The sequence below is a fragment of the Odocoileus virginianus genome, chromosome 2 (genome assembly GCF_023699985.2).
Source record: "Odocoileus virginianus isolate 20LAN1187 ecotype Illinois chromosome 2, Ovbor_1.2, whole genome shotgun sequence".
Taxonomy (NCBI): Eukaryota; Metazoa; Chordata; class Mammalia; order Artiodactyla; family Cervidae; genus Odocoileus; species Odocoileus virginianus.
This window is the reverse complement of record NC_069675.1, coordinates 80,532,826-80,604,914: the sequence shown is the minus strand read 5'-3', so window position 1 is coordinate 80,604,914 and position 72,089 is coordinate 80,532,826. Positions and strand designations below refer to the sequence as shown.

At 36.7% G+C, this 72,089-nt stretch overlaps 1 long non-coding RNA gene across 1 annotated transcript; it reads right to left on the bottom strand.

Moving 5' to 3' along the window:
- Nucleotides 1–22,285: 22,285 nt before the first annotated feature.
- LOC139037195 (uncharacterized) lies at nucleotides 22,286–57,391 on the bottom strand. The gene is made up of 3 exons (XR_011490056.1): nucleotides 57,131–57,391; nucleotides 24,433–24,479; nucleotides 22,286–23,594 (listed from the first exon to the last, which is right to left on the bottom strand). It is a non-coding gene; the product is annotated as an uncharacterized lncRNA (long non-coding RNA).
- Nucleotides 57,392–72,089: the final 14,698 nt, after the last annotated feature.

Sequence of the window (72,089 nt, the reverse complement as noted above, 5' to 3'; positions counted from 1 at the left end):
CTCTGTGACCCCGTGGACTCCAGCATGCCAGGCCTCCCTGTCCCTCACCATCTCCTGGAGCTTGTTCAAACTCATGTCCATTGAGTCAGTGAGCGACCATCAAAAACACCCAGATGTAAAGAAATTAATAAACTATGGCACAAGCACACAAACTTAAAATACTGAAATGAACTTTTGAATACATAGGAAACAGTCATAATTTTATGTAAAGTTAAAAAAGCCAAAAATGTATGTATAGATTGATTCCTATAATTACATATTTCATGCTAAAAATACATAGGACGTGACATTGCCAAAGCATTATCAATTTTGCTTCATAGTGATTTTTATTTATTCATTTCCTAATTAAATATATGATGTGTTCATTATTTGTACACTTTCAAAAAATGTGAACTTTATAAATTAAAAAAGCCCAAACTGACTTTTTCTACAGTTATTCTTTATTTCTTCTTCTAGTAGATGGCAGAGGATTGACAGAGATCCTGAAACCTAGAAATCAACAAACTTTTCATTTGTTCTTGTCAGATGTCAAGAAACGCTGAGTATGTACAGGAAACTGAGTGACCCTTAACAACTTTCTGCCTTTACAGCAAAATCTCAACAGGATTGAGAGAAGTGTATCTGGGACAGACATCTCATTTCCATAGCAATTAAAATTGCTGAATACAGAACTGAAACACTTTTAGGTGAAAAACTCCACTTAGGCCCAAGAAACTACTGACTCTTTCTGTAGGTCCATAATGTGGACCTCCTTGAAATGTTTTCCTATTTAGAATGTATGTAAACATCATACATAAATTGATTAGATAAGAGCTTAGTGATCAGTTGTAATGGAAATAAAAGCAGACAATAGTTACATTTCTAATATGAAGAAGCTTATGGTGGTTATAACAGAAATTCCTTTTATCTAACAACCGTTCTCAGAGTTAGTGAGAATGCTGAGTACCTGAAAACTGTGGAGCTTGTTACACCATATTGCAAAATACTGATATCTTTAATTTCCCAACTGATTAGAATTATATGTGTATATATTTGATACTGAAATGGGGCAGGGTCCTAGGCCCTTGCCTCACATGTCCTCAGCCTGCCTTTTTTCTGTAGAAAAACTTTAGCCAAAGAATAAGTTTAATCAGAGAAGTGATAAAATGCAGAAACAAGGAAAACTAAGTGGCCAGATAGTCCTTAAAGAAAGTCAAGGAATTTTAGTTCCTCCTCCAGGGCTATACATAACAGTCTGAGCCATATCCATTGAGCTGTCTTAATGATTTTGAAATCATATCAGGTGGAAGAACTTAACTACATAATAACCAGAATGTAGACATGACATAAACTGACATAATCCTGAGAACTGGTCTCAAAGGAATGGGAGCAAACTGACCGTGGAATTAAGAACTAACTGTTCCTAAAACAATCAAGACGATGCTGATCAGATCACACATGGCTAATTTCAAGATGAGAGGCAGAGACGACTATGTTGTGTTTGAATGTAGCTCCCTCCCTGCATCTATAAAAGCTCTTACCCACTGAGTGTGTGTGGAACGGGGTGAAGTGAGGCGAGATGGGATGGTGGGGAGAGTGGACCTTTGAACAGGAGTCCAACCTCCTCTCCTCCTCCTGTTGCTGGACTGTGAAATCAAGCGAAGTCTCCTTTTCACTAGCCTTGCCTCTTTATTAGCTTTTGAGTAAGGAACAGCCAGGCCCCCACTTTCAGTAACATTAAGTTGCTTAGAAACAGTAAGTAAATTTAATTTACATAAATTACATTGTAAAATACAAATGTAAAATATTGAAATTTACTGATTGGACATTTCCAATTTGCTTTTTCAAGTGTTTGAGTATGTGTACATATACCCTGCTAGTTTTCCTTCATAGTTTATTATGTTTACTTAATTTTTTCCTTTTCACCAGACTGATGAAATCTCTATCGGTTTCCACTTCGTATTAATAAATGCTGGTTTGCTGAATGAACATAATGTGCTTCTCATCTATCTTTCCTGATGAGTGGGAGAGAATCACCAAGCAGGCAAGCTGAGGCTTAATAAGATGCATGCTCCTTATGATGCAAAGTCTCAGTCTGAGAATCTACATTTTACTAGGCTTCACCATGCCTGACATTTGGCAGTTAAATGCACTGAATTTAGGGCTGAAATCTGGGTATGATGGTGATTTAGGGTGGGAGAAAGTTTCTGCCCATTGAAATGCTGTTGGTTATAGTCGAATGTAAAGAACTGATAATATGCTCCTTAGAGACTCTCTTTATACAGTGTCATGAGAAAATGTCAGGAAACAGCAGATAACAGGAATCATTTCTCTCTGACTTCTCATGCAACACATTAAATTCTCTGCAACAAAAATTACAATAATCTGTTTGATAAGGAACATGAAAATTACTACTCATATTTAGTAAGTGGACTTTTCCTCGTGTCTGATCTGAAATATATGACCTTGAATACTATTTGGGGAGAAGGCTGAGCTTATTATTTCTTACTTTTACTTTATCTTACCAATTTTGTTTAATGATTTCTTGATGCATGTAATGGTAACAATCCTATTATTTTAGTTAAACTTTTGATTAAACTGACTAAATTCCTGGCTTTCAAAGTATTCTGTTTTGAAAATACCAGGTATTTATTTTCTGCTTTAATTGGCCTTAATGTTGTAAAGGTGAATGTCACAGTTGAATATTTTTCTTAAATGGAGATGATGTTTTTAAAGCTTGTAAACACTCTTTGACTTATTGGATACATGATAAAGAAGCACAAATATCCTGAGCCTTGTTGGCAGGCAAGTAAGTTAGTATTATGTCTATTTTGCACATATGGCTTTAATGAGTATGTAAAGAGAGTGGTAGAAACTTATGAAAATGTAATAACTGACTAATATTTGAGGAGTACCTGTGTTTTCTCATGCACTTTACTAAGCTGTTATGTGTGTGTGTGTGTGTGTGTGTGTGTGTGTGTGCCCAGTCACTCAGTCATGTCTGACTCTGCAATCCCATGGATTGTTATCCCATCAGGCTTCTCTGTCCATGGGATTTCCCAGGCAAGAACACTGGAGTGAGTTGTCATTTCCCACTCCAGGGGATCTTCTCAACCCAGGGATTGAACCCATGGCTCTGTGTCTCCTGCATTGGCAGGCAGATTCTTTACAACTGTGCCACCTGGGAAAATGTTAGTCACTTAGTCATGTCCAACTCTTTGTGATCCCATGGGCTGTAGCCCACCAGGCTCCTCTGTCCATGGGATTCTACAGGCAAGAATACTGGAGTGGCTGTCATTCCCTTCCAAAGGGGCTCTTCCCAACTCAGGGATCAAACCCAGGTCTCCTACATTTCAGGCAGATTCTTTACACTCTGAGCCACCAGGAAAGCCACAGAAGTGTAGACATACATTTGTACTATTCCATGGAGGGGTATGGTTCATGTATAGCACCAAAGACCAATGACCATCATTGATTGACTTTTGTTACATATGTCATTAACTTTCTCTACCATGTAGAAATAGAACTGATTAAAGTACATTTTCTTAGCATCTGTTAGTATATTATGTACCTGGAGAAAAAAAGCATCTAAATATTAGAATGAGAGTAAAACATATAGTTGCTCATCTAATTCTTATATCTTTGTAGTAACTCAATACACAATTAAATATTTAATAAGAAAATTACTGAATGAATGAATTAATAAATGAACATCTCTTTAGGCCACTATGAGTCAAAAGTATAAGTTTGTGACTGCCTAGGGTCCCATTTTATAGTTCAACTATAAAATCTCCTTTCAAGGAAAATTTTTAGTCATTTAAAGAATACACATATATATATGTATATTCTTCTACCACTGTATGGAAGGTTAGTAAAAAGATATATATGTGTATATATATGTATGTACATGCATATATATCTTTTTATATATCATGCTTTGTCCTCCAGATACATAATATACTAACAGATATTAAGAAAGTGTATTTAAAAAAAAAAGAAAAGAAAAAAAAAGAAAGTGTATTTTAATCAGTTCTATTTCTACATTGAAGAGAAAGTTAATGACACATATAGCTATATATCTATCTCCTCTGGAGTAGGAAATGGCAACCCACTCCAGTAATCTTGCCTGGAAAATCTCATGAAAGAAGAGCCTGGTGGGCTATAGTCCACGGGTTCACAAAGAGTCAGACACAACTCAGCATGCGCGCGCGCGCACACACACACACACACACACACACACACACACACACATACACACACACATAATAAAAAAGTAACTAATAATTGGATGCATGTCCTAGTGGAACCACAAATTCACTTAGCATTCCAATTGATTTTTTTGTGTGCTTCCCTGTCTTCAAAGTGAGGTACAATCTCTATGTTGATTATTCCTTAGTATCATTTCGAGAATTAAATGAGACAATAAATGTGACACTGTTTCATAGACCATAATGTAGTGTGTACATGTCAGGGAATTATGTAATTATATACATCATTGGGTTTCTTATCACAAAGGAATTTAAAATCTATTCCAGAAAAAGTATGCCTTTCCTTGGGAAACAAAGAACTTCGTCTTAATAAAGAAAGTCTACTTCAGTGAAAAAATGGAAAGAAATAACTACTTGCAGAAATCTCTAATATCAATGCAGGAAGGTTGGTTGAACATTAAGATATTTACTTATGAACCCTGAATGAAATTGTCTTTTTTTTATAGGTTTTAATCTGTACTTATCTTAATCCAGCTACCAACATCGACTTGTAAAATCCCCTACAATTTGACGTTGAACTTCATTATCAAAGAATCAGAAAAGGTTTATGTTCCAACCCATACACCTGTGTGTTTGTATATATATATGTGAAAAAGATAAAAAATATACATATACAAGCACTGGTGGGCAAAATGATGAATTATTTTCTTTTCACAAATGAAACAAGAACAAAAACATCAGACCATGAAGTATAAATCAGACCTTTCAATCAGTCGCTATTTTGGTGGAATTTTTGATTTCTTATAATTTTGGGACATTATAGACACATAGGAAAAGGAGATAAAATCTTGACCCGATGTGTGGAGTGTAGAGTTGGAAATATGACTCTCCATCAATTTAGAATCTTCAAAAGTTTAAAACTGGATGAAAGTATTAACTAGGGAAAAATATTCTATTTATTTGTACACAGAGAGAGACATTTTTTGATTTGGCTAGGACTCTGGGATTAAATAAAAAACAAAAATACTAAAATTTTCTAACAGAGTTTTCACTTATATGGACTAGAATCTAAAACAAACTAATAATATTAAAAGGAAGCAGCTTACATTATTTATTGTTATTATTATTATAACTTATGGGCACAAGACTAATAGTTATTTACTGCAGTTGTTTCATAGTATCCCTGTAAAAATAACTATGTTTGTGATTTTGCATATGCCTTGGAGAGAGAAAGCAGACAAGCTTTATCACATGGCACAGAAGGCTGTGAAACTGAAAGCTTAGATCTAGTCCACACTACCTACCAGCATGAATTTAGACAAACACTTTGCCTTTGTAAGTATAAGATATGTACTTTTTAACTTCACTTGTAAAATGTAAATAAAAGCAATAATAATAGAGCTACTATATGATCCAGAAATTCCACTCCTGGGCATACATCCCAAGAAAACCATAATTTAAAAAGATGCATGCACCCCAATGTTCATTGTAGCACTATTTACCATAGCTAGAACATGGAAACAGCCTAAATATTTATTGACAGAGCAATGGATAAAGATGTGGTATAAATATACAGTGTAATATTGTGTGTGTTTGTGTTCATGCTTAATCATATCTGACTTTTTGCGACCCCACAAAGTATAGCCCCCAGGCACCTCTGTTCATGGGATGTCCCAGGCAAGAATACATGAGTGAGTTGCCATTCATTCCTCCAGGGGATCTTCCTGACCCATCCAGGGGTCAAACCATGTCTCCTGTGTCTCCTGCATTGGCAGGCAGATTTTTTTTACCACTAGCACCACCTGGGAAGCCATAATAAAGAACAAAATAATATCATTTGCAGCAACACAGATGGACTAGAGATTGTCTTATTGGGTAAAGTAAGTCAGACAGAGGACAAATATATGCTATAGCTTATATGAGGTACCTAAAAAAAAAAAAAATGGTACAAATGAACTTATTTCCAAAATCAAAATAGAGTCACAGATGTAGAAAACAATCTCATGGTTGTTTTTCAGTCACTCAGTTGTCTGACTCTTTGTGACCCCATGGACTGCCACACGCCAGGCTTCCCTGTCCTTCTCTGTCTCCAGGAGTTTGCTCAAACTCAAGTCCGTTGAGTTGGTGATGTCATTCAACCATCTTGTCCTGCTGTCCCCTTCTCCTCCCACCTTCAATCTTTCCCAGCATCAGGGGCTTTTCTAATGAGTCGGCTCTTCACATCAGGTGGCCAAAGTATTGGAGCTTCAGCCTCAGCATCAGTCCCTCCAATGAATATTCAGGATTGATTTCCTTTAGGATTGACTGGTTTGATCCCCTGCAGTCCAAGAGACTCTCACTAATCTTCTCCAACACCATAGTTCAAAAGCATTAACTCTTCGGTGCTCAGCCTTCTTTATGGTCCAACTCTTATATCAGTACATGATTACTGGAAAAACCATAGCCAGCAAAGTAATGTGTGTGCTTTTTAATATGTGTCTAGGTTTATCATAGCTTTTCTTCCCATCACTTCATAACAAATAGAAGGGGAAGCAATGGAAACAGTGACAGACTTTATTTTTTTGAGCTCCAAAATCACTGTGGATGATGACTACAGCTATGAATTTAAAAGACACTTGCTCTTTGAAAGAAAATCTTATGGTTACCAGGGGGAAAGAAGGAGGGAAGGATAAACAAGGAGACTGGGACTGACATTTACATACAACTATATGTAAAATAGATAACTAAAAATAACCTACTGTATAGCACAGGGAAATCTACTCAGTGTTCTGTTATGATTCATATGGCAAAATAATCTAAAATTAAGTGGATGTATGTCTACATGTAACTGATTCACTTTGTACAGCAGAAACTAACATAACATTGTAAATCAACTATACTCCAATAAAAATTAAAAAAAAAATACCTAGATCATACTATTACATAGCTAGTAAGTGCTCAGATTTAAAGTCTGTTTGACTAAAATTTTCTTATATTTTTCACCATCATGTTTCACTCTAACCACAGCTAAATTTTCTCCAGAAGGCTTTGGTTCAGCGACTTAACTAGCAAATGGCATAACGATAAATCTAAAGCTGCTCTTCTTTGGAGAGACTCCCAGCACTGATCACATAAAAAACTGAATATTAACAATAATGGATATGTCCAGAAAATCCCACGAGGAATATGATCAGAGAATGAATTTGATGTCAAATTCAAATCACATGTTCTAGGCAAGCATTCTATACTTTAACATATTTAACTATAGGAATCAAACTGCAATAATGGCATTTTTTGTGCCATGTTCTTAAACATGTTTTTCATTTACCTAGAAAAAGTTCCATAGAGTTAATACGCAATTTCACAAATATATGTTAAGTAGTATAGTGAAATAATATCATTCTTTCATCAAAGAAATATTTAGATATGAAAATGTGAGAGAAATATTATATTGAAATATCTATAGAATATTTGCTATAAATACTATATAGGAAAAGTAATGTTAATCTATTACAAACAGAAAATTATTAAAAGGAAACATTCAGCTACTCACAGCATGCTTACATTTTACTTCTGGGTTATTTTAAATTGCAGATATTTTTAATTTTTATAATTTTAGATATTATCTTGCATTTTCTGATTTTCCCTTAATATTACAGAATGGAATTTTCATATATTACAATACTCTTTAAGTAAATATTATTATGATAAGTACATACTGAGACAACTATATCATAATTTATTTTTGTTTACTACTCTTTTAAATTTACTCTTTTTGTTTTCTTTTCCTTACCAGGTTTCTATTTTATTATTACATATTTTAATGAAAATATTTATATATAAATGCTGCTAGTTACTTCAGATTACTGTCTCAAGATTGGTTTTATATTGGACTGAAATGCTTGAATCTTCATAATATATATTACCAAATTGAAAGATTCTATGTTAACCAATAATCAGTAAGAAAATTGTTAAATATCAAACATTCACATAATTTGTTTAGTCATTTGATCACAGATACTTTTTCACAAATTACAAAGATCAAATTTATAAGTGGCTCATAAAGTCTACATTTTAAGTCTTACATAATTTGCTTTTCAGTTTTTAATTACCAGATTTTTAAAATGCATATCTCACTGCAAATCTAAGATTATGCTTATAATGAGATAATTACTGTGATTATACAGTTATCATGCTGCAGTCTATGGGGTCCCAAAGAGTTGGATGGGACTGAACTGAACTGAACTGATACAGTTAATAAAAGCATGCACAGTTCAACTCAAACATAAAACAGGTCTAGGTATACCTATCTTACATTATGAAGTGTTTATATGTAATTGTATTTAGGCTTTTGGTTTGTAGAACATCAGACTTAAATCCAATTATTACCTCTGCAAACACTTACAGGATCTTTGAGCCCTGTTGGTACTCTTTAGACTATATAATTCTAAACTTTCTTAAAGAAATAAGATTCTGTAGCTCAAAGAAAAGTGAAAAATAAAATAGCCATAGAAAAGAATGATTCTATACAGCTGTAAAAGGTCAGAGAAAATGCCAAATATCAGAGAAATTCAGAGAATCTTGCTCTTGTTATTTTGACTAAACTGAAAACTGAGTTTTACTTTTTTCTTTTTTTACAGACACTAATGCAAATTATACATGCTATAAGAAAATAAGAATCCATTGCAAATCACCAGGAAATCATTTAAAAACTGGAACAAAATAATCTTTGATAAATTGTAAGGAGTATTCTATCTTAAAGGAGTAAGCTTATGAATTTGATTTCAGTGCTTGTGCTTATAAACATTAATTTCATTATGAAAGTTGTAATTTACTTTCCCCCTAGGAGAGAAAACTCTATCTTGGATTATATTTGCATATCTTTTTAATAGCCTCATTCCATTTTTGACATGTAAAAATATTTATAGTGCTGGGAGGTCTGGTATTTCTGTACTCTTGGCAGTACACAGAACAACCAGCTTGGAAATGGCTATAAAGTCGTATCTTATTAATGTTCCCATTCAGGAATGCAGGGACCCACTCAGTGTCCCTGGATCAATTACAATGATCAGATGTAATTGAACTTTCCACAGATATTGGCTTTTCTCCAAATATACTAATTCTAAGGAGTTAGAACTATTTATTTTAGGAAATGTTTTTTATTTTTTTAAAAAAACATTTATAGAATTATAAATTGACATCATCTAAAACTGTCATCTGATCACACAGTTTGGGCTTCTTCTCTGAGGTTAGTCCTCTCTTCTCATTTACCGCTACTCCATTCCTAGTTTAGGAATGATTATTTCTTTCCTGGTCTATTGCAATTGTGTTCTAATTCATCATCTCCCAGTTTCCAATCTGCCCCCGCACCTCCGACACACACACACACACACACACACACACTTCTGTATTGTTCAGCCATTGTCACAATCAGGTTATATAAAGAATCACCCCAACAGGTAGTAGCTGAAATGACATTCATTTATTTTCACTGATCAACAAACATTTGGCAGATCATCTCCCTTCTGTGAAATATTTTCTCCTTGTCCCCCACATCTTGATATCTGCTAATTCTCCTTCAATGCTCCTTTGTGTTCTATGCATGTTTTTATAGCGTATATTCATACAAAATATTTATTTAATGCCTACCAGAATAGGCATTTGGGATAAATCAATAAACAGAAGAGATTTTGATTATTAATATATTTACTCAATCTTTTGGTCTCACTTCTGCTGCTATACTTACCAACAAACCCTTTTCCCCACCAGAGATTAGTCCCTTATCTTTATGTATCTGCAAGCTTTGGCAGAGGGCTTGACATATATTTGGTGCTCAGTGATGAAATAAATAAAGAAATGAAGAAGTTAATGTGCTATGGGGTCTTAAACTCTTCTGATTGAGTTCTTTTGCATAGTTTTCCAATGATCTGTCTATGCTGTGACATACCTAGTGTATTTGACATTGGAGTTATTTGATTTTTTAATCCCTTATTTCATAAGAGAAAATTACTTTCAATAATAAATGAATACAAATAACAATAATTAATAAGATGCATATTATAGGGAATAAGGGGAAAAAGTATAAAACATATTGCATTTATGCATTTTTTGAAAAAAGGTGTACATTTAATGGACCACCACAATAATGGAATAACAACAGTCTCTGTTTTTTAATCTTTTCTTTGTTTTAAAACAAGCCCTTCATTTAAAAAAACTAATCCCATGTTAAAAAGTTATTATTCAAATTCAATAAAATATTTCACATGAAGTTAAAATGTGTACTTCATCAAGGTTGTATGCCTCATAGTTTGCATGTTACACTGCTGTGAATTTTAAACATGAATGTAAAATCCAAGTCAGTTTTATTATCTTTTTTATTTGTTTATTTTTTTTTTTTAGATTGTTGTTTTAGGATTTGAGTGTAGTTTTTTTTTTTTTTCACTTTTATTTATTTATTTTTCCATTTATTTTTATTAGTTGGAGGCTAATTACTTTAACATTGCAGTGGTTTTTGTCATACATTGAAATGAATTAGCCATGGATTTACATGTATTCCCCATCCCGGTTCCCCCTCCCACCTCCCTCTCCACCCGATCCCCCTGGGTCTTCCCAGTGCACCAGCCCCGAGCACTTGTCTCATGCATCCAACCTGGGCTGGTGATCTGTTTCACCCTAGATAATATACTTGTTTCAATGCTGTTCTCTTGAAACATCCCACCCTCGCCTTCTCCCACAGAGTCCAAAAGTCTGTTCTGTACATCTGAGTCTCTTTTTCTGTTTTGCATATAGGGTTATCATTACCATCTTTCTAAATTCCATATATATGTGTTAGTATACTGTAATGGTCTTTATCTTTCTGGCTTACTTCACTCTGTATAATGGGCTCCAGTTTCATCCATCTCATTAGAACTGATTCAAATGAATTCTTTTTAATGGCTGAGTAATATTCCATGGTGTATATGTACCACAGCTTCCTCATCCATTCGTCTGCTGATGGACATCTAGGTTGCTTCCATGTCCTGGCTATTATAAACAGTGCTGCGATGAACATTGGGGTGCACGTGTCTCTTTCAGATCTGGTGTCCTTGGTGTGTATGCCCAGAAGTGGGATTGCTGGGTCATATGGCAGTTCTATTTCCAGCTTTTTAAGAAATCTCCACACTGTTTTCCATAGTGGCTGTACTAGTTTGCATTCCCACCAACAGTGTAAGAAGGTTCCCTTTTCTCCACACCCTCTCCAGCATTCATTGCTTATAGACTTTTGGATAGCAGCCATCCTGACTGGCGTGTAATGGTACCTCATTGTGGTTTTGATTTGCATTTCTCTGATAATAAGTGATGTTGAGCATCTTTTCATGTGTTTTTTTGCCATCTGTATGTCTTCCTTGGAGAAATGTCTGTTTAGTTCTTTGGCCCATTTTTTGGTTGGGTCATTTATTTTTCTGGAGTTGAGCTGGAGGAGTTGTTTGTATATTTTTGAGATTAACCCTTTGTCTGTTGCTTCGTTTGCTATTATTATCTCCCAATCTGAGGGCTGTCTTTTCACCTTGCTTATAGTTTCCTTTGTTGTGCAAAAGCTTTTAAGTTTCATTAGGTCCCATTTGTTTATTTTTGCTTTTGTTTCTAAAATTCTGGGAGGTGGGTCATAGAGGATCCTGCTGTGATTTATGTCGGAGAGTGTTTTGCCTATGTTCTCCTCTAGGAGTTTTATAGTTTCTGGTCTTACATTTAGATCTTTAATCCATTTTGAGTTTATTTTTGTGTATGGTGTTAGAAAGTGTTCTAGTTTCATTCTTTTACAAGTGGTTGACCAGTTTTTCCAGCACCACTTGTTAAAGAGGTTGTCTTTTTTCCATTGTATATCCATTCAACATCCATTTATGATTAAAACTCTCCAGAAAGCAGGAGTAGAAGGAACATACCTCAACATAATAAAAGCTATATATGACAAACCCACAGCAAGCATCACCCTCAATGGTGAAAAATTGAAAGCATTTCCCCTGAAATCAGGAACAAGACAAGGGTGCCCACTCTCACCACTACTATTCAACATAGTTTTGGAAGTGTTGGCCACAGCAATCAGGGCAGAAAAAGAAGTAAAAGGAATCCAGATAGAAAAAGAAGAAGTGAAACTCTCTCTGTTTGCAGATGACATGATCCTCTACATAGAAAACCCTAAAGACTCTAGCAGAAAATTACTAGAGCTAATCAATGAATACAGTAAAGTTGCAGGATATAAAATTAACACACCAAAATCTCTTGCATTCCTATACACTAACAATGAGAAAACAGAAAGAAAAGTTAAGGAAACAATACCATTCACCATTGCAACAAAAAGAATAAAATACTTAGGAATATATCTACCTAAAGAAACAAAAGACCTATACATAGAAAACTATAAAACACTGATGAAAAAAATCAAAGAGGACACAAACAGATGGAGAAATATACCGTGTTCATGGATTGGAAGAATCAATATTTTCAAAATGGCTATACTACCCAAAGCAATCTATATATTCAATGCAATCCCTATCAAACTACCAATGGTATTTTTCAGAGAACTAGAACAAATAATTTCACAATTTGTATGAAAATACAAAAAACCTTGAATAGCCAACATAACCTTGAGAAAGAAGAATGGAATTGGAGGAATCAACCTGCCTGACTTCAGACTATACTACAAAGCCACAGTCATCAAGACAGTATGGTACTGGCACAAAGACAGAAATATAGATCAATGGAACAGAATAGAAAGCCCAGAGATAAATCCACGAACCTATGGTCACCTTATCTTCGACAAAGGAGGCAAGAATATACAATGGAAAAAGTTTTATTATCTTTTTTAAAATGCTCTAGAGACAACATAGTCCTTGCTAACAATGTAGCAAACTCTTCCCATGTTCCCTGCTCTCTGGTATGCCACTGTGCCTATGTAAGGGTGGAGAAAAAAATAATATGTGTGCACACACATACACACAATTTTATGTTCTATTATAGTCAAGAAATGGATAAATGATAAAGGCATTTCTAGAACAATGAGATAAAGTTCCTCTCTGAAAAGGAAGCTGATCAAATAACCATAAAATGAGGAAATGGCTTTATCAGGAGGTTGTCCATTCCAAAAGATGAGCTGTTAAGCCCGCCTCATAATGAAAGGTTGTTGCTGAACGATTAGACGCGGGATTCTTGGCCTCCGGAGGAGACGAATTCAATCCGGGGCCAGAGACGAGGCTGGATCGCTCAGAGTTTTTGTGTAATAAAGTTTTATTAAAGTATAAAGGAGATAGAGAAAGCTTCTGACTTAGGCATCAGAAGGGGGCAAAAGAATACCCCCCTCCTAGCCTTTAGCTGTCTGTTATATAGTCACTCACAGTCTGTTAATGAAAAGGATGTCATAAAATTTAGAATGACACCAGATAATTCATCCCTGGCCATAAAAGGATTGACTTGAATCTTGTAGAAGGGCAGAATATCAACAAATAAATAGTTTCATTTACATAGATTAGAGGAACAATACCTGAGTAAGTAAATTTAGGCCATTTGGTGGAACCAACTTGAAGATAGAGTCTGGGGTTCATTAACATAGCTTAAGACAACATTTCCATACGAAAAAGAAACGTATTGGTCAACTCAAGGTTTGAGAGTAGTTAGCTTCAGGTGAGACCAGGTGTCATGGCAACACAGCACTTTAAGAGAAACCTCTTTTAAATTTGTATAGAGAAGGAAAGACATATTGCTGGTTTGTTTTTTCCTGCCGCTTAAGAGAGATAAAAATGTCTGGCACCTGCAGCTTCTTTTTTTCGTTTGGAGACCCCTGGCCTTCCTGCCTGTTACCCTCTCAATAATAACCATGCCCTGTTCCATAGAAATCAGGGGCATCCTCCGGTCTTCTTAGTGACTTCGTCAGTTACGTTAGGCTCTTTGCATGGACTTCTTTGAGCAGCAAGTTGATATAAATAAGAGCTTGTTAACATTTGTTAAACATGACCAAAACATTTCGATGCAATTATTGTTAGAGTAGGAAAAGGGAATGTATCTACCTGCCTAATAATTCTTGTTGAACATACCATTTTATGGCTTTCAATTGATTGCCCATTGAAAAGGAAACTCATATAGTTTAAATTAAGGTACTGTGCTTCCTTGGTGGCTAGGTGATATAGAATCTGCTTAGCAATGCAGGGTACACAGGTTTCATCCCTGATCTGGGAAGATCCCACCTGCTGCTGAGCTGAAACTCAGCCTGTGGGCCACAACTATTGGACCTGTGCTCTAGAGCCCAGGAGCCGCAGCTACTAAAGACCCTTGGGCCAGAGTCTGTACTCTGCAACGAGAGAAGCCACCTCAATGAGAAGCTCGTGCACTGCAGCTAGAACACAGCTCCCGCCGGCCACAGCTAGAGAAAAGCCTGTGCAGCAACGAAGACCCAGCACAGCCAAAAATGAATAAATAACTAGATGATTTTAAAAGCCAAGGTACAGTTCTGAGAAGAGTGCGTCCAAATCAAGAGCAAGTGCAAGATAGCTAGATAAAATGTGCCCATGTGTGGGACCTGCCATAGATGTGAGGAATGAATCAGCGGCACGGATTTAAAGCAAAAGCTGCATTTGAAAAGTCAAGAAGAGGAGAGGAGACCTTGGCGTGTTCTTATCAAGTTGTTCACAGAGGTTGTGAAATAAAGTTGAAATGAGAAAAGGAAAGATGAAGCTACAGTGGTCAGTAGGAAGCTGATTTTTGAAGGAACTTATGTGACTTGCCAAGAATGTGGGTTTTATCCTAAAACTTTCAGAAAACACAAAACATTTGATCAGAAATGACACGATGAGGTTGTGTTCACTAGCTAGATGCATCTCCAAAAGTACTGGAGGTTTGCTCGTTGTGAAGGAATAAAAGAAGTAGGATCACAGAGAGAAGCTGAACAGAAATGCACTGGTGAAAAAGGCCACAGCCAATCCAACGGATGCCCTGGAACTGTGTCTGACCTTCAAAAGAAAGAAAGAAAGTGAAAAAAAAAAAAGAGAGAAAGAAAGTGAAGTTGCTCAGTCGTATCTGACTCTTTGCAACCCCATGAACTGTAGCCTACCAGGCTCCTCCGTCCATGGAATCTTCCAGGCAAGAATACTGGAATGGGTTGCCATTTCAAAGTTGTCCCATTTTGAGCAAAGGGCTATTCATTTATACCCCTATCCCTTTTCTTCTCTAATGGACTGAGCATAGAAGAATTGATGCTTTTGAACTGTGGTGTTGGATAAGACTCTTGAGAGTCCCTTGGACTGCAAGGAGATCTAACCAGTCCATTCTAAAGGAGATAAGTCCTGGGTGTTCATTGGAAGGACTGATGCTGAAGCTGAAACTCCAATACTTTGGCCACCTGATGCAAAGAGCTGACTCATTTGAAAACACCCTGATGTTGGGAAAGATTGAGGGCAGGAGGAGAAGGGGATGACAGATGATGAGATGGTTCGATGACATCACTGATTCAATGGACATGGGTTTCAGTGGACTCCGGGAGTTGGTGATGGACAGGAAAGCCTGATGTGCTGTGGTTCATGGGGTCACAAAAAGTCGGACATGACTGAGCAACTGAACTGAACTGACTGAACTGATTCAGAGAATTTTAGAAAAAAAATTTCAAGACTCTATATAAGTGAGTTTTCTGTCAATATGCAGTTTGAAAAGCTATTAATCCCATCAACAATTAGCATTCAATAGTGTCTACTTATCCCTTTAAAAGCTCATTTTTCTAAAAGTTTTTGAAAATGTTATCTGCATTTTACATGCATTAAATGTCATCTCAAAATGATGATTAACATTCTCAATACCCAAAAGAATTCTTTAGTTTCTACATTTATTTTCTGAATCTATCTTCCATTATCAGCATTGAAATACTGGATTACACTGGCTTCATGTAAAATAAAACAGCCTCTTCAGTCTTCTCAATCACAGATCTCAGCCAGGATGGCCTCACATTTCCCACAGCTTCACTGAACTTTAGAAAAGATGTTTCTTCCTGTCTCTGGTCACCTGACTGCTCCCTCACCCCTGCTCCTAAGGAACTTACCAGGTCTAAGTGTAGCGGTGCCTTTCTGTCCTTTTCTTAAAACATTTATTTCAAAAGAACAGGCAATGGAAAATAATTTCTCTGTCCCTTTGAGCTGTCAATCTTTCCAAAGCTATCTTGCCAGTTTTGTGACCTTAACACTCTTTCCCAGGCACTGGGGAAGCTTCCCTGGGCAATACAGTGATTAAAGAAGGTAGTGTCCCTAATGTCCCAGTTTTTGTGGTAGAGGAATAGCCGGACCTCTAAAGTCACCTTGCTCCAATTTGTAAACCAACCTCCGCCCTGAAGATATGAAAAAATTGTTTCCTTTCCTTTCCAGTAACACCAGTTTGCAATAACAGATCACCCACAATACCCCATCTCCAACTCTTAAAATTCCCAGTGCTCGCTTGTTTCTGCAGAGTTTAGTAACACTGTTTTCTGGTCTCTCTCCTATTTCCAAATCCTTGAATACAGTCTGCATGTTTCTAACTTTGTCCGATGTAATTTTTGCTTTGACAACCTATAAAATTTCCTAATTCCTCCCATAATGGGTCATATATATTTCTTATTTCTCTATTTCTTTCACTTTTATAAAATTCAGAATTTTTAAACTAGGATTACCAAATTCATCTAATTTAGTTATAATCACTTTCCCTTCAAAAAGATAGCAATATTAAGTGGATAGCAATATAGATATTAGTGAAAACTCCTTTAATTCCCTTTTAAATTTAATTAAGTAATTATTCAACCCATCAAGTCATATCTGTGGACATTTTGTACTTATACAGGAATACCAACAGATATTCTTTTGTTTAGACAATTCTCTGTGTATTATTGGGCTTCCCTTGTAGGTCAACTGGCAAAGAATCTGCCTCCAATGAGGGAAACCTGGGTTCAATCCCTGGGTTGGGAAGATCCCCTGGAGAAGGGAAAAGCTGTCCACTTCAATATTCTGGCCTAGAGAATCCCATGGACTGTATAGTCCATGGGGTCACAAAGTATCGGACACGACTGAGCAGCTTTCACTTGTCACTGTCATGCATATTATTGCATGAGAAACAAGTAGGAGCAAAAAGAAGCATAAGTAACTACTGGAAATAAATAGCATTAATTGAAAAAAGATAGGACTGACCTAAGGCTAAAAACTATTCAAAGTCTAAAATTTTAATTTTGAAATCTTATGACTGAGACATTCAGGAAGATCTGCACCTGTCTTCTCTCTATAATCGTCTTTCCTCTTTTATCAGTTCTTGTCATTATACTGAAACAAATTTTTTTCTTTTTGCATGTATGTTGCATATGACTTGGCACTTAGTTACACTTAAAGCACTCTGCCAAGTGCTGCATCTAAAAGAACGAATTAGCAGGTATATATATTCTGCCCTTTGGAGTTGGCAATCCCACAGGACAAGTAGCATTCATGAAGATTATTACATAAATAGCTACTTAGTCATAGTTATAGTAAGATCTCTAAAATAAGAATGTAGAGAGTCGCCAGATTTTGTACCTGAAGATTAGACAGTAGTTTAGAGTAAGCAGTGAAGGAAATACTTTGAGGGAATGACATTTTGCAGGACTTGGAAGTTAACAGTAGAATAGAGAAAATGAAGGAGAATTATGCAGAAGACCTTGTATTTAGGGTCCTTGAAGCACCAGAGGAATGGAAGGAAGCCAAGGAAACCACAGTTAACCAGAGGGTCAGGTAGGGAGACGCACCGAGTGAAGATGGTAAGAAGATGGTGAATAGTCTCCTTAACCTCCTCCCGATACAAAAGATTTGGGATTTGAGCAGTTTAAAGTTTGATCCGGTATAATGTGTCAAGTGTTGGTCTGGGAGAGGCAAAATCAGATTTTCTTTCCTATTTCAAGCACTGTTCTCTTCCTACATGGGTTATAGATTTTTAAAAGGCAAAAATCAATTGGAGAGGGATATTAGGGAGACATTGTATTTCAGCTCAAGCATAATTTTGACTTTTAAATAGCAATGTGTTACATAATAGAAAACAGAAAAGAAGTTCCATTTTAAAAGTTGCTCTTGTTTTGATATGTTTTTATCTTAAGCTCTTTTTTTCCCACTTAAGTTCATAATTTTCACTTTCTCACAATATTATTATACTTACTATACTTATTTAATTTACTTGAATCAAATAAGTTCTAAGTGTTTTATTGTGTGAACAAATAAACATCACAAGGATTATTTTCATTTATCTATGATCTTGCAAGTGTATCATTTGAAACATTTTATATTCAGTGCTTCCTGAGCATTTCTATTTGAATGTCTAAGAGAACTTTCTAAAGGATTATGTTTAAAACTAAACTCTTAATTCCATCCCTCATCCCAAAGCTGCTTTTCTAGAAACTTTCCCCATCTCAGGAAATAACAATTCCGTCTTACCCTCTGCTCAAGTTAAATCTCTGGTGGTTATCACAATGTGCTTTTTCTTCTTATCAAAAGCATGAAAACATTCTGCCAGCTCTTACTTTGAAACTCATTCAAAATCTCATTTCCCACCATCATTACTACTGCCATTTATGTTTCTTGCCCGACAAGTTTATTACAGTATTCTTACTGTAGTCTTCCCTTGCATGTATTTAGATGAATATGGGGCAAATATTTACTCAGAAAAAAGAAACTACAGAACAATTTTCTCTTTGCTCTGCCAGACATGACTTATGCTCAGAGGTTATCCAATATGCTTCTAATACATATAAAGTGAGTAACAGGGACAAAAGTCTACTTTTGTGGTCTTTGAACTTCAAAATATCCCCATTAAAAATAAAAGCCCTTCCCACATTAATAGTGAAATATGGACACAATAATATTAAATGAAGCTTTTGTCTAATGCTAATTTTTAAATTTAATGGAATTCAGGATAATGAAGAGTTATTCTCTCCTGAACTTTCCTTTCTCATCTGACTGCACTGTTGAGTTGCAAGAGATGACCTACAAGGTCTCTGCCATTTTTATCATTTTCTGTGATCTGTGATATTTTCCAACTGCATGTGATCTATTTTGTCTTAAAATTATTGATTCAGTTCAATTCAGTTCAGTCATTCAGTTTTGTCCAACTCTTGTGATCCCATGAACTGCAGTATGCCAGGCCTCCTTGTCCATCACCAACTCCCGGAATTTACCCAAACTCATGTCCATTGAGTCGCTGATGCCATCTATCCATCTCATCCTCTGTCGTCCACTTCTCCTCCTGTCTTCAATCTTTCCCAACATCAGGGTCTTTTCAAATGAGTTAGCTCTTCACATCACGTGGCCAAAATATTGGAGTTTCAGCTTCAACATCAGTCCTTCCAATGAACACCCAGGACTAATTTCCTTTAAGATGGACTGGTTGGATCTTTTTTGGTTGACGAAGTAATGTCTCTGCTTTTTAATATGTTGTCTAGGTTGGTCATAACTTTCCTTCCAAGGAGTAAGTGTCTTATAGGCCAAATTAATATGGCATGCAAATTAATAGAGTGTCATTCATATTTTATGAAATGTGCCTAGACTTTGAGAGAGGTATTTTTGCTATATTGCTATTATGATAAGTTATACTGCTAGAATTAGGATGTAAGAGGATGTGATTGTGGTGAAATAAATTTTTCTCATAATTTTGATGGCAAGGAAGAGTTACAATTTATGATATCTATCTTAATTCTACCTGTTTTTAGATGCCTAGAGTCTCCTAAATTTTAAATTGAAAGCTGACATGTGAATAATTAAAGGTACATTTTAATGGGAATATCAAGTTGAATGAATCGTACATTTCCAGAGTAATGATTCTAGATTAAGAAGACAAATTTTAAGTCCAATAGTTTTGAGCTCCTTGTGTACAAAACATGAGTTTTAGCAACATTTCTTCATGTCTGAGTCTAATTTCTTTTATGTTAGACCTGGATCCTAACATGTTTTATGACTTAAATAGACATTAAATGTAAATTGCACTGCACAGTGTCATGTACAAAGTGATTGTTCAATCTGTGGTAATTATAATATCAGTAGTATCTGTGCTCCTTTGTGCTTAGTCATTGTGCTCAGTTTTGTCTGACTCTTTGTGATCCCATGGATTGTACCCAACAAGGCTCCTCTGTTCATGGGATAGAGGTAAATAAATAAAACTCTCTTGAAAATACTGAACATGTATTTTGTTGTACATCAAAAATTGTAATGAATCCAATGGTGAACGTGTTTTTTTCTCTATATTTTTTTCTTTCCTATTTTGTAGTTCAATCTTTGGTGCTACCTACCTTACTTGGGAGCCTCCTTATTCAAAGTGGACTTCGGCATCTAGCAAAGTGCCTGGTATATGATAGGCAACCAAGAAATATTTTTAAATGGGGAATTTCAAATGATATTCCTTGGACTCACTTTTAAAGTTTTTATCTTATATTGTCATTTCACTGAATTTAAGTCAGGAAGCAATAGTAAGAACTGGACATGGAACAACAGACTGGTTCCAAATAGGAAAAGGAGTGCGTCAAGGCTGTATATTGTCACCCTGCTTATTTAAATTATATGCAGAGTACATCATGAGAAATGCTGGCCTGGAGGAAGCACAAGCTGGAATCAAGATTGCTGGAAGAAATATCAATCACCGCAGATATGCAGATGACACCACCCTTATGGCAGAAAGTGAAGAAGAACTAAAGAGCCTCTTGATGGAAGTAAAAGAGGAGAGTGAAAAAGTTGGCTTAAAGCTCAACATGCAGGAAACTAAGATCATGGCATCTTGTCCCATCACTTCATGGGAAATAGATGGGGAAACAGTGGAAACAGTGGCTGACTTTATTTTTGGGGCTCCAAAATTACTGCAGGTGGTGATTGCAGCCATGAAATTAAAAGATGCTTACTCCTTGTAAGGAAAGTTATGACCAACCTAGACAGCATATTTAAAAGCAGAGACATTACTTTGCCAACAAAGGTCCATCTAGTCAAGGCTATGGTTTTTCCAGTGGTCATGTATGGATGTGAGAGTTGGACTATAAAGAAAGCTGAGTGCTGAAGAATTGATGCTTTTGAACTGTGGTGTTGGAGAAGACTCTTGAGAGTCCCTTAGACTCCAAGGACTTCCAACCAGTCCATCCTAAAGGCGATCAGTCCTAGGTGTTCATTGGAAAGACTGATGTTGAAGCTGAAACTCCAATACTTTGGCCACCTGATGTGAAAAACTGACTCTTTTGAAAACACCCTGATGCTGGGAAAGATTGAGGGCTAGAGGAGAAGGGGACAGCAGAGGATGAGATGGTTGGATGGCATCACTGACTCAATGGACATGAGTTTGGGGAGACTCCGGGAGTTGGTGATGGACAGGGAGGCCTGGCGTGCTGCATTTCATGGGTTCTCAAAGAGTCAGGCACGACTGAGTGACTGAACTGAACTGAACTAAACTGAATTCTACCTTCAATCTGTCCTTTAGCACCATCCTTATTGCTTGGTTTCGATTTTAATTCCTCACTACCTCTAAATGGTGAACAATGTTGTATATATAGTGGATAACTGCCTGGGATCTGAAATGTGTTTTTGGAAGGTGTTGCCAGTTTCAAGGTGGGCAAATTAGTTAACTGCTCTGTGCTTCAGTTCCCTCATCAATCAATGAGGATAATCATTATGTCCATGTTGTGACTGTGACATGAGGAATAAATGCATATAAATTGTTTTTGTACATAGCACTTTGCATAAGATAAGCATTCAATAAATTATAGTTATTATTGCTATTTAATTGCAGCATTGTAATATTTTATCTCCTTGAATCTTAGTCCTCTGGAAGGATTCAATCCTGTTAGCAATTTGCTCATTTTTTTTCCTTCAAGGACACGTTTATTTATTATTACTCAGATGCTCTGATGGGCAATGTATCCACAAATTTGAATGTCCTGTGATTCCTGCTACTCAAAACTTCACAATACTGAGCAAAGGCAAAATTATTGGAGGTAAACAGACAAATCAATATTTGTAAACACTTCTGTAGAAATGAATAAACAAGCAAAAACAGAAAATTTTAATGATAAACGTAAGAAATAACTGTAAAGTGAACACACCAATTTCTATAAGAGCAGTGTTCATGAAAAGCAGACTTTATCATGCTTTCAAAAAGAGTGTTTTTTATGTTTCAACTTTTGTATAATGAATTTACTTTTCATTTACCCTAGTATTCTGCCAAACCACGTAAGCCATCTTTCTTTACCCTCTCTCCCTTTTCTCCTGACATAAGACACCTCCCCTGAGTGCAAATATTTTCTCTCCACCTAAATGCTTCCCAGGGCTTCCCTGATGGATTAGCTGGTAAAGAATCTGCCTGCAGTGTAGGAGATCTGGGTTCAATCCCTGGGTTGAGTCAATCCCTGGGTTGAGATGATCCCCTGGAGAAGGGAACAGCTACCCACTCCAGTATTCTGGCCTGGAGAAATCTGTGGAACCTACACTCCATGGGGTCACAAAGAGTCAGACACAACTGAGTGACTTTCACTGATTAAATGCCTCCTATGCCTTCAAAACCCATTAGTATTATTTTCCTCTGTAGTTAATCTTCCAAAAATCTGGGAAGATTCAAATTTTTTTTCTGAAATATACTAGACCCAAATCTAGTAGTGGGCAGGAAATAGGAAGAAAAGGTTCAGGAAAGATTTTGTTGTTCAGATGCTCAGTCATATCTAACTCTTTGTGACCCCATGGACTACAGCATGCCAGGCTTCCCCATACTTCACTATCTCCCTGAATTTGCTTAAACTCATGTCCACTGAGTCAGTGATGCTATATACCATCTCATCCTCTGATGCCCTCTTCACCTTTTGTCTTCAATCTTTCCCAGGATCAGGATTTTTTCCAATGAGTCGACTCTTCACATCAGGTAGCCAAAGCAGTGGAATTTCAGCTTCAGTATCAGTCCTTCCAATGAATATTTAGGGTTGATTTCCTTTAGAATTGACTGGTTTCCTCTCCTTGCTGTCCAAGGGACTCTCAGGAGTCTTCTCCAGCACCATAATTTGAAAGCATCAATTCTTCAGCACTCAGGCTTCCTTATGGTCCAGCTGCCACATCTGTACATGACTACTGAAAAAACCATAGCTTTGACTATATAGACCTTTATCAACAAAATGATGTCTTTGCTTTTTAATATCCTGTCTAGGTTTGTCATAGCTTTTCTTCCAGTGAGCAAGCATCTTTTAATTTCATGGCTGCAGTCACCATCCTCAGTGATTTTTGGAGCCCAAGAAAATAAAATCTGTCACTGCTTCCATTTTTTCCCCTTCTCTTTGCCATAAAGTGATGGGACCAGATGCCATGATCTTAGTTTTCTGAATGTTGAATTTTAAGGCAGCTTCTTCACTCTACTCTTTTATCCTCATCAAGAGACTCTTCAGTTCCTCTTCGCTCTCTGCTGTTTGCGTGATATCTAATGGCAGAAATCAGGAGGGATAGTCAGATACTTAATGAAAGCATCCTGCGGATTGTTCCTGTTCTTGATTTTGCAACAGATCTTCATAAACTAAAGGTTCTGAGAAAAGCTCTGTTAAAGGATCTAGCATTTCTTTGATTTATTTAATTATTGACCCCCTTTATGTTTAATACATTATGAAAACTACACTTGAAAGACATCAAAATTTTTTATTAAAAATATTCTTTATTTTGCTTTATTTTCATGTTGGGTGAAAACATAGAATAAAAATCCTAAAATATAGTATTTGTATAATAAATCTGAAAGAAAATATGAGCAATTATGTGAATGTATATAAACAACTAAATATAGATACATATGTATGCATGTTTTATGTGATAGTTGTTATATACATATAATCTTTAATTGTGGAAAATATAAAATTTCATGGTCTAGATTAGAATGATAAAGTAACTATATAGCTTGAAACAGAACTGCACCAAAGCTCTTATAAACTGTCCTTCCAAATTTGACATTCTGAATAAAGAAGGAGAATCATCTGAAATTTCTTCTCTGTCATCAGGAAGTTTCTGGGTTTTTTTCAGTTTCCTTTTTATCCTATTTACCACTTATTTAATTACTGACCATCACCACATTTTCCAGTCCATCGCCTTAACCACTCGGCCACGACTACAATCACCACATTTTATGGTTCATTCATTTAAGTTATATTCTAGTTCTCAATTGTATTGTATAAAATTTAAGGAAAATAAAAACAAAAACAAAATGACACAATACACAGAATACTGATCCAGGAGGAAGAAGCACCAGTGATAATCTCAGTTCGATCACTAACCTGCTGTGTGAAATTTGTGATGCCCCCTCATTCAGGCACAGCAAACCCTACAACAGGAGAAACAGTCATTGGTCTCATTAATATCTCTCAGTCAAAGTCTTACACATTCCACAGTTTGGTGGATGTCTATCAGCCAAATACTGCCAGAAACACTGTTACAGTCCAACAAAGTTGGGTTACTGCCTCGATGCTTGCCATGAGAGAGAGCACACCATTGGAGATGACAGGGCCAGCTCAGGGAAAAAATGTTGAAGTATTTAAGTACAGCATTTTGGAAAGTGTTGGATTTAAGAAAGAAGATTATATTCTGGAAGCTGGGGATATTTTATGCTTATGTATCTTTATCAATCTTATCTAAAAGTCAGCAGAAACAAAACAAACCTAAAACTATTTCTTTTTTTTTTAAATCAGCAATAGCTGCTCCTATTGGCCATGAAAGAGGATGTTTAGTCATCTGCAGGTTTTGGCTAGCATTCTTGTTTTTGTCTTTATTTAAAAATGATTACAGTATGGTTCTCTTTTTATCTTAATTTATCATGTCACTAGGTGGTCTTCTTTGATATTGCCGTTCTATGAAATTATTCTTGTATAGCGGAAAACAATGGCCTAGTAGGGAGCCCCAGTCCAGACTCTAGAACATCAAGGCCTGGCTGTCACTGCCAACCTGGCTCCCTGCTCATAGGGGCTGCTTTCTCTCCTCTGTTTCAACACATCATGCTATATTATGTCTTGCATTAAAACTGACATGTATACTTGTCTCTTTCACTAGATTTTGAGATACTAGAGAGCTGCTGTTAATTTTTCTTCTCCTTTATATCACTCAAAATCTGTAATACTGGACCTTCCACACAGTACTTTCTTAGATATTAAGAAATTGTTGATTTGTGTACAAGTGACCTACAAATGGCTCATTCTGTTATGGTCTTGCAAAATCTTAGGGCAGCTGTGGAATTTAGCCAAGAATAAAGTTTAGAGGTGCCATAATAGACCACATAAGATCACCCTAACTTTTGATATCAATTGCAAGGTTGAGAAGTTCCCAAAACTAATTTTGAGCTTAATAATGTACTAGAAAGATTCACAGAATTCACTGAAGACTGTTGCATTCACAGTGATGGTTTGTTACAGGGAAAGAATATAGATTAATATCAGCCAGAGAAGGAGATGCCTGGAACAGGGACCAGAAGATGTAACAGACACAGAACTTTTGTTGTTACCCAGGCCCCCCCCCCACTATTCTCCTGGCATAGATGTGTGACGATACCACAGAGTATTGCCAAGCAGGGAAATGTACTTGTGCCTCAAGTTCAGAATTTTATTTGAGTTCCATTGTGCAAACATAACTGATTGACTGACTGACTGATTGATTGAGGCTTATGTGGTTGATCTCAGTCTCTAGATCGATTGATACTTCATTACTCAAAGCACCCACCCTAAATCATACTGTTGGTCTTTTCTGGCATACCCACTGTCCCTCGAAGGCTTGGCTAGCTCCCCCTAAATCACACTGTTGTTTATTATTGTTGTTCAGTCACTCAGTCATGTCTGACTCTTTGCAACCCCGTGGACTTCAGTACACCAGGTCTCCCTGTCCCTCACCACCTCCTGGAGTTCACCCAAGTTCATGTCCATTCAATCAGTGATGCCATCCAACCACCCAAATCATACTGTTGCTATCTGGCTATTTCAAGGCCCCCAGGCAAGCAATGACCATCTCCCAGTAGCCAAGGGCAAAGGCTAAATCTTTTTTGGAACAATTAAATTCTTTATTATATGGGTTTTCATATCAAGTACTCATAATTAAAACATTCTATCAGAGCAGATATTCCTATCTTTTGAAGCATCACCATGATAATATTTTAGAAGAATAGCTAATTTCAGCAAAGTCATAGTTCATAGAAAAATACATCATGAATAATTCTGAAAAAACATTACAGATAAGGGAAGTATAATCTTGGGAGATGAAGCCTATCATTATGGCTTGCAGATTTCTGCTATATTTAATTCTCATTTTCTCTTTCTTTCTTTTATTTTTCTACTCTGTCCTTAATAGCAGCTTTTAGTAATTCTTCTTTGGTATGTCATTAAGAGCAAAATTTTTCATTGTTAACGAGAAAAGAAAAAGTGAAAGTGTTAGCTCCTCAGTCATATCTGACTCTCTGTGACCCCACCAGGCTCTTCTGTCCATAGAATTCTCCAGGCAAGAACTAGAGTGAGTAGCCAGTCCCTTCTCCAAGGGATCTTTCCAAACCAGGGATCAAACCCAGGTCTCCTGCATTGCAGGTAAATTCTTTATTATCTGAGCCACCAGGGAAACCACAGTGCTCACTAAAAGTAATGCTCTTTTTGAAAAATACTTGGGATCATTGCATAATATTAAAAGAGCCCAAGTATGTTCTTGAATTTTCCTTCATCCTCATGAAGCATATTTGCTAGGTTAATGTGAGATGGGAGGCTGTTCTTGTTGTGAATGGCCCCTGTCTCTCTGTATATGTCCATTCAGGTGTTTTCAGTACCATATAGGAATTCATTATTTCTCTGGACTGGGTATGTGTTTTTGGATAAATCTGTCCACAGTGCATTGGCTTTCATTGATTATATGAATAATATTGCATTTGTGTGTAAATGTCTTCACATGAAGTAGTATGGGAAAGTGGTGGCTCCAGAAACCTGAAGTACTATGTGTGCTAAGTCACTAAGTCATGTCCAACTCCATGGACTGTTCCCCACCAGGCTCCTCTGTCTACAGGATTTCCCAGGGAAAAATACTGAAGTGGGTTGTCATTTCCTTCTCCAGGGGATCTTCCCAATCCAGGGATCAAACCAGGGTCTCCTGCATTGGCAAGTAGATTCTTTATTGCTGAGCCACCAAGCAATCACATCAGCACCTCATTGAGCATTTATCAATATCTCCCAACTGCCAGATACTGTGGTCTTACTGTGGTTGCTACTAAAATGTGAGGCATGGTCCTTCTATTCCAAGTTCAGCATACAAAGGTTACAAAACACATTTTAAAAGTACAGCTATTTATTTATAGTCAAGTTAAGCAGGTATTTTTCTTACAGAAAAAAATTTTTTTTAATTATTTGGTCAAATTTTAGTAGTTATTTTGAAATTAATATTTTTTTAAAATAAAAGGTGAAAGGAAGAATTAGGTAGTGGAATCTAAAACTGGCTCTCCTGATCTGCTCTGTAATTTTCCTTAAAACAAGGGCTGAATTTTAGATGAATTGCCCTTTTCCTTAGGCGAATTCAGAGGTCTCTCTCTTTTTTTTTTTTTTGCACCAAACCTTGCTGAATATTGCACATTAATGGCAGTTTTTCTCAATCTGTCACTGAAATACGGCTACACTTTGGTGATTTTAGGACTCCACTATGTACATCGTGTCAAATTATATCAATGCAATGAAGTTAGACACATTCATCAAAAGTTTTAAGCATATCAACCTGGTAAAGATAAGTCGTGGATTTAAATTTGTGATTAAATATTATCAGAGGAGCCAAATAGTAATGCTGTTAATATTCCTCAGGAAGAATTTCCAGTAGATAAGTTGTCTCTACCAAGAGGCTGCATGATGAATTGAAAGGGTTTGTTCAAGTTTAAGGTCCAACAGCTACCAAGTATATGAATTTGGGAAAGTGAGTTACTATAGTCTCAAAGCTACCTACAATAGAAAATAGCTCTTTTCATAATATTCATAGTGTTCTTTCATGGCTCATGATAAAAATGGATAAATGCTTGTGAAGTACTTTGAAATTGCTAAATATTTTATTTCTATTTTAATTATTTCAGTACAATTTCCTTTGATTTCACAATGATGACTCTTATGAATAAAGATGGATTGAAATTGGGTGGGGCAGTCTAACTTGTTTAGTTCATTGCTAATGAAATTAACAATAGCATTAAATATTCACTGAATGAAATGATGAATAACAATGAATCAATTATTAAAGCACTACAGAAGGGATTAAATTTTACTACCTTTGACCACAAAGAAGTACATAAGAAATGATATCATGAAATATTATATTTATCTTTATTTAGATATAGTGATGATGCAAAAGTTTCATTGTACATCATTGCATTATAAAATCTAAAGAATTCTTTTGTTAATGGTCATATATAACAGAAGAATTATGATTGAAAAAGCTTAAAAAGTAGTGGGATATATTTCATTCTTTAAGTGGACAAGACCTTGGTGTTAATGATGACATGAATAGGTTGCAGAAAATTGACCTTCCTCATTATCTTAATTTGAAAAGCATTTCTTTAGAACTGTCTTAAAGAGACCAGTGATAACTAAATAATTAGTTAGTTGGAGAAAGTGAAAGTGTTAGTTGCTCAGTCGTGTCTGACTCTTCACAATTGTGATCCCATGGACTGTAGACTGTCAGGGTCTTCTGTCCATGGAATTCTCCAGGCAAGAAGACTGAAGTGGGTTGTCATTCTCTTCTCCAGGGTAACTTCCTGACCCAGGGATTGAACCTGGGTCTCTTGCATTACAGGTAGATTTTTCACTGTCTGAGCAACCAGGGGAGCCTTAGTTGGAGAGTAGCATTTAAACAGTGGTCTGCACTAGACCATTGTTGGCCTTCAGGTAAAGAGTAAAATAAAAAGGGACATAGATGGAAATAAAGAAGAGTTGGAAGGGTGAATGGCAAGCAAGTGGGACAGAGTTTGACTAAAATAGAGAATCAGAGAAGCATTTGTCTCCTGAATTGGATTCCTTTATACATGTATCTTAAACCACCACTTGTATGTTAATGATTCCATAGCTCTTGGCCAGTTCTCTCAAGAGCTCTTTATCCAGGCATACAATTACTTTCTATAAGTCTGTAACACGGAGTCACAAATACTTCATATATTTTCAACATTGATACCATTATTGCTCCCATAAACCTCTTCATCCCATATTATTTAGATCTACAAATTTCACCAGTTATTTATTCAACACTTATTTATCAACAAATATGTGCCAGGCACTCTGGTAAGGTTACAGAAAGAAAGAAAGGTAAGTTAGGTTGTGAATACAGTACGGTATATTAAAAGTTTTGAGAGGTCATGGGGAAATCCAAAGTCAGGAAGTAATTTTATTTGCCTTGTTTTCATTGCTCCTTGCATCTAATTAGGCAACAGGTTCTACAAATATTTATTAAGAAGGCACACACAGCTCTGGTATTAATGTATCTATCTATTTGTTCATCTGTCATTATTTCTTCAGGTCGCCATTGACTCTTACCTAGGTTGTTAAAAATTTTCAACACTGATGGCCCTTTTTATATTAAATATTACAAATATGTTTATCACAGTCTAGTTACCATTGACTCTTACCAAGGTTGTTAAAAAATTTCAACACTTATAGCCCTTTTTTATTAAGTATTACAAATATGGTTATCAGAATCTTATCATTTAAATAATATTTCCATTATGCAAATATAATCTTGCTACAACACTGTTTAAATTATTAAATAAATCTTTACTCACAGGACAATGCTTTAAATTCATTGGTTGGACAAATATTCTTCCTACTTAATTAGTACTAATGCCTGACACTTAATTCTCAATCTTTGTTACAGAAATGTCAAGCCATTTGCTTAGAAACACAACAGTGTTTCTCAACATCTTGAATTTTGCTTATGCTTATTCCTCTGCTCGGAATTCCATCTTAGGGTTTGTACATCTGGGTGAAACTATGTGTTCAACTTCAAGTCTCAGATCAAAGTCTTTGAATTTTGAAGCTTCCCCATATTTCCTTTCTTTCTTTCTTTTTTTGCTTCCTCTATGCTTTTTTCTATGCTGTCATTGTCTTCTTTTACATTTCTGAAGAAACAAAGAATCACTCATTTATTTGTTTACTAAGTAGCCAATATCATAACACACTTATTTTCTTATCTCCACTTACTGCTGCTAATTCCCAAAATGTATTTGAGGGGACTAACTTTTGCATCTCTTGAAGTCAAGAACTATACCATACATTTTTTTTTTTGACTGTTTCTAGCACAGTGTTCAGTAGATGTAAAATGCAAACAAAATATTTCTGAAATGAGATAGAAAAAATGGAAAAACAGATTTTAAAAGTTTTAACTTAATTTTAAAAGCCTCCACTTTGAGTCAGCAGCATTGTAAATATAGTAATAACCCAAGAGATCACAATTATTCAATGCTTATTATGTGACTTATTTTTTCAAAAGCAACCGAGATCATACGGTGGGTGATTATTAGAGATTAGAGATTTGAATAGAAGCAGCTTGATCTGAGAAAGATGCAAGCATTAGAAATGAATGCACATCTATAATTGCATATCTACACACACACACACACACGCACACACACATACACACACATGCACACACACACACCCATACACACACACACACATGCACACACACACGCACACACCAGATAAAGCAAATAAAATCTCAAGTGGCTTTTACTTGGTCTGGCCTGGTTTTGTTTTTTTTTGCTTTGTAGTGTTTTTGTTTCAACATTGGTCTGATTTCCTTGGAAAGTCTAATCTGTATAAGTTACTGATTAAGCCTTTATGCTCACTCTTAATTTAAAAAAAAAAATTTAAAAGGAAAGCAATGAAAGGAAATCACTATGTAACATGAACTTTTAATTTCCCAGTCATTCTCCTAGATGCCTTACATTTGTGATTTTAATTCATCTCCCTAATAAATCTGTGATGGAGGAATCAAGATTCCCTTTTCACAGATGGATGTGTGGCCAAGACCTGAATAATACCCAACTAGGGCTGACAGGTATTTAGTGGACCAGAAAACACCTACTGGTCTAAGACCTCAGGGCATAAGGAAAAGCAGTCACTATTAAGTGATTTAAATATCCTACGCTGTTCATGAGAAACTGTTTTAAGAAATTTTTAGAGACCATCCAACACCTCTTAATGTGTGTTCATTTTATCCTCTAGTGAAAAGAATCAGAGTTCAGCAAATTAGGTATTCTGATTTGTTGCACATTCCTGGATGATTTATGAGTATTTTTGAAGAAATAATATGGCATCTTTCTGAATCCAATAATAGACACATGTTTCATCTTGATTACCTAATTGATTCTACCAAGAAGGAATAAAAATGACTCTAATAAGCTGACTACCCAATACAGCAATAAATCCCAGGCCTAGCCATAACGCAGAACTAACCAGTGAAGCACCATTCTTTACATCCTAAAAATATTTCAATGGAAAAAAGAATATTTTCCCTCTCTAACGTGGCCTAGCAAGGAATGACTGTGGCAAGATCAGCTGCCTTTGTGCTTTAGGAACTGGTCATCTAGTCAATGAATATTTATGGACACCTTCTTGGTACCAAATTCTCTGCAAAAATTTGGGAAACTGAAGCAAAGAAGGAATGTTCCTTCCTTCTTAAAGCCCCATGGTTTAGTGAAGAAGAAAGGAAATTAGGAGAGGAAATAGAACACTGTATCAAGCAGTATAATGGAGGCAAATAAAAGTATTGTGAAAACAAAGATTAACAGCCAGTGAAAATATCCCCTTTACTTATCCGTCACAAGGTACCATGCTTTATGAGGTGTCTTACATTTACCTGCTTTAATTCTGATAGTAAAATTACACAAGGTAAGCATAATTACCTTAAGTTATAAGGTTATAGGAACTTAGATCAGTTGGCACAAAGTCACAGAAAACAAAGTAGAAAAGTCAGATTTTGAAACTGTTTCTATATTGCTTCAAAAATTGATTTTTAGGGGCACACTTGTCCCTCAAGAACTGATTCATGAATCCTTAATGCTTTATAATGTACTTTATCACATATTACAATGTATACTTCTAGTGTTGTAGTCATTTTAATACCAACTCCTCCACCACACTGCTTTGTAACTGAGGCCTTGTTACCAAATATCTCCATGCTTTCCTTACTTATTTGTAAAATCTCATAGGACTGTTCTAAGGAACAAATGAGTGATGTGCTATACATCAGAGGTTGGCAAATAATTTATTAAAAGAACCACACAGTAAAAACTTCCAGTTGGTAGATGACATCACATTTGCAATGACTATTCAAATCTGCAGTTGTAGCATGAATGTAATAAAGGACAATATGCAAATTAATATGTTTTTCTGCAAATAAAAAGATTGCTTAAACAGGTGGAAGGCAAAATTTAGCATGTAGACCTTAGTTTGTAAACTTTTGCTATAAAGTATGCACTGAGAAATATTGATTTTGTTAGTATTATACTTTTTTTTCAAGCTAGAAAACTGGATGTGAAGTACCTTATCTGGAGTCCAACATACAGTGTAATTACTAGGCTGAAGACTGCATCCAATTTTTAAATTCAAAACCAATGGTCTCTCTGCAAGGGTGACTGTGTAGCTCCGGTGACCTTTTTGAATCGTCTACTAAGAACATCCCGTGGTTATAGTGTTTCATGAAAAATATGTGCACCTTTTCCATTTCAGGCTCCAACTGCTTACTCACTGAGGCGGAAGAACAGGATTTTAGATGGAAAAATCTTAATATGTATATAACAAATATTAAACTACTGAGTTTTGCTAACTCTGAAGATCACCATACAGAGGAAAATTATAAAAGACAAGAATTTTGTCATAGCTTTGACTGCCATTTTCAACCTCAAACAATATATCATCAAATAAGATATTTGAATGTTCTCATCTTTCTCACATCTATGCCTCTAAATTCTGTGGGAAATATGCGAAGTTTCCACTGATCCTTAGTGATTCTACCCTACTTAAAAGCAGTTTTTCAAACCTTATTACTGCTGGCTATTCCTCTGAGCACTCGTCAATTGTTGCATGAATTTTATTGCCACTTATCATTAACATCTGGCATTTCTTTAGTTTTAGTGCTTACAAAGTCCTTAAATTATTTCAAGCACTTTAATTCTTTGTTGTTGTTGTTTAGTCACTAACTCCTATCTGACTCTTGTGCAACCCCATGGACTATAGCCTACCAGCCTCCTCTGTCCATGAGATTCTCCCAGCAATAATACTGGAGTGGGTTGCCATTTCCTTCTCCAGGAGATCTTTCTGACCCAGGGATCGAACCCACATCTCCTGCATTGGCAGGTGGATTCTTTACCACTGAATCACCTGTATATAATGTATACATGTGCAGTGCTCCGTCATGTGTGACTCCATGGACTGTAGCCCACCATGCTCCTCTGCCCATGAAATTTTCCAGATAAGAACACTGGAGTGGGTTGCCATTTCCTACTCCAGGGGATGTTCCCAACCCAGGGATCAAAGCTGAGTCTCTTGCATCTCTTGCATTAGTAGGCAGATTCTTTACTACTGCATGACCTGGGAATCACCAGGGAGGAGGTTAATTCTTTTGTAATTGAAACCATAGAATTTGGGAATATATCCTGGTTTTGTGTGGATTTCCATGACCTCAGAGGCATTCTGTGCTCCTGTGCTCAGTCATGTCTGACTCTTTGTGACCCCATGAACTGTAGCTCGCCAGGATCCTCTATCCATGGGATTTTTCAGGCAAAAATACTGAAATGGGATGCCATTCCCTTCTCCAAGGATTCTTTCTGACCCAGGTATCAAACCTGAGTCTCCCGCATGTCTTGCATTGCAGGCTGAATCTTTACTGCTGAACCACCAGGGAAGCCTTTAATTCTTTGGCATCTCTTAATTGAGGCTATTTTACACATGTGTCAACTCCTTTCCAAAAGCAGGAAGAATCTATGGAAGCCTGGGCTCATTATATTGGATTTGCCTTTACAGAGAACTCACTTTGAATCCAGCCTCTGCTTGGAATTAGCTCTGTGACCTTGGACAAGTTATAGAACTTCTCTGATCTTGCCTCTTTATCTATAGAATTAAAATGCTATCTGTCTTAGTATTCTTTTATAGATATATGAAATAACAGGTGACAAGAATAAACAGAAGAACTATATGAAAAATATCTTCATGACTCAGATAATCATAATGGTGTGATCATTCACTTAGACCCAGATATCCTGGAATCTGAAGTCAACTGGGCCTTAGGAAGCTTCACTATGAACAAAGCTAATGAAGATGATGGAATTCCAGTTGAGCTATTTCAAATCCTAAAAGATGATGCTGTCAAATTGCTGCACTCAGTATGCCAACAAATTTGGAAAAGGTCAGTTTCATTCCAATCCCTAAGGAAGGCAATGCCAAAGAATGCTCAAACTACCACACAATTGCACTCATCTCTCATGCTAGTAAAATAATGCTCAAAAACCTCCAAGCCAGGTTTCAACAACACATGAACTGTGAACTTCCAGATGTTCAAGCTGGATTTTAAAAAGGCAGAGGAAGAAGAGATCAAATTGCCAACATCCATTGGATCATCAAAAAACCAAGAGAGTTCCAGAAAAAAAACATCTCTTTCTGCTTTATTGACTATGCCAAAGCCTTTGACTGTGTGGATCACAACAAACTGTGGAAAATGCTGAAAGAGATGGGAATACCAGACCACTTGACCCATCTTTTCAGAAACCTATATGCAGGTCAGGAAGCAGCATTTAGAACTGAACATGGAACAACAGACTGGTTCCAAACAGGAAAAGGAGCACGTGAAGGCTATATATTGTCACCCTGTTTATTTAACTTATATGCAGAGTACATCATGAGAAACACTGGGCTGGAAGAAGCACAAGCTGGAATTAAGACTGCCAGGAGAAATATCAATAACCTCAGATATGCAGATGACACCACCCTTATGGCAGTGGTGCTGAAGAAGAGCTAAAGAGTCTCTTGATGAAAGTGAAAAAGGAGAGTGAAAAAGTTGGCTTAAAGCTGAACATTCAGAAAACTAAGATCATGGCATCTGGTCCCATCACTTCATGGCAAATAGATGGGGAAACAGTGGAAACAGTGGCAGACTTTATTTTTCTGGGCTCCAAAATCACTGCAGATGGTGATTGCAGCCATGAAATTAAAAGATGCTTACTCCTTGGAATGAAAGTTATGACCAAACTAGACGGCATATTAAAAAGCAGAGACATTACTTTGCCATTAAAGGACCATCTAGTCAAGGCTATGGTTTTTCCAGTGGTCATGTATGGATGTGAGAGTTGGACTATAAAGAAAGCTGAGCACAGAAGAATTGATGCTTTTGAACTGTGGTGTTGGAGAAGACTCTTGAGAGTCTCTTGGACTGCAAGGAGATCCAACCAATCCATCCTAAAGGAAACCTGCCATGAATATTCACTGGAAGGACTGATGCTGAAGCTGAAACACCAATACTTAAGCCACCTGATGCGAAGAACTGACCTATTTGAAAAGACTCTGATGCTGGGAAAGAATGAAGCCTGGAGGAGAAGGGGATGACAGAGGATGAAATGGTTGAATGGCATCACCGATTCAATGGACATGAGTTTGAGTAAACTCTGGGTGTTGGTGATGGGCAGGGAGGCCTGGCGTGCTGTAGTCCATGGGGTCACAAAGAATCAGAAAGGACTGAGTGACTGAACTGAACTGACCTTAACTGAAGAACCTTACTCCATGCCTGTAAACTTAGTTTCTCCCACAAAATATTTCCTTTCCTCTACTTTGATTTTTTCATGCTATCTTGCAGACAGGAGGCTCTTAGAATATGTTCTTCATTTGATGAATATACTATCGGAGATTTGTTCATGAATTGTATACTTAATGTTCATAACACTGATTTTAAAGACATGCCCGTATTCTTTATCTATCTTAACCAAAGTGTAATAAAATGGTGGTTATAATAGAGAACTACTCAGAGTGATATATATTACATTGTGTGTCCTTTAAGATACATTTAAAAACTCATTCTATTTTTCTCAAACCCAACAATTTTTATACACATCATTTTATTTACAGCAAAACTGCATTATTTTGGTCTTTATGACTAAATAAATAGATTCTCTGGGTTTATCTACTCTGTTTATTTATTGTTGCACATTTTTCAAAGTAATTTGACTTCTGCCTTCATAAAAAACTCCCTGAAATAAGCAGAGCAGGGATTTATCAATCTGATTTTCACACCAGGAAACATGATGGAATTATAGTGAGTACAAAAATAAGTACAATAACTGTAGAATTTGGGTCTTCCCTCAATGCATATTGTGAAATATGTACCACATCTCTTTTGTCAGTGTAAATATAAGTCAAGGAAAGCAATGATGGTGGAATAAGCCATCTGCTTGCACCATAGGGATTGTCTAAGCATGTGTAGGACACAATTCTACTTTCAAGCAAACCACATACCCAGCTATGTTGGTTTTCTGAGGTAATAAACCTGGGGGAAGTAAATAATAAGGATATTTGGAGAAGACACAACTAAAATACACAAATGGCCAGACATGTAGATTGTTCTCTTTCATTTTTACTACAAAGTATATAATTGCTTCATAAACATCAATTCTCACTGATACTTGTTAAAATATTTATGTGATAATGTGAAGCATATGTCAGCATTTTCTTACCCAGTGAGTTAGGTAGTACCATCCCCATTTTACAGGTTACACAATTGAGATACAAAGTAGCTTATGTGGCTGTTGTGTCCAAGATTATATCAGATTGTTAATATGACCAGGTCTTTACCTATGAATTCTATTTCTAGGGCCCACAATTAACTGCTATAATACTTTGATTATCTGATAAACTAATTCTCAGCTGCTAGATTTTTTACTTCTTAGGTTACTCTGTAGACCTTCTAAACATTATCAAACTACTTGAAAGCATATGCCTGAAGGCACTGAAAGAAAAAAATGACCCAATGGAAACATTCCCTGCTTCCCTGGAATAGCGCTTACAGAGAACCCCAGGGTTCTACTTTTGTGCTTTCACTGGGACCCCCACCTCAGTGTTGGGAAGAAATAAGGCTGTGGAAGGGGCTGAGGTTATAGTGTCTATCTTGAGTTTTAATTTTTTCTCTTTCAGTTCTATAAAAAGTTAAAATAATTAGAGTTTATTTCTCAATGTGTATAATGGAGTTAACAATGGAGTGTTAGAATAGTTAAAAGGAAATTAGATGTTACTATGCCAAATATTTATGGAGTAGTTAATAGTATACAGACATGCATAGATATAAGCAAAATATTCTCAAGCTTCATCAGCAAGTAAAACATGCTTCATTCAGTTTTTCTGGAGAAGTAACGAGAGATTATGGTTAAAAACTGAAGCACTAGTGTCAGAGAAATCTGGGTTTGGAATTTGGCTCTTCCATTGGCAAATCATTTAGTTGGGGCAAGTTACTCATCTATGCTCAGTTATGAAATGAAGAAATGATTATCGCTTATCACCGTGAACATGAAGTGAGAATATTTATAAAGGTTGGGATAGTGCCTGGTACATAGCAAGAGAAGTGTCTAATCTTTTTAATAATCACGTACAATATGATTATAAAAATTTTACAATTTATAATTGTGAATCATCATTTACTGATTTGTATATTCCATAGATTCCTAACCCAAACATTTCTGAAGATCGCCAGATGACCTGGATAAAATGAAATTACCTTTAGAAATGTATGGGACCAGGAGGGGATGTAGAATGTGGGAAAGACATCACTCGGATAATCAACATTCAGAGACAGATTAGCAGCTTCTGTGCTTCACTGTCCCTTGCTGAGGAGCTCTTCAGTTGCACTGCCTGTCTGATTCTGATGCTTCTGTCAATTCTCTTTAGACTCTGCTTATCTCTGGGCCATTTCTGGCCCTGCTTTGCCACTTCTGGTTTCATTTTTTATTTTATCTAGGGCAGAATTTTGCAAGCTATCTGTGACGAAGGACTGTGTGTGTTTGTTTTCCTATCATTGGCTGTGTTGGTTGCCTTTATTGCTCATGTGTACAAAGCCCAGATGTCTGAAATGGAGGTGTTGGTGGGGAGTGTCTCTTTTCATTGAAACCTTTAGAGGGAATTCTTCCTCACTTCCTTTAGCTTCTGGTGGCCTTCTGACAACCCTTGACATCCTTTTCAGTTGCTGCCACCATCATCAGGTGGCATCTTCCCTTCATGAATGTGTCTTCACCTGACATTCTCTGTGAATGCCTGTGTTCAGTTTTACCTCTTCTTCTAAGGACACCAGTCATACTGGATTAAAACACAGCCTAATATCTCTACCCTAATTTGACTACATCTGCACAGATATAGGTACTGCATACTGAAGTTAGGAATTGAGCACATCTCTTTTTTTTGGTGCTGTAAAGAGTAGCATAGATATCAACTTTTTATATTCCATCCAAGGAGACAAAACCACTGAGCAGGTGCTTGAATATCACAGCAATGCCAAGTTGTAAGCAATTTTACAATTTTATGGTTATTAAAATTGTAAACTATTGATTCCTGCCTTCACTCATCACTCTCCATTAACAGTTTATAGACTGACATTTCAACCACAGTTTAGGAAGCTCTGGCCTTAAGAGACAAACTGACAAGGACACAAATGCTGGTTGCTGGATTCTGCACAAATCAATGAGACTGGATATACTCCAGAGCCAAGCCTGCTCAGGGTGTGCCAGCAGGACTGATGGGGCTCTGATGAGTCCTCGGGCTTTGCCATTTCTCCTCTGAATTGCCCTTCCTTTCATTTTCACCGAGGTAACTCTTATGCATCTTTTATAACTCAAACTGGGCTTTTCCAAATGCCACAGCAAGTCTAGTTAAATGCATCTCCTCTGCATCTCTGGAGCAGCCTGGCTACTCCTGTGTTTGCCCTGTAGTCACTGATGGACTAGTGTCCCTGAAGGCAAGGACCTTGCCTTATTCTGCTGATCTTCAGCAATGTCCTTTTAGTGCCTGGTGCATATCCTATGTGCTGTTTATATTCATAATTGATAAACAAATGAATTCAGTTCCTCTCCTGGAAATGGTGCTTCTCATCAGAGACACTTCTACTTCTCATAAGTCTCAGCTTATGTCTCCTCTTCATCAGATGCTGAAGATATCATGGGCCATACAAAATTCAGAATAGTTATTAATATTTTAAGATTCCCAGTGAACATGTCTTCCACCAAAACAGTGGTGGCCACTGAAGACTTTTTAGATGTTTTGGTGTTGTTCAGTCAGTCATGTCCTACTCTTTGAAACACCATGGACTGCAGCACACCAGACTTCCCTGTCCCTCACCATCTCCTAGAGTTTACTCAAACTCATGTCCATCAAGTCAGTGATGCCATCCAACCATCTCATCCTCTGTCATCCCCTTCTCCTCCTGCCTTCAATCTTTCCCAGCATCAGGGTCTTTTCACATCAGGTGGCCAAAGAATTAGAGCTTCAGCTTCAGCATCAGTCTTTCCAATGAATATTCAGGACTTATTTCCTTCAGGATGGACTGGTTGGATCTCCTTGCAGTTCAAGAGACTCTCAGGAGTCTTCTCCAACACCACAGTTTAAAAGCATCAATTCTTCAGTGCTCAGCCTTCTTTATGGTTCAACTTTCACATTCATACATGACTATTGGAAAATCCATAGCTTTGACTACTTTGTTGGCAAAGTAATGTCTCTGCTTTTTAATAAGCTGTGTAGATTTGTCATAGATTTTCTTCCAAAGAGCAAGTGTCTTTTAATTTCATGGCTGCAGTCACCATCTGCAGTGATTTTGGCGCCCAAGAAAATAAAGTCTGTCACTGTTTCCATTGTTTCACCATGAAGTGATAGGACTGGATGCAATGATCTTCATGTTTTGAATGTTGAGTTTTAAGCCAGCTTTTTCACTCTCCTCTTTCACCTTAATCAAAAGGCTTAGATGTTTAGATAGATCATAATTCTCAACAATATTTATCTTATTGGTTTGTAAGATACTTTGGTATCCATGATCATATTTGAGAGATATGTTGTGCCCAACTGCTAATGTCCAGTTAGATATTGTACTAGCAATCTCTTATTTCATGTAGCATTTAAAGCATAGCAAAAAAGTAATGATTTCTATCTTTGTTCTCAAATTTGTAGAACATACTATTATTGAATATTGAGAGTATATATGAGTGAAGTTTTACATTTTTTAGTGCACTGAGTAGAGACACATTTATCCTTAAGGAGTAAACTTAAATGCTCACTGAAATTCTGAATTTGTTTTCAGATATGATGGTTGCTAGCATCAGTGATCCTTAACCCCCAAGTCCATAGAGAATTGTACATGAGGGTAAGAAATGAAGCCACAGAGTTTTAAAAACAGTTGGAATTCAATTAAAATTTCTGGAGCTGTATTGAACTGAATGTAACAGACTTGTCTACACACTCATTAGGCTTTTCTTTTGCTAAAAACCAATTTGTCATCACTTCTATAAAGCAGTTCCTTTCAGGAGGTTGCATTCTAAATTTGTATGTTACCAAAATTATTCTATTCACTCTTTTTAACAGAAAATTATGAGCTATTAAGAGACTTAAGAATGTAATATTAAGTCAGAGACTGGTCTATTTATCAGTGTCAGTTTGAGGTCCACATTTATAAAGTTCTCCTTTCAAAGGTCAGTGGCAAAGATGAGTACCTTTCTCTTTTCTGTGATCCTATTTTTGTAAGAAGCACAGTAAAATCTTCACTTAAGGATTAAGGGGAAAATCAACTTCCACTGATTGGTTTCACCCCAGGAGGACATATGATGGACAAGATTTGGTTTTCCTCTAAATTCTGTCTGTTAATCTTGATCCCTAATCTAGGCTCTCTTCCCACTGATTTTATTGACTAAGTTGTTAATTGTTTATTTCAACACTAGACAGTGATTAGAAAAAAAAAAATAGAATACAGAAGGGAGGAAAATAAATTATGTTCTTTTATGAAGAAGCTTGCCATTTCTGATAATGCTAACAGTACTGTTTGTTTTCCATGAATGTCTTAACTTTGCCATTCTTAATTTAATAACCATATCAAATAAAATTATTTGAAATTTACAGAAACTTTAGCTTACTTTTTCATACTAATTCCATTCATGAATTACTTTGAAAATGTTTCCTTTAAATAACAAATGAAAGATTTTAAATCACCAGAGAGATCTTTGGTAGCTACTTCCTGAATTTTTCATAAATTCTTTACATACATAATCTCTTTTTTTTCTTATTCATCTGCAAGTCTGAATCTTAAATATACCTTATTTGCAATAGTATATATAGGGCCAATGGAATATTATTCTGGTGAGGAGCAAGGGATCATTCTGCCATCCATTTAGCTCTGGGTTAAGAGGATTTCAAGATAGCAATCATGAGAAGAGAAAGTGATGCAATGCTGTTAAACCTTTCTCTCTAGCCCTGCTTCTAAAATGTTCCTCAGTGTGGTAATCATCTCTCATTTCCAATACTGTGACCTTTGCTTTGCTAGCCTGCCTTCCTGTCAATTCTGTCTCTCCTGTCACTTGAAAATAGCCACATGAAAAATTAAGCTTTGTTGCTGTCAATTCACAATTTTTGTGGTAGGTAGGTAGATGTGTGTGTCTGTTTGTATAAGCATGCTTTTTGGATTCATCCTGCCTTTTTTTTTTTTTTTTTTACCTAAGCTAATGCTATTCTTCTATTCCAGTTTGTCCCCACTCACTTTTGTCTACCTGGGATGGATGTAGAAGGGCTTTTCAGTGGAAGCTTTCAACAAGTCCTGGCCAACCTATGCATTGGCAAACACAGGAGGCTTGGGCATGAGGGTGAAGTGTGCGTGAATTCAACCCGTTTCTGCTGACAAGTGTTTCCCTGAGATTTTTTGGCAGGGGTGTGTCTGTGTCTAAAAATTCCCACCTAGAACAGGCAACTTTCTGTTCTTATTTATGCAGAGGCAAAATCTAAGCTAGCAGTGCCTCTCAGTGAGGGCCTAAGATGAAATCTAGATGAAGTAACTTAACCTTTTTAGTTAAACTATCTCAAAGTCTGATTCTATTTGCATAATGATTCATGTAGTCTGCCCTTATATCCTATTGATAAAGATGATTTTTTTTGCAGTGGGAATATGTTCATTTTTATTATTAGTTAACAACCTCATGTAACATATTTTAATTTGATTTGCATTGTTTATATATTTCAATATAGACTACTAGAATTTAGCAAAAGAGTCCATTACTAGAATAAACAAACAATTCTTTGTATGTGACAGGCATTTGATTAGGCCATTGTTCAATTTTTGTTTATAAAAACACTTGTCACCAAGTGTAAACATTGCTTTAACTATACTTCCATATATATTTGCAGAGAACACTGATTTGATTTGCTCTCTATAAATTTATGATTTGAATTTCAATCAATTAAAGAAAAATGTCCTCAAAATGGTCTCTTAAAAAGACTAAAAATGGATTCTTATATAATTTATAAAGCTGAAGATATATGTATTAAGAATGGACATGATCCATTGCAAGAGGTTTTTTTTTTGTTGTTGTTGTTTTTTTGATGAGTTTGAGATGTCTATTTGTTTCAGCTTACTATAAATTGCCTTCCTTGACCCTTGCCTCAGCAAGATAGCAGAATAAAAGATTTTTCACTTGTATCCCCTCACAGCAACAATAACTTGGAAGCCACCCACAGATAAAAGTTTCTCCGTAGGAGTTTTAGGATCTAGGTTTGTTGTTGCTATTCTTTAGTCACTCAGTCATGTCCAGCTCTGAGACCCCACGGAACTGCAGCACGCCAGTCTTCACTGTCCTTCACTATCTCCTGGAGTTAGCTTAAACTCAAGTCCATTGAGTTGGTGATACCATTCAACCATCTCATCTTCTGTTGATTCCTTCCTTCCTGTCCTCAATCTATTCTGGTATCAGGGTCTTTTCTGATATGTTGTCTTTTCCCATCAGGTACCCAAAGTATTGGAGCTTCAGCTTCAGCTGTCCAACCAGTCCATCCAAAGAATATTCAGGATTGATTTCCTTTAGGATGGACTGGTTGGATTTCCTTGAAATCCAAGGGACTCTCAACAGTCTTCTCCAGCACCACAATTTGAAAGCATCAGCTCTTTGGTGCACAGCCTTCTTTATGGTCCAACTCTCACATCCATACGTTACTACTGGAAAAACTATAGCTTTGACTATACAGAACTTTGTTGGATATAAAGTCTCTGCTTTTTAATACACTGTCTAAGGTCTGTCATAGCTTTTCTTCCAAAGAGCAAGTGTCTTTTAATTTCATGGCTGCAGTCACCATCTGCAGTAAATTTGGAGCCCAAGAAAATAAAGTCTGTCACTGCTTCCACTTTTTCCCCATCTATTTGCCATGAAGTGATGGGACCAGATGACATGATCTTCGTTTTTTGAATGTTGAGTTTTAAGCTAGCTTTTTCACTCTCTTCTTTCGCCTTCATCAAGAGATATTTTAATCCCTCTTCACTTCAGCCATTAGAGCAGTATCATCTGCATATCTGAGGTTGTTAGTACTTTTCCCAGCGGTCTTGATTCCAGCTTGTGATTCACCAAGCCTGGTATTTCACATGATGTACTCTACACAGAAGTTAAATAATCAGGGTAACAATATACAGATTTTGTGTACCCCTTTCCCAATTTTGAACCAGTCTGAGGTTCCATGTCTGGTTCTACCTGTTGCTTTTTGACCTGAATACAGGTTTCTCAGAAGACAGGAAAGGTGGTCTGCTATTCCCATCCCTTCCAGAATTTTCCACAGTTTGTTGTGATCCACACAGTCAAAAGCTTTAGTGTAGTCACTGAAGGTGGTGCTAGTGGTAAAGAACCTGCCTGCCAATGCAGGAGATGTGGTTTTGATTCCTGGGTTTGAAAGATCTCCTGAAGGAAGGCATGGCAACCTACTCCATTGTCCTTATCTGGAGAATCTCAAGGACAGAGGAGCCTGGAGGGCTATAGTCTATAAGTCCACAAAGAGTCGGACATAGCTAGCATGCTTGAAAGCAACTATTCTCCAACAAAAATTAATTTCCCCTTCACAGATCCCAGTCTTGTAGTGGCAAAGCTTCTTCCATTATTCAGTGAAGCTATAAGCCATGCCATGAAGGGCCACCCAAGACAGATGGGTCATAGTGGAGAGTTCTGACAGGAGGAGGGAATGGCAAGTCACCCCAGGATTCTTGCCTTTAGAACCCCAGGAACAATGTGCAAAGGGGTCAAGAGAGGAGATCTTGAAATCTTGCTGGAGTACAAACTTGAGGAGAGCTCTTTTGAGAAAGCAGACCCATGCTCAGGCAGCTGATAACGGTACAGGTTACAGATAGATAAACAGCTCTACACTCCCCCTAACTTGGCTACAGCCTCATTTGGCCTTGCTCCAGCCAGCAGCACCATACACCATGGGACTCTAAAGGAATCACACTTGTTGGCGACATGATGATGTGCACACAGACCAAAATCACAGATGCAGAATCTGAAGTGAGCTGTGATCTGGCCTGAAGCTCTTGCCCTAACCTCTCTTGATCATGGTCTGGGAGCACTGGGAAGCAAGCCTGCCAAACTGAAGCTGACTGTAGGTTCTGAGATTTCCCTATAACTGAGCTCCAGCCCCTACCAGCTACAGTCCAGAAGCAGTGCTGCTAGCCCAGTGTCCCTTCAGGATATACAACTGTTTGTACCCCCAGAGATTCTGAAACACTTCTATTCTTGGCTATAGTCCTCACTAGCAACCACCTATAAGTAGTTCTGCAAACCCAATATTTCTCTAGGAAAAAGACCCATCAGAGTCTTTGGAGGCAGGTAAACCAAACTTGTTCTATTAGTGATCTTTAAATGATCTTGCAAATAGGCTCCAATCTCTTTCAGCTGTAGTCCGTGAGCAATTCTGCCACCCGGACCTGAGATCCATCAGAAGACATGCATATCTATATCTCTGGAGGTAAGACCACCAATACTAGACCCATTGCTGATCCTGAAACAATCCTATAATTCAGCTCCAGTCTCTCCCAGCCATGATCAGGGAGCATGCCTGGCCACCTGGGGACTTGACAGGAAATACACCCATCCATCCTCCAGCATCAGATCTCAAGTTAGGCTATGAACCCTAACACAACTCTGAGACGCAGATTCCCACTCAGCCATGCTTTTGGGCCAGACTTGCCTACCCAGGGACATGCTTAGTGACCTAGAAGATGTTCTTCAAGGAAATTGGTGGGAGTCACATCCATCCATAAACCTGATGAGAGGCCTAATGTTTTCAGATCCCACTATGTACCTTGAAGCAGGTATTTGTCCTAGCACCTCCTGACCAATCAAGGTCAACACTCTTCACCCAGTAACCAGACAGGATTCACACTAGCCTGAGCCCCTGGTAACAGGCCCATCAACTACAAAGGTACTTAGGCTCAGAGATAGCCTCATAACCTGGATCCAACACAGCACAACTTTGATTTCAGAGATATTATCATTATCTATGGGAATTGGCTAGAGAAAGTCTTTATTTGTCAAGAACAGTCTGTAAAGACCAGATGAGATTTGCTCCTTCAAATGCACAGACACCAGCAAAAGTATACACAGATCACAAAGAATCAAGCAGGTATGACACCAGTAAAATAATGTAATAAAGCTTCAGTAATTGATCTTGAAGATATGGAGATCTATGAATTGCCTGACAAAGATCTCAAAATAATCATCTTGAAGGAGCATAATGAGATATGAGATACAGCAGAACACAGAGACACACAAATGAAATTGGGAAATCATAAACATTAAAAAAATGAAGGACAAAACTCATATGGTCATCTCAAAAGATGCAGGAAAATGCACTTGAGAAACTTCAACACCCTTCATTATAAACACTGACAACAAATTAGGTATGGAAGGACTGTACCTCAACATAATAAGGGCCATATGTGATAAGCCCATAGCTAACATCATATTCAATGGTAAATGTTGAAAGATTTTCCTCTAAGATTAGGGACAAGAAAAGAATGCCCTCTTATATTCAACACAGTAATGGAAATCCTCACTAGAGCAACAAATAAAAAGGTAGTCTAGGAAATGAGAGATAATATTCGCAAGCCATATATCTAATAAGGGGTTAATACCTCCAAAATATAAATGTCATGAAATTCAATAGTAATAATAATCATTATCATCATCAACAGCAAATATAAAAATGGGCAAAAACCTAAACAGACAGTTTTCCAAAGAACATATGTATGACCAGCATGTACCTGAAAAGATGATCAATATTGCCAATCACCAGGGAAATACAAATCAAAACTGCAATTAGACATCATCTCATACTTGTTAGGATGGCTATTATCAAAAAGATAAGAGATAACCAGCATCGGCAAGACTGTGGAGAAAAGGGAACACTTGCACTCTGTTGGTGGAAATATTAATTGGTTCAGCCACTATGAAAAAGTTATGGAGATTCCTCAATTAAAAATAGAATGTATATAACATATACATATATCCAGGAATCCCATTACTGGATACATATTCAAAGAAAGTGAAATATCTTAAAAACATATCTGTACCCATATGTTTACTGCATTATTCACAATAACCAGGATATAGAAAAAAATCTAAGTGTCTATCAATGGATGAATGGATAAAGAAAATTTGGCATATATTCAGCCATAATACAGAAGGAAATCCTACTGTTTTTGTCAACCTGGAAGACATTATGCTAAGTGAAATAAGCCAGACCTAGGAAGACAAATATTGTATGATCTCACTTATATGTGGATTCTATAATAAAGTCAAACTCGTAGGATCAAAGAGTATTTCAGTAGTTACTCGTGAGTAGGGAGTGGAGAGTGGGTAGATCAAAGGCTACAAACTTTCCATTGTAAACTGAGTCAGTTCTGAGGATACAATGCATTGCATAGTTAACAACATGGGTGCCTGCTCAGTCTAAGGTTGTGTTCGACTTTCTGTGGCCCCATGGACTGTAGTCTGCCAGGAGCCACTGTCCGTGGGATTTTCCAGCAAGAATACTGGAGCAGGTTGCCATCTTTTACTCCAGGGGCTCTTCCTGACCCAGGGAGCAAACCTGTGTCTGCTGCATTGGCAGGCTGGTTCTTTACCACTAGCATCACTTCGGGAGCCCTAGATCTTATTTATTCTCCCTACATACACACACAGAAAGGAAACTATATAAGGTGATGGTATATTAATTAGTTTGTGGTAATTATTTCACAATAAATATGCATATATATATATAAATATTTTATAAGTACACTCTATATGTAAGGAGACCTTACACACACCTATACAAAAAAACAAAACATTATTCATTTGATTTGAATTTTGGATTTAGCTGTGTCTCCTATATTTTATCTGGCAACCCTACTTCTATCCTATGTTCTCCCATGAGACTCTTTGAGACCCAAAATGAATGAATTTGGCAATATTAATTTCTCTTTCTTTCCTCCTACTTATGGTTTCACAACCCAAAACATTTTATGATGCTTTTCACAGCCTGTGTCTGCCTCCTTGCTTACTTTGTGAACTGAGGGATACATATTATGCTTTATTCATTATTATCCCTCCTCAGAATGGGCGGTTTCCTTTAACACTGTACCTGCTCAGACCAAACATTCATTATTTTTCCTTACTAAGTGAATCATTTCTTAAAACATTCTGGGAAGACATTCATTTTTGAGTACTTATGCACTCTGCTAGTTAAAGACTTAGTAAATGTGAATTTACAAAACACATGTTATGAGTTGTAATTTGCACTACAAAAGTATTATTTCCATTATAAAAATAGCTCTTTCCTTTAAAGTGCTATTCCCTGGTTAATTTAAACTTGTCAGATTTATTAAAATTCAATATGCTCTTACTTTCCAACTTCAGAATAAAGTGAAGTACAACTAGAATACTTTACTTTGCCCAAAGATAATTTATTCGCAGCTCTCACTAAAAAGCATCTTGATTCTTTTCAGTCTAAAGAAAAGTGTCTCTATAGATTTTCAGAGCAAACAAACAAAAAATATTTAGATGCTTTTCTAGCAGAGGCATATGATGTATTTTATTAATTCCTTGGAGTGCCCTTCTTTTAAAATTTTCAAGAAAAGGAAAAGTTTAAGTTAGCACATTTCTGTTTGTTATAATCCCTCAAAGTCTGATTCAATTCTCTTTCTTTTCCAGGAACAAACGGCAGTTATCTTCTCAAGCACAAAAGTTATTAAGCAAACCCTGCACAGGACTTTTCAATGGCTCCTTATTGCTTATTTTAAACTTCTCAATACCAGAGTTAGGATAATCATAAAATTTATTCTCAAAATGGGGACATTTTGAGAGTTAAAAAGGTAATAAAAACACATAAAATTATGTACTTATTAAATCACTATGTTGTAAAACCCAAATACATATTATGTCAATTATATCTTAACAAACATCATGTACTTTTTGATCAACAAATTGGTGTTATTTTATTGGTGAACCTAAAGAAAATATTGCTCCACTCAAATATCAAAAAAAAATTTTAATTAAAAAAATGTACCTACAAGAAGTTAAAAAATAAACTTCATATTGTTTAGAATATAGCAGTTACCAAGGTAGAAAGGGTGGGGGAAGTGATAAATTAGGAATATGGGATTAATAGATACACAATACTGTCTATAAAATAAATAAGGATTTTCTGTACAGCACAGGGAACTGTGGTGTTGGAGAAGACTCTCGAGAGTCCCCTGGACAGTAAGAAGATCCAACCAGTCAATCCTGAAGTAAATCAGTCCTGAATATTCATTGGAAAGACTGATGTTGAAGCTGAAACTCCGATACTTTGGTCACCTGATGCAAAGAACTGACTCTTTAGAAATGACCCTGATGCTGGGAAAGATTGAAGGCAGGGGGAGAAGGGGACAACAGAGGATGAGATGGTTGGATGGCATCACCAACTCGATGGACACGAATTTCAGCAAGCTCTGGGGCTGATAATCTACAGGGAAGCCTGGCATGCTGAAGTCCATGGGGTCACAAAGAGTTGGACATGACTGAGTGACTGAACTGAACTGAACAGGGAACTATATTCAATATCTTATAATAATCTATAATTTATCTGGTAGAATACACACACACACACACACACATATATACACACATATATAAAACTGAATCACTTTGCTGTGTATTTGAAACTAATGCAATATTGCAAATCAACTATAGTTCAAATAAAAAATAGACATATTGTAATTGGTTTCTTAATCATATCTGTTATCATTTATTGCATGTTATTGGTATTGTATTGAGCAAGGTATATTTGTTTCCATGTGGCTTTGGCATTTAAACATTTTTCACAAAAATACTATAATTTTCTTAAAAGTTGTACTTAAAATGAAAAAATAATATTTTGCTTTCTTCAGCTTACTTTTCTATATAGACCATACTTCTGATTGAGAAAATGTCTAAGTGTTGAGATAATTGGTAAGCATTCAAAGCAAGCTATATTAGAAGATATATCCTGAATTCTATTATTTTTAAGAAATTTGTAATTATTTAGCTTCAACACGTTCACAAAAAAATTTTTGCTTCTATCATTGTATCTTTCTTCGAAATATATGTTTATAAAACAAAGCTTGTCAAATTAGTTTTATCTATGGATTTTTTAATGTTTAAGCAAATTAGATGGTGAATAATCATTTTTTGTTTCAATTTCATTTTATACCTACATAGATGTAAATTTATCTATTAAAAATGAGAGGTATAGCAGGAGATTCTTCCCAAAAGTCAATACATTTCAAAATGGCAATTATAAAATCCCAAAATGAAATCCTCTTTATCATTTTGGCTTACAAAATTAAATTTATTCAACTTATTATCTGCTCTTTTAGAGAGAATTTGCAATGTCTTCTTGTTTTTCAGCTTTATTTTCTGTACTTACCACCAACTAAAACTATTAAAAACTGAAGTTTGGTGCTCTAAAAGTTGATATGATTGCTTTCTCTTTTTAAAAAATGACTCAGTTGACCTCTCCTTAATTTTTCAGTGTTCATGAATCAACCATTTTTGTTGTTGGTATCAAATTAACTCCCTCAACTTGTTCTTAAAAATTTATAAATACAAGAAATATGTAAAGTATGAATCTGATTTGCATGACTGATGACGTAAAAGTGCATCGAATGCTGCTTCATTGATTCTCACAAATGTAAATATAAATACATTAAATCAAAGGATTGTTTTGTTTTTTTTTTTTCTTTCAGAAATCCACTAATTTTCTCTATAAGCCAGTGAATACAATTAGGTAACAGAATTAGCTATATAAATTTATCAAAAGAAAAATTTCTGGTGTAAGAAGTTCAAGGGATGGAATAACACAAATAGTTTTGTATGCACATTGATGAAACTTGAATAGCATTCATAATTCCATACTATATTTAGAGTTGAAATTAATCATAGATATCCTCAGTTATATTTTATGGATCTTTCCATTCATTCTTATGGGCTCATTCTAAGCATTGTCTTTACCTGGTGTACTCAAACTCTGAAGCTGTAAAGACTTTCTGTTCTTTTCTTCCTTTGCTTTCTCTCAACTACAAATACTGTAACTGTGTTTTAATGTGATTAAAACATTTTAGCCTATACTTTTTCCTATTTCTTCTCGTCCATTTCCAATGTGCTTAGATTATGGGATTGTGAAAAGTGTTCTATACTCTGACTGTATATCCAGAGATCTGTAATTTTTAAAGCAGATTTTCATTAGGGTTCTTACAGAATAAGACCCTTCTTCCACAAGGTAGATCATAACTTGTGTATAGCTTGCCTGTTTTTTGAGTGAGAATGAAAGTCACTCAGTTGTGTCTGACTCTTTGCAACCCCATGGACAGTCCATGAAATTCTCCAGGCCAGAATACTGGAGTGGGTAGCCTTTCCCTTCTCCAGGGGATCTTCCCAGCCCAGGGATTGAACCCAGGTCTCCCACGTTGCAGGAGGATTCTTTGCCAGCTGAGCCACAAGGGAAGCCCTGTCTGTTTTTTACATAGGTCTATAAATAATTTTAATGAAAATCCAGTATTCTGATATATTACCCATATCTAATACTTCCTTTTCCCTTTACCATTTTTTTTTTTTTGTTTTCACTCTGCCAAAACACTTTAAAAATATCTACCCTTGAGATTCTTGAATCTAGGCATCCTGAGAAAACATAAATCATGTAACCAAACAGACTGAGGTTATTAAAAATCTATGGTCTTCTTCAAACATTGACTTAGAGTTCCCACAGTAACTTTATTTCTAGCAAGTTTGCTTCTTTGTTCTTTCAACCTGCTCTTCAATTATTCATCTCTACAATTGTCCTACACTGCATTCTACTTTTTTTTATCAAGTGGACTTTTCTCTTATTTTCTTAAACCAAGAGGAGATTCGCATCTGCCCCTCCTTTCATTCCAGACAAAGAGAAGGAGATCTGTTTTACCACCTAACAGTTGAATTTGGGGCCTCTCAAAAGAATTTACTCATTCATTATCTGCCCTCTTGTCCACTGATTTCCTCTTAAAGATATTTAAAGATCAGTGTTTTTTTTTTTTTCTTAAAGAACACAGCTAATATTAAAACAACCAAACAACTAGTTTTATTCAGGGTCCCACTTCAGCTTTCATTCTCTTCTTTCCTCTTCACAAATTCTTAAATCTCTAGTGAAGGTCTTCTATTCAGTTGACCTAATAAACTCCTTAATTTCAAGTCCTTATCATGTTTTTCCTCAGTGGTATTGTAGCATTTCCTCTACTCATCCCCATCTCCTGCCGCCCCCTTTTTTTTTCCTACTACCCATCTCACTTGGCTCCCACAAAGTCACTTACTCTGGGGCTTTCCAGTTTGAATCATTTCGTATATTCTATCTGTTATTCGAATCAAGGTTTCTCAGAACATAATCCATGCTCTGTTCTCATTTCCTCTGCTTCTCCTTTCTCTCACATCACTCTGTAATCTAACTGATTAAGTTGTTTGTTGTTATTCAGTCACTGAGTCACACACACAGAAGTGCTATATATGCAGTTAAATAAAGAAGAGGCAATTGTGTAAAAGTAATTAGAATATATGTAGTTTGTTGTTGGTTAGTCACTCAGTTGTGATCCCTTGGACTGTAGCCTGCCAGACTCCTCTGTCCATGGGATTTCCCAGGGAAGAATACTGGAGTGGGTTGCCATTTCCTTCTCCAGGGGATCTTGCTAGACCACGGATTGAACCCATGTCTCCCGCATTGACAGGCAGATTCTTTACCATTAGCCACCTGGGAAGCCCATACTTGCTTAGGGGTCTCCCTTGAGTAAAAGAATGAAATCTCACTAAGGGCAATGGTACACAATGTCTTACCTGCATGTGTCTTAGACAATAAATAGCAGACTGTCTAATATATTGCATATGTTCAGAAAATGTCTGTTTAAATAATGAGTAAATGAAAGAGTGCTCACTTGGGAAATAATGAGTGACCTTATTTACTATTTCTTTGTAATGTTCTTAAACTCTAAATGTTGAATTCCTCATGTACTCCTTTGGCTGTTTAAATCCTTTCAAGTTTGTCATGAAATTTAAATAGTCACATGGTGCTGGGGAAAAACTAGACATACAATTGATCCTGCTCACAAGGCTGTACTCATAGCAACTGAGAATAGCACAGTCCAGTAATGTTCGGCTTCATGGACCTGCCTATCAACAAAGGGAGAGGCAACCAGGCCAGGAACTCTATAGTCTCTAAAGTGAAAGAGGGGGCGGAGACTATTATAGCCAGTTGTCTTTAAACAGAAAAGGTATTTACAGAATACCAGGCCACTCATTCAAAAATAAAGGACATAAACCATCATTTGGTCTGGACATGTATTGAACAGCTTTTCTCATAAAGCCTTTTCTGCTTTATGGAGCAATATGGAAAGGACATTAAGTATATGAGGTATTTAGAGAACCAGAAAGTAAGTAAGATAAGATACTGCAGATAGGAGGGAGCAGCTGAGTACAATGGTTTTCTTCTTTAAGTCAACAGAAACAAAAAATTCAATCACAGAAGAACTCAGAAATCCAGATTGATTGGAATCAGATTCAATTTTAAGAAAAACATTCTTAGCAGGCTGAGCAGCTGCTCATTGCAAATCTCCTTACATATCAGCAGAGACAAGAGAGCACTCTCCTGGAAGTGAGGGAATATCTGTCTATGATATCTGAGTCCATCTTCTATTAAGTAAAATATTGAAATTGCACCACATGATTCCAAAGATTCCTGACAGCTTGGAAATCATGTAACTATGTGACTGCAATTAACCTCTTCTCAAAGTACAATGCTTAATAAGATTGACATGGAACTCAATTTTACTTCAGGTCATTAATAAGGAAATTAATCACATGGATGTATGTTTTACTGAATAATAGAGATTTATTTGACACTATTATAAATGATTGCTGGGAGAAATATCAATAACTTCAGATATGCAGATGACACCACCCTTATGGCAAAAAGTAAAGAAGAACTAAAGAGCCTCTTGATGAAAGTGAAAAAGGAGAGTAAAAATGTTGGCTTAAAGCTCAGCATTCAGAAAACTAAGATCATGGCATCTGGTCCTATCACTTCATGGGAAATAGATGGGGAAACAGTGGAAACAGTGTCAGACTTTATTTTTCTGGACTCCAAAATCACTGCAGATGGTGACTGCAGCCATGAAATTAAAAGACTCCTTGGAAGGAAAGTTATGACCAACCTAGACAGCATTTTAAAAAGCAGAGACATTATTTTGTCAACAAAGGACCATCTAATCAAGGCTATGGTTTTTCCAGTGGTCATGTATGGATGTGAGAGTTGGACTATAAAGAAAGCTGAGCATAGAAGAATTGATACTTTTGAACTGTGGTGTTGGAGAAGACTCTTGAGAGTCCCTTGGATAGCAAGGAGATCCAACCAGTCCATCCTTAAGGAAATAAGTCCTAGGTGTTCATTGGAAGGACTGATGTTGAAGCTGAAACTCCAATACTTCGGCCACCTGATGTGAAGAACTGACTCATCTGAAAAGACCCTGATGCTGGGAAAGAATGAGGGCAGGAGGAGAAGGGGATGACAGAGGATGAGATAGTTGGATGGCATCACCGACTCAATGGACATGGGTTTGGGTGGACTCTGGGAGTTGGTGATGGACAGGGAGGCCTGGAGTGCTGCAATTCATGGGGTCACAAAGAGTTGGACACGACTGAGCGACGGAACTGAAATGAACTGAACTGAGCTCTGTCAGCTTATCTACTTGGTTGTTTGGACCTCCTGACCTTATGACTTTGGGGATCTCACAAACTCCAGCCCATGGTGGGCATTCACAGCTTTAAAACCATTTGCTGACTCATGGTCAGGCCCTCTAACTCTAGCAGAATCTGATAGCATGCCAAGGGCTATTTTTCTAATGTGTATAGTCTCTCATGTGCTTGTCATGGTCTTGCTCCAGAATCTCAGTAATTCTGATTATGCTTAATAGCATTATGATTATTCTGGGGGGTGCTTATAGTAAGCTCTTCAGAATACATTTTCCCATCAGTGATACTTGTAATATCACAGCATCTGCTGGATCATATGTGCCAAGCATCAGGACTACTTTCAGTACAGTCTGCATCTATTGCAAACTATTTTCTTCCTTTGAGCTCCTGAAGGTGGCAAACTTTTGTGTCACCCAGTATACAGGTCAGAGCAGTATTCCCAAGGGTAAAATACAATATTATGCCTCAGAAACTGAAAGCAACCTCCTTCTTTTAGGATGCACATGGTGAGTAAGTGCTTTTTTAATTTTGGAGAACATTCTAGCATGACTTAGACCTCTACTTCCTCTAAAAATTTTACTGATGTAGCAGGCCCTTGAGTATTCTTCTGCCGGCCAAAAGTCTTGTCAAGACCTTCAGCATGCCAACCATATCTTGCTCGTTGGTCAAAATATATAATTTCATTGACACAATGCACCCCTTTATTGTGTTAGGAAGCTTCCAGATGCTCCATATCTCTTTAGAGTATATTGCAACAGAATTCAGGGCACATAACAGACCTCCAAAGCAAAGTTTGAAATGTGTACTGTTGTCAGTTCCATGTAAATACAACCAGCTTAATCATCTTTTCTGATAGGGGTGAACTCATTTTCTCCATGAATGGCTGTAGGCCATGTATCAAAGTCATAATCATCTTTTAAAGCTAGGATACCTCACTAGTTGGTTGCATCTGGAAGAATCCACTATTATTCTCCATATTCCATTTGCTTATTTTGTAGGGATTTTTGAAATTTGTAAAGCTAAAAGAATATATTCTGTACCCTTGATGTGTTTAAAGGTGATATTAATTTCTGCCATTTAACCTGAGATACGATGTTTTTCATGTTTTTGTCTTAGTTGAAGTGAGAAGATCAATTTAATGGCTTCAGTGTGGCCTTCCTTAATGTTATAACTTTATCCCAAAGACTGGGAAGATTGTACTAATACACACATCTCTTTGAGGATTGTATAATTGACCACAGGATGGGCCTGGTATTCAATGGACCCATTCCTACAGAGAAGCCCTGATTACACTTTGGTCAACTTTGTTTTGTGTTCAACAGTGCTGAAAACTTGTAATATTTCTTTTTACCTAGTGTACAGTTAATCAAATAAATTGCCTTAGCTCCCTGTAGGCAAGGAGTAGGGAGCACTCTTGAAAATAGAACTACCATATGATCCAGCAATCCCACTCCTGGGCATGTATCTGGACAAATATTTAATTTAAAAAAATTGTGCACCTTGAGAGTCCCTGGACTGCAAGGAGATCCAACCAGTCCATCCTAAAGGAAATCAGTCCTGGGTGTTCATTGGAAGGACTGATGCTGAAACTCCAGTAATTTGGCCACCTCATGGGAAGAGTTGACTCACTGGAAAAGACCCTGATGCTGGGAGGGATTGGGGGCAGGAGGAGAAGGGGACGACAGAGGATTAGATGGCTGGATGGCATCACTGACTCGATGGGCATGAGTTTGAGTATACTCTGGGAGTTGGTGATGGACAGGGAGGCCCGGCATGCTGCGATTCATGGGGTCGCAAAGAGTCGGAGACGACTGAGCGACTGAGCTGAACTGAACTTATGTTCATTGCAGCACTATTCACAGTAACCAAGAAATGGAAACAACCTAAATGTTCATAAACAGATGAATGGAAAAAGAAGATCCAGCATATGAGACACTACTCAGCCAAAAAAAAAGAACAAAATAATGCCATTTGCAGCAAGATGTATGCAGCTAGAGGTTATCATACTAGTAAAGTAAAAAGAAAGAGAGAGACAAATACTGTATGATATGACTTAAATGTGGAATTTAAAATGTGACACGAATGACTCTATCTCTGAAATAGAAACAGAATTACAGAGAAAACAGAAACTGAATTAAATAGAGAACAGAAACTGGATTAAATACAGAACAGACTGGTGGTTGCCAAGGGGGGTGGTTTGGGAGAAGGATGGAGTGAGAAATTGGGGTTAACATATGTAAGCTTTTATATATAGAACAGATAAACAACAAGGTCCTACTGTAGAGCACAAAAAAACTATGTCCAATATCCTATGAAAAATCATAATAAAATAATATTTAAAATAATGTATATGTATGTATAATTGAATCACTTTGCTATACAGCAGTAATTAACACAAAATTGTAAATCAACTACACTTAAAAATAAACAGAAACATCTTTTTAAAAAAGAAAGAAAACAGTTCTCTGAATTTAACACTTAGCTTTGAAATGCCAATTAATTGATCTCAACTATTATCATTTTTTGTTAGCAATGCTCATCTGATTCCACTGTTCTTGCAATTACCAGTTCACTCATACCCTTGATAAATTACACCAATGAATTTCTTTTCACTGCTTTACCACCTTAGTCTACCAATGATAAATCTTGCAACAGCTGCATCACTATTTTGTGCCAAAGGTGATACGTGCTTTACTTACCACATGTAATGTAGTCCTCCTTTCTGGCTGGGTAATGGATGTTCCAGTAGCTGTTTTCCCATACCCCTTCCAGTTCCAACCATGAAAATTGGTTTCTGGAAAATAGAATCTGAAATCTTGTAAGTTAAGAGTGGAAGGATGTCTTAGTCAGCTCAGGCTGCAACAACAAACTATCAAGGCTAGGTAGTTTTGCAAAGGAAGTTTACTTTCTCATGGTTTTGGAAGCCGAGAAGTCCAAGAGGCATATTATGGCAGTTTCAGTTTCTGGTAAGATTTCTTCCTGGTTGCAGAAGGCTGCCTTCCTTTTGTCTCCTCATAGGAGGAAGCAAGACTGAGTTCTGGTCTCTTTTCTTCTTTTAAAAGAACATTAGTTCTACCAGAGCAGAGATTTCCCCTTAGAGTCTCACTTAAAAGTCCTGTCTTCAGTACAGCCATATATATGGGGGATAGTTAAGGCTTCAACATAAATTGGGGTGGTGGTGCTATAATTCAGCCCATATCAGAGGTTTCTCTACCCTTACATTGATCAGCCAATCAATATAGGTCACATAGAAATGTGTCCTGGTGTTGGACAAGTGGGTTCCTTTCGCTTGAGGTGCTTTCCAAGGAAAGCTGACAACTGAGGACTACGCGCCACTGCCACTGGGCAACATCCACCCTATGCCCCAGCGGGTGAGTGCCCTCAGCTGAGTAGACTAACCTCACACTAGCCCATGCTTCTAGACGCAGCCTGCATGCAATGACCAGCTGCGAGGGTTATAAAAAGAGCCAGTCACCTTGCCCCAGTGCACCACAATTCGGCAAGTCTCACCCAGCTCCGGAAACCCTTTAGGATTTTTTGAATCCTTGTTGATAGTGCTTCACAGAGTATTTCTCTTTCTGACAAGTAAGGGAAGTACTCTTTCTCTCCTTGCTCACTTTCCCCTGCAGAAGTTGATCCCAAGAATACTCTCCTGGTAAAGTCTCTGCACACAGAGTTTTCTCCCCAGGAAACACAAACCATGCCATTGAAAATCAATAAATATATTTTTTTTAATTGAAGGAAAGTAAAAAAAAAATACTATTTTGAGGGATCTTTTTGGTACTTTGATATTATAAACTATAATGTTAACATATTAAAAATAATATTATTTAATGTTAAGAAAATGGAAGGATTCCAAAGTCAGTAAGTTTTCTTGGCTGCAGGTAGGCTTTCATACATCAGAAAATAGCCTAAAACCTTACAGTAATGTAGCCATAAGAAATATATCCACAAGTGTATGATAAGCAGGTAACCAAAATGGCATAACACATACAGTCACTAATCTCATCTCACATGCTAGTAAAGTAATGCTCAAAATTCTCGAAGCCAGGCTTCAGCAATATGTGAACCGTGAACTTCCAATGTTCAAGCTGGTGTTAGAAAAGGCAGAGGAACCAGAGATCAAATTGCCAACATCCACTGAATCATCGAAAAAGCAAGAGAGTTCCAGAAAAACATCTATTTCTGCTTTATTGACTACACCAAAGCCTTTGACTGTGTGGATCACAATAAACTGTGGAAACTTCTGAAAGAGATGGGAATACCAGACCACCTGACCTGCCTCCTGAGAAACCTGTATGCGGTCAGGAAGCAACAGTTAGAACTGGACATGGAACAACAGACTGGTTCCAAATAGGAAAAGGAGTAGGTCAAGGCTGTATATTGTCACTGCTTATTTAACTTATATGCAGAGTACATCATGAGAAACACTGGGCTGGAAGAAGTACAAGCTGGAATCAAGATTGCCAGGAGAAATATCAATAACCTCAGATATGCAGATGACACCACCCTTATGGCAGAAAGTGAAGAGGAACTAAAAAGCCTCTTGATGAAAGTAAAAGAGGAGAGTGAAAAAGTTGGCTTAAAGCTCAACATTCAGAAAACTAAGATCATTGCCTCCAGTCCCATCACTTCATGGGAAATAGATGGGGAGACAGTGGAAACAGTGTCAGACTTTATTTTTCTGGGCTCCAAAATCACTGCAGATGGTGATTGCAACCATGAAATTAAAAGATGCTTATTCCTTGGCAGGAAAGTTATGACCAAGCTAGACAGAATATTAAAAAGCAGAGACATTACTTTGCCAACAAACGTCCATCTGGTCAAGGCTATGGTTTTTCCAGTGGTCAGGTATGGGTGTGAGAGTTGGACTGTGAGGAAAGCTGAGCACCGAAAAATTGATGCTTTTGAGCTATGGTGTTGGAGAAGAGTCTTGAGAGTCCCTTGGACTGCAAGGAGATCCAACCAGTCCATCCTAAAGGAGATCAGTCCTGGGTGTTCATTGGAAGGACTGATGTTGAAGCTGAAACTCCAATACTTTGACCACCTCATGCAAAGAGTTGACTCATTGGAGAAGACCCTGATGCTGGGAGGGATTGGGGACAGGAGGAGAAGGGGATGACAGAGGATGAGATGGCTGGATGACATCACTGACTCGATGGACATGAGTTTGAGTAAACTCTGGGAGTTGGTGATGGACAGGGAGGCCTTGGCATGCTGCGATTCATGGGTCGCAAAGAGTCAGACACGACTGAGCAACTGAACTGAACTGAAACTGAATATGTATTGTGCAATAGTATTTATGTGATAGTCTTTATTTTTTGTACGAGAACTTCACATTTGGAAATGCAAAGTCAATAAATTATAGTTTATTGTATCACAAGCTTAAAAGTTGAAATTCATAGTCAAATAATGAATTATTCTCTTTATTCATAGACCTATATTATGCTGAAAATAATTTGGTTTATTACAAAAAATAATTGAAGAAGCTCTTAGAGAATTGTTTACCCTAATACAAGTGTATTATATTTCTTCATATGACTTGACTTTAATTTCAGCTATTTCTCTCACCTGTATCTCTCAAAATATGACTAGCCATAGCAAAGTTATTTTGCATCATCATATATGCCTCTCTGAATCTGATGATGTTGAAAGTTAACTGCACAAAGTTATAAATTATTTTGCTGTTGTTTAGTCACCAAGTTGTGTCCAACATTTGTGCAACCTGCCAGGCTGTAGCCTGCCAGGCTCCTCTGTCCATGAGATTCCCCAGGTAAGAATACTGGAGTAGGTTGCCATTTCCTTCTCCAGGGGATCTTCCCAAATCAGGGATTGAACCTGTCTCTCCTGCTTTAGCAAGAGGGTCTTTTATCACTGAGCCACCTGGGAAGCCCCGTCAATTATTTTGTGGCTCCCGAATTCTGAAAGGTCATTGCATGCTATGCAAATATTTTTTAGTTTTTTCAAAATCCTACAGAAAATATACAGAAATAATATAATTACTACTAAGGGCACCCAGACTCAGCATCATTTGTATGAGATGTATTCTGGTTTAATTCAGTCATATATTTCAGCAATAATATTGTTCAGTGCTTACAAACTCAGGCTCTGATGTCAGAAACGAGATGGTGAATTTTGGCTCACCACTTACTGGGAACTTTCAGCAACTTAATCTCTCTAAGCCTCAGTTTCCTTATCTCTAAATCATGGTTTATATTAATAATGCCTATACCAAAGTTTCAGTTTAGAATGAAATGAGAAAATGGATATAAAAGTATCAGTAATGTGCCTATCATATAGCAAGCAGTCAAGAAAGGTGAGCTGTTGTTACTATACTTTTCACTTACCTTATGTAAAATAGATAATGCAGAAGAAAAGAGCTTTGCAAATTAGAAAGCATTATGTATAATTAAGGATTTGTTAAGCCACTACCATCCAAGTTTCATGATTAATAATGAAAGCCAGCCTCTGTCACTGTTTCAAACACTAATATAATTATGTATTAATAAGTTTTATAACAGCCTTAAAATTATGTTTCATCTTCTCCTTCCAATGTATGAGAGATTTGAAAATCAAAGGGATAAATCATTTGCTGAATTCAAACATCTGGCACATAATGGAACGGAGTGTCAAATTTATAATGTTCTGAATTTAAAAATTGCAGTTCTTTCCTTATACTAAAAGCTGTCTAAAAGAAAATAGTGATAATAATGGCAATTAATTGCATTTGTTATCCTCTAAAATATCTTTCAATGTCAACACTTAAAGACGCTTTATTTGGTGAATTTCTCATGCCTCATAGTTACAATCTCAGAAATTTTCCATAAAGGGCAGTTAGAGCTCACTGGCTTTGTGAAATTTTACGCAGTCTAATTTGTAATGTCCATGTTCTTAATTTCAAAATTGTTGGAAATTTTATGGCTCATAATTAGATATTAATCTGTCCACTGGCAAAATACCAAAAATGATGAAACTTGGATATTCATGTGTCTCTATTTTCAGTATTAACACTTGACAGAGTTTGTTGATAAAATAACAAAGAAGAATATTTTATTTTATTTTTCATTTATTTTTATTAGTTGGAGGCTAATTACTTTACAATATTTTAGTGGGTTTTGTCATACATTGACATGAATCAGCCATGGATTTACATGTATTCCCCTTCCCGATCCCCCCTCCCACCTCCCTCTCTACCCAATCCCTCTGGGTCTTCCCAGTGCACCAGCCACGAGCACTTGTCTCATGTATCCAACCTGGGCTGGTGACCTGTTTCACTATAGATAATATACATGTTTCGATGCTGTTCTCTTGAAACATCCCACCCTCACCTTCTCCCACAGAGTCCAAAAGACTGTTCTGTACATCTGTGTCTCTTTTTCTGTTTTGCATATTGGGTTATCATTACCATATTTCTAAATTCCATATATATGTGTTAGTATACTGTAATGGTCTTTATCTTTCTGGCTTACTTCACTCTGTATAATGGGCTTCAGTTTCATCCATCTCATTAGAACTGATTCAAATGTATTCTTTTTAATGGCTGAGTAATATTCCATGGTGTATATGTGCCACAGCTTCCTCATCCATTCGTCTGCTGATGGGCATCTAGGTTGCTTCCATGTCCTGACTATTATAAACAGGGCTGTGATGAACATTGGGGCGCACATGTCTCTTTCAGATCTGGTTTCCTCAGTGTGTATGCCCAGGAGTGGTATTGCTGGGTCATATGGCAGTTCTATTTCCAGTTTTTTAAGAAATCTCCACACTGTTCTCCATAGCGGCTGTACTAGTTTTCATTCCCACCAACAGTGTAAGAGGGTTCCCTTTTCTCCACACCCTCTCCAGCATTTATTGCTTGTAGACTTTTGGTTAGTAGCCATCCTGACTGGCGTGTAATGGTACCTCATTGTGGTTTTGATTTGCATTTGTCTGATAATGAGTGATGTTGAGCATATTTTCATGTGTTTGTTAGCCATCTGTATGTCTTCTTTGGGGAAATGTCTGTTTAGTTCTTTGGCCCATTTTTTGATTGGGTCATTTATTTTTCTGGAGTTGAGCTGGAGGAGTTGCTTGTATATTTTTGAGATTAATCCTTTGTCTGTTGCTTCATTTGCTATTATTTTCTCCCATTCTGAAGGCTGTCTTTTCACCTTGCTTATAGTTTCCTTTGTTGTGCAAAAGCTTTTAAGTTTCATTAGGTCTCATTTGTTTATTTTTGCTTTTATTTCCAATATTCTGGGAGGTGGGTCATAGAGGATCCTGCTGTGATTTATGTCAGAGAGTGTTTTGTCTATGTTCTCCTCTAGGAGTTTTATAGTTTCTGGTCTTACATTTAAATCTTTAATCCATTTGAGTTTATTTTTGTGTATGGTGTTAGAAGGTGTTCTAGTTTCATTCTTTTACAGGTGGTTGACCAGTTTTCCCAGCACCACTTGTTAAAGAGGTTGTCTTTTTTCTGTTGTATATCCTTGCCTCCTTTGTCAAAGATAAAGTGACCATAGGTTCGTGGATTTATCTCTGGGCTTTGTATTCTGTTCCATTGATCTATATTTCTGCTTAAATAACAAATAAGAATATTTTAAAATAGTTATAGGAAAAAAGCACTTTTTTAGTATTAATTTCCACTCTGTTTTCTAGAGAAAGTCAACTGTGGAAGAAGAGATCAATAAATCAAATCTATCTGTTTTTTTAAAAAGGATGGCAGAGATAAGAAAGGAAGAACAAACTTTGCGTGCACTGTCTAGAAGTCAAGCTTACTAATAGTCACTGAGAGAGTCATGTATTCACCTATTAACATTTCATAGAAACAATTTACATCAACCTATCATCTATCTCACAGCAACTCAGAGACCTGGGTGGTGATGGCATTTTTTTTTAGAGAACATAAAATAAGGTAATAATAATAATAATTATTATTATAATAATAACAATTTTCTGAGGCACAAAATTAAGTAACAGGTTAAGAGAACAAGTTCTCTCACTTTCTCTGTCTTCTGTCTCTGTCTCTCTGTTTATGGACCATATTCTGGGGGAAAAAAAAAACTTTATTCTGAAAATCAGAACTATTTCTCTACATATAATGACAGGGAGGAAGGTCTAATCTAGACTTTTATATATTTATATAGAAGTGCATGATCTACTTATTTGAAATAGTCCTTTAAAACTCTGAAACTAACTTCACTTAGTCTTTAAATCTGCCTAAAATTGATGTTTCATCTGCTCTTTAACTTCAGATGTGGTGTAGTAAGATATGACATTAGAGGAAAAATCCACTAATGATTAACAAAAATTGTCTGTATGGTTCGTATGTTGTTAACTGTGAATTACTCTTCACTAGAGGCCAAGGAACTGGTGAAAGTTTTACCAAGAAGAGCAGTCATGTTTCTGTCACTTGATTTTCATTTTAAATCACTTAATCTTTTGTTGTTCTATTTCTGGGCTATACTACATGTTCTGTACTTTTGTATAACATTTGAAACAAAGCTGGCCTTTTATTTCCTGCTATAAACATTACTTTCTTAAATTAACCAAGTTTTTGGTCTCTGAAATCATTAGTCCATGTCTAAAAAATAAATTTTAGGCATTCCCTTTAGTCCAGTAACTAAACTGCCAAATCCTACTTTTTCCAGCTGTCTCCACTGAAACCTGCATCCTTTGGGTTCAGCTCCACTCAGTCTTGAATCATCCATGACTAAGGCAAGTGGTATGTGAGCAGTGAATATCACACAGGCTGGATCCCAAATTAATGCTGTTCCCATATGACAGGAAATGTGCTCACCTTGCTTTTTTCTCTACTATGCATTGCCCTTTTGGCAACATTGATTGGAATTCTCTCGGTGCATAATCATTGTTTCTTGGGATGCATTTTCTCTTTGCATTAGGACTGGCACCCTGTTGCCAGCTTATGTTTGCTCCTATAACCCAGAAAGCCATATACCTATCTTTTAGTATCCCAGTTATTCATTTGCACTTATGCTGCCAAGAGGCTCTTCACCTAGAAACACCATGAAATTAATCTGTGAACTCAAATATTTGTTATGCTCTATTTCTGCAACCCCACACTTTTCATCATAAATCTCAGGGAATAAAGCATTTATTTTTCAAGGTCAGGTTAGATCATGATTACTCAACTTTTGGGGCAAAGGTTTTAGATTTCTGATTCTCATTTTGGTATGAATCCCAAATGCATGTTGAAGTCCACATTCAAAATTTCTTTGTCTTTCAACTCCCACCTAAGGCTGCAACTTTGGTCATTTGAACTAAACTTCATACAAAGTTTGAAAACTTTTCAAGTCACACTAGTACCAGCTCAGATTTAGTAGTGGAGCAGAATAATCTACTCTGTCCTTTTTCCCCTGTACTCTCCAAGACCCACCCCAGTTTTCCAATTCATATCACTCCAATAATGAAAAGATAGATAGTGACACATAGACGGACATATTAAGCAACAAATTGTTTTGTGTTCAATAAGCCAGTTTAGAAAACATTAATATAAAAATGAAGGTTTTCTCTCTCTGGCCTTTATAATTCTCTTCCAAGAAATCAAAATCACCTCTTCAAAATGTAAACACAACATATGTTATTTATCATTTCATTTTGCCTTTGAAGTACAGAAAGACTTCTTTGGGGAGGAAATAACTGCTAGAATTTTGACATTCACTTGGAGAGATTTAAACTAAATCATTAAGAATACAGCAAAAATCCTGTTTCAATTCAGTTTAGTTCAGTCACTCAGTCATGTCCAACTCTTTGTGACCCCATGGACTGCAGTATGCCAGGCTTCCCTGTCCATTACCAACTCCCAGAGCTTACTCAAACTCATGTCCATTGAGTTGGTGATGCCATCCAACCATCTCACCCTCTGTCATCCCCTTCTACTGACTCCAGTCTTTCCCAGCATCAGGGCCTTTTCCAATGAGTCAGTTGTTTGCATCAGGTGGCCAAAATATTGGAGTTTCAGCTTCAGCATCAGTCCTTCCAATGAGTATTCAGGATTGATTTCCTTTTGGATGGACTGGTTGGATATTCTTGCTGTCCAAGGGACTCTCAAGAGTCTGCTCCAATACTACAGTCATCCAGTCCATCATTAAGAATACAACAAAAATCCTTTTTACAGGGAACTTAAGATATATTTGAGTACACAGACAGTGAACTGTGAAAGAATGACCTTTCATTAATCCCAAGTATACTTCAAGTTTTTATGAACTTTATTTCATGTACCCTTAAATTGATGTATATTTTCTTGTCCTTACTACTCAAGGATCCAGGATGGACATAAAAATGCCCTTCAAAAGAAAGATCTCCCAGATTGATGTCCCAGTAAATGGCACTCTATAGAGTGAGTTCTTTATTTAAAGAAGCCAGAGAAACAGGAAAATTTAAAAAGAATGACAGCTGAGTCCCTAGAGATAAATGAGAATCAAACTGTGGAAAATAAGAACACATTCTAAAAATCCAAGCTATAAGTACATAAACAATGAGAGGTGATAAAAACATCCTGAAGAAAGGAAAGATTGGAACAGCCTGCGAAATGCATGTGAAAGGTAAAGTCAGAAGAAAAAGCTCCAGGAAAATCATCTCCTTAAGTGTCAGAGTATCTCAGTGTTGCTTTAACTGGTCATTAGTTCCTAAGCAGTTTCAGGTTCAAACTACAGGTCAAAATTGTGTTTCTATTTTCTGCACACACCTTCTTCTTTCATTTGCCAAGAGAGTTAATACATGTCTGTCCTATTCATGCCTGGAATACTAGAGGTAATCTCTTATGGTTTAGAATCAGTGTGTTTGTCTTGTGTTGAAAGTTTAGGAGACTCAGGATTTGAATTGAAAGGTATATAGTCTAACTCTAAATGTATATCTTGCAATTTGTAGATGAATGTGGAAAGAAAATAAAAAAGAAAGTATCTCCAGCCTTGGATATATGATTCTGGTTGACTTTTTGTTATCCAGATTCCACTTGACCATCAGAGTGACCACTTGACCAGCAGAAGGTGTTCATCATTCTTCACAACATTATAACAACACTTGCTTCTTATGATATCTCTCCATGTGAGATTTAAGGGATGACACAGCACATGGTGTGCACATGACAATCATTCATAAATACGGGAGTGTATCAAATGTCTCCCCTTCAGTCAAAAACACATTCAGATATCCCAGTCTTTTCCATAATTGTGTCTATATTTGGAGTTTTCAGTCACTTCTAATCATAGTTTTTCAGCGTGTCTGCTTTTGTAGTGTCTCACCACTTATTCATATCTAAGATTTAATCACCAAGACATATTGAAGACATCTTTTTTTTATATGTTTGTTTTGATAGTGTAAGGAAACATGGAAGCATTTGTTCTTGGGAGATAATGTCAGAAATAGATCTGTATGGTTTTCTACAAATGGACTCTTTCAAATCTAACTCATTTATTATATGGAGCATCGGGAGGCACAAAAATAACATTCTAATAGTTGTTGAAAAAGTGACGCCATTTCAAAGTTGAGATAATTTGCTTTAGCTCTAGCATGAAATATGAGAAGAGATTACTGTTGATTTAAGTGAATCAGGTCACAAAACTGTACTTAATTTGCTTTATACCTGTTAGGACTCTATACATATTTTACTGTAATAATAGAGTCTATGCCCTAAGAGGACAGTGAAATGAAGGACATGTGCATTGCAAAGTCAGGTAAGATTGAATTTGAATCTCTGGAGCAGCACTGCTTGGCTATGTAAAACCAGCCAGGTTAATTAACCTTTCTAAATTTCACATACGTAAAATGGAAAAATTGTTCTAGTCCAATAGCATTGAAATGTGTAAATAGAGTAAATACTTAAATATGTCACACACAGAAAATGGCACTTGGTTGGATGTTACTATATCTGATATAATTACTGCAGTTATGAGTTTTTCATTTGTTTACATGTGTTTGATACGTCTTTGACCATTTAATATATGTGAGTGTATACAGACAGGCAGTTTTACATGGTGCCAGAATACATATATAGATGAAATAAGAATTTAAAAATAAAAATTTTGTATATAACTTCCAAAAAGTGGTTAATTATAAACATTTGCTTTATAAATGAATTTGACATATATTAATTAATTACTAATTTTCAACTTAAAATTTACTTGAAAGCAGCAGCCATAACCATTAGGGAACTGAGTTATCCAAGTAACACAAATATTGTTATAAGGCATTTTGATGGCATTCAATGAAGGGATACAATGTACTCAACATGGTAAATGAAGAAGTCAGAAAAAACATGGCATAGTGTAATATCTTGGAAGACTTAGAAGTAAATTTCTTTGATCAAAAAAGGATTTCCTGCTTTTAAGTGCTGATCACAATTTTAAATGGTTTTATATGAAGGGAGAAACTACTTCATCAACCAGATTAGGGGAATTGAACCTAGAGATTCATGGAGTGACAAATGTTTCAGTCAGAGTTATTTCATATAAATTATATTCCCAATTCAGGCACTTAATTCAGCATAATCTATGACAAGTAACTCAACTGTGATTATCCTGAATTTCCTCAGCTATTTTATGGAGAAGATGGACTTATTGGCAAAACACATGACTTAAAATTATTTAAAGAATACAATAGCACTGCAACAGTTCTGAATAAAGTTTCTTACTGTTCTGTGATCATAAACCCCACATGCATGTGTTCCTTACCACTCCTATTTTGCTTTGAGTTCAGTTCAGTTCGGTTGCTCAGCCATGTCTGACTCTTTGTGACCCCATGAACCGTAGCACGCCAGGCCTCCCTGTCCATCACCAACTCCCGGAGTCCACCCAAACCCATGACCATTCAGTTGGTGATGCCATCCAACCATCTCATCCTCTGTCATCCCCTTCTCCTTCTGACTCCAGTCTTTCCCAGCATCAGGGTCTTTTCCAATGAGTCAGTTCTTCACATCAGGTGGCCAAAAGTATTGGAGCTTCAGCTTCATCATCGGTCTTCCAATTCAGGACTGATTTCCTTTAGGATTGACTGATTTGATCTCCTTGCAGTCCAAGGGACTCTCAAGAGTCTTCTCCAACACCATAGTTCAAATGCGTCAGTTCTTCCATGCTCAGATTTCTTTATGGTCCAATTCTCACATTAATACATGACTACTGGAAAAACCAAAGCTTTGACTAGATGGACCTTTGTTGGCAAAGCAATGTCTCTGCTTTTTAATATGCTGTCTAGGTTGGTCACAACTTTTCTTCCAAGGAGCAAGCATCTTTTAATTTCATGACTTCGGTCATCACCTGTAGTGATTTTGGATCCCAAGAAAAAAATGTTTGTCACTGTTTTTATCATTTCCCCATCTATTTGCCATGAAGTGATGGGAGCAGATGCCATAATCTTTGTTTTTAGAATTTTGAGTTTTAAGCCAGCTTTTTCACTCTCTTCTTTCACCTTCATCAAGAGGCTCTTTAGTTCCTCTTCAGTTTCTGCCATTAGAGGGTGTCATCTGTGTATCTGAGATTCTTGATATTCCTCACAGCAATCTTGATTCTAGCTTGGGCTTCATCCAGCCTGGCATTTTGCATGATGTACTCTTTATATAAGTTAAATAAGCAGGGTGACAATATAGAGTCTTGTCATACTACGTTCCCAATTTGGAACCAGTATATTGTTCCATGTCTGGTTCTAACTGTTGCTTCTTGACCTGCATACAGATCGAGTATTGAGTTGTGGGCTGGTTTTGCTTTAAACCAGCCCAAAGCTCAACTCAAATGTGTCTCTCAAATGGACACCTACTAACAGATTAAGTACTGAAAATTATTGTCTTGGAGTCATCATACACATGTGCATGGTTAGTTACATCACTCTTGAGAAAAATAATTTCTGAATTAGAATGGGATCTTAGTGATGTGCACTGGTGAGCAGGAGGTTGGTAGAGAGGTAAGAACTTGCTTAGTTCTTTATGTTTTTATCCATGGCCAGATAAATAGGCCAATTTCCTTGGTTAATCACCTGCTATAAACAGAAAAATTTGGCCAAAACAATATGGGTGAGGCCAGACAAAGCTTGCCCATTGCTATGTTAGATTTATATCCAGATTTATTTAACTAGGAATCTTGAAAGCCAGCTTTAATTGTGTGGCTACCGAGAATAGAAACATATTTGGCTTATCCCAGTTTTTCTTCCCAAGGTACCTTAGAGTCTCTAATGAAAACACACATCTGGTATTAATACAGTCTGTGCTAGGATGACCTTGCTGATTCTAACATGCTTAATTTTTGCTATGCGACAGTCCTATTATGCTTCAGTTTGTATCATCATTCAGGATTTTTAAAAGCTAACTATGCACTTATTTTTTTTTCTATTTAAGGAAATATCTACAAAGAGCCAAGTTCGACATCAGCAAAATCATATCCTTAGACTAAGTAAAAAGCAATCACTAATCTGATATACCTGAATCAAACTGGTTATTGATTGTTTCTTATATTACTGGCTTCTACCTCCCTGTTCCTAATACACTTACAAAAAAAACATGGGAACTATCTGACAAAGCCAGTCAAAAAGGCAATCTTAAATTGGAACTCTATGCTGATTTTAGTAGGCACAGCTGAAAGAAAAGTCACACAATTAAATAAAAACACTGGCACAATGATATACCGAGTCAAAACAGAAAGTCTAATTGATAATATTCATATCACAAAAAAAGGGTAACATGAACTGGTTGATTACTACCATGCTGACAATGTATCTAATACACAACTGATATTTGAGCAATATTTATAAATTGTCATTTTTTTTAAACCTAGGATAAGTTAAGGAGAAACACCATAAAACCCAGATAGTCTTGGCCATTTTAACATGCCTCTCTTATCATCGCAACTTCAAACAGAAGATAACACATAGATCTTTTTAAAAATAGATAGAAAAATCACACACATCTTCACATCAAGGAAAAAGAAACCACAAGCTAAGAGAAAATAAAGGATGTAAATTTGGTCAGGAAATCAGATGCCAGATTCTAGTAACATATATAGAGATTTTAGAGAAAAACTTTGTGTTCCAAGAATTTTACACCCTGCCAAGTTGTCATTCATTTATGTGAAGGCAACAGAAAGACATTTTTTGCTCTCTCTGGGCTTAATTTTCCTAATGCTGCTTCTAGTACGATAGACTAAACACATGCTGGATCTGTCCATTTCTTACCAAGACCAAGAAAATGACAGAAACATTGTTTTAAATATAAGCTAATGAATGCTTCGCAGCTATCGAATCCATGAAAGAGAATTTCTACACATCAAATCATATGATTAGACTACAATTTTCTTGGTTTTCCTTAACTGTCTTTGTCTTCCTGTATAGCCCCATACTTTATGGGGGAGTTAAGAACTTGGATTAGCAAGCCACTTGCCCAAGTTTGCATCCAAGTTCTGCTGTTTCTAATGGTGTGAGTTGGAAAATTTCCCTGTGCCTGTTCCCACATCTGTAGAACAAGAGTAATTATAGCCCCTACCTCCTGTGCTAACTATTGGGATGTGTGTGTGCTCAATTGTGTCCACCTCTGCGAACTCCTGGACTGCAGCCTGCCAAGCTCCTCTGTCCATAGAATTCTCCAGGCAAGAATACTGGCGTGGGTTGCTATGCCTTCCTTGAGGGGATCTTTCCAACCCACGGATTGAACTTGCATCTCTTGCATCACCTGCATTGGCAGACAGATTCTTTACCACTGCACCACTATAGTATAGGCAAAATATTTAGTCAATCCTGGTTTATAAAAAGTGCTATGTAAGTGTTCAGTTCAGTTCAGTTCACTCGCTCAGTCATGTCCGACTCTTTGTGATCCTATGAATTGCAGCACGCCAGGCTTCCCTGTCCATCACCAACTCCCAGAGTTTACTCAAACTCATGTCCATCGAGTCGGTGATGCCATCCAGCCATCTCATCCTCTGTTGTCCCCTTCTCCTCCTGACCCGAATCCCTCCCAACATCAGGGTCTTTTCCAATGAGTCAACTCTCCCTTCGCACGAGGTGGCCAAAGTATTGGAGTTTCAGCTTCAGCATCAGTCCTTCCAATTAGGATGGACTGTTTGGATCTCCTTGCAGTCCAAGGGTCTTTCAAGAGTCTTCTGCAGTTAGCTACTATTTATTTTTACATTGGAGGCTAAATAGTCTTAAATTTTCTGGTAAAATATAAAGAAGCTTTTCTGTTTTAAATTATTGTCATTGGGGGCAATTATATAGTTACTTCAAGGATAATGTTTTCTATTCAAAGTATCCTATCACCTTAGAGTTTAGTGTCAAAAAATGAATTTTTCAGGGACACAAATATGCTTTCATTTTTAGAAGACTCTTAATCATTGACTATAGATTTATGTATATGTCTATTATACATATATTGAACATATATATATGTATTCCAAATAATCTGTTTATCTTCCTTTTAGTTTTGGTAGTTTGAGTCTCTCAAATAATTGATTCATTTCATCTATACTATAACATTTATGGGCATAGTTCTATTCACACTATTCCTTTATTAACTTTTATTGCCCTTTTTGGCTCATTTATTATCTTAAAAAAATTTTTTTTTCACTTATTTTTATTAGTTGGAAGCTAATTACTTTACAATATTGTAGTGGTTTTTGCCATACATTGACATGAATCAGCCATGGATTTACATGTGTTCCCCATCCCTATACCCCCTCCCGCCTC